We start from the raw sequence: 72,089 nt of genomic DNA, 5'->3' as shown, positions 1-72,089 counted from the left end.
ACTAATCACACAATACCAAAATTGTTAATAGAATCGATCGTAAAACTTAAATTCCATGTATATCGTTGTTGGAATTTATTTTACCAGGAACTTAGGTCTACTCACAAGTATGTTATTTAACATCCTAAATATGAACTTTCTAAAACGATAATAAACACATATAAAGTTAGGAAAACCTTACATTGGTTGCAGTGGAATAATATGTCTCCTTCCACTCAGATGTCTAACCCTTGTATCATTTCTGTCGCAGAGTATTATCAAGATCTGAGTCTGCGTGTCCTTCTCTTTAATTTGGATTCTTCACGATCTTCCAGACTATGATTGAGGTACCACTTACTGTGTGTGGGCACTACTCTTTCACTAGGGTATCTCGAAATTGGAAGAAGAAAAGAGAGAGAGAGAGGGTCGGCTATAGAGAAAAAGTGAGAGGCTCAATTTTCTGAAAAATGCAGTTTCCTGAATTACTGAATAACTCTTGTTTTTGGTGTGAGCCATCACTTTCTATTTATAGGCAACTACTAGGTTTAGGTTAGTAATTAATTGGCATTAAAATAATGAAAATAATAATTGGAAAAAGCTTATACAAGTGGCCGGCCATGGTGTTAATGGGTCTCACTTGGATTTTGCAGTTTTCACAATTTTTTATTTCTATTTTCTCAAAAATGCCAATTTTTCAATTCTAACCATTTAAATGTCAAAACTAATTATTTAATAACTAAAATAGATTATTAAATAATATTTTCATTTAACATAATTATTAATTAGACATATAGAGTCTCTTAATTAATAAATAAACCTAGAATCTCTTTTCCTTACAATTTTGCCCCTGGTTAGTGAAAATTCACAAACTAGACATAGTCTAAGTTTAGAATTATAATTGATTAAACATAAATCAATTATTGAGTCTTACAAGCAGTATGGTCTCAACTAGAATGGGGACCATAGACCTATATTACTGAGCTTCCAATAAGCCGAACCGAATTTACCAAGTAAATTCCCTAACTTATTAATTTCTTATTGAATCCACTCTTAGAACTTGGAATTGCACTCTCAGACTTATATATATGTTCCACAATATAGATACGCTATCCCATTTAACCATCGTTATAATCTTAATTTGATTAAAGATCCTCTATATAGATGATTTACACCGAGAAGGGATAAATTTACCGTTTCACCCCTCAATGTATTTGGCCCCTTAAAACACTTAGCTACCTATAAATGATGTTTTAGTGATCTAAGATATAGTCACTGAAACAAGAGCTCATCCATTTACTTCTATTTAGCTAATCTCGAAGGGAATCATCACTTGATACACCAGTAGAAGCTATAGATTCCATATTTATGTTCAGCGCTCCCACTCAGTCATACTATCATGTTCCCAAAATATACGTATCACCCTGACCCAAAAGTAGGCTTAACTAATAAATCAAAGAACATGAATATCACTCCTGAGATTGAGCCTAAGCATATCATGATTTAGATTCTTTTGATCTAAGATCAGCTAGTGATATTGACTTGGAAAGATACAACGGTAAGTTTATAATATCTTAACTAAGTTCAATATCGGTCCAGTCCAATGTCTACTCCATACATTCGAAACTAGTATACTTTACCAATATCCTGGAAAGAACATAACACTTACTCCAAGTGTAAGTATACTTCATCGCTGATTATCACATCAGTGTAAATTCAAAACACTGATGAAACAGAAACTTAGTCTTTTGAATCATATAATCATAATCACATTCCGCTGTGTTGACAATACTGTAATTGTGAATAAATATATGTTCTGGACTTAACTGATTTTGTGCATATATTAAACATATATATTAAACCATAAGCATGAAAAATACATGTTAACATAAACCACTTCAAATCTCTCAAATTGATAACTAATCAGATTGTAATGGGTTTTATTTAGGGCACAAAACTCAACAATCGTAACCTAAATATAAACTAATTACATATGCAAAAGATAACAATATTCATGATAAAACTTGTTACTCATGTATTATATCAAAAGTAGTAACCTTAAATACTTAATCTATAATCAAAGGCTTCACAAATTCAGCTCACTCATCCCGTACTACATTGATCTCTCCGTTACTATAGGGAGCGTCTAACTTGAACTATAAAACAAAAGATAAAAAAACATTAATCATTATATTAAATGTATAATTAAACTACAAACTAAATAAAGAAGTGTTATTCATGTTTACATGATTTTTCAAAAAAACTTGCAGGATTAACAGCTGTCATGAAACTAGATCTGAATAGTTTTCATAACATAATAACCACATTGTACTCCATCCGGCTGCTGTCGACACGTGTATTGGTTTATTTTTACTGGACCCTTATTTCGTATATTTTTTTAGATCCTGTACATGTCCACAGCAGTGAACAAAAAAGAAATTAATTAATGAATTGATTTGTAACATAATCTAAATTTAAAAAATTATATCTTACTTTTGGATACAATTCATAATATCAATTGGGATAAAGTCATTCGTCGAGTCAAGATATGCAACACTTTGAATATTGGCATGAATCATAATTGTCATCCAGTGATCACTACAGAACAAAACATGTTAATTCAGTCAACTCACTAATCGATCCAAATCAGGATTAGCCACATTCTTTACAGAATACTCCAAAAAGAAATCAACACATTCCCTATATTTTACCATTAACCTATTCACACTCATCCAATCTCTATCAATTCCGAAACTTCTAACAGAACAACAAAATAACAATTTAATTAACCTAATTAATACAATAAAATAATTCTATTTCAACTTAACCTAATTAATTCAATAAAATACTAATCCTACTGAAATTTGTACCGAAATTTCGGCAACATAACATTTATAATTCGGACGTTCCCAAAAATTTTAGACATGCAATTAATCTATTAAAACATCCACAATAATACAAACAAACAAAACTATAATTACCAGTACAAATATTACCACCCATCCGACCGCAGTCATGCAATCCTAGAACTTACTTCACTATGGATGAATATCTCGGATATTCAAACTCTTCTAGGATTTATAAAATATAAAGAAATAAAGTTTGAGTAGCTTACCAATTCCAAGCTAGCGTTCAAGCAATTTTTTCGAAATATACTACCACAATTAAAAAGTTGTATTGTGAATAAATGAAAAAATATATAAGGCACAAACAATGCTTAGAAGAAACTGAGGAAAGTGTGAAAGTAAAACACTTGACCTTCCCCAGGCGATGTGGGCACAGCTTACCCAGTATTTTCCCCTTACGGATCACGGGACTACTGATTGTCACATCTGACTGTCACATGCTCCTTCTGTTAAGGAGTTTAAGAATTCTATCTTCAGTGTTTCTCTTTCTAAGATATTTAGTTTTAACAATTTAATTTCAATGTTACTATTATGTTTATTTTATGTGTTTTTTATATTTTAATTTCTGTTTTATGTTTGTTGCAGCTTAAGGTCAAGAATTTGTTCCCAACTGAGGAGGAATTATTGACATTACATTTGGATAGATTATTTGTGGATAAGAATCTAAATGACATGAGAAAAGAAAAATCTGTGCAGATTGATGATGTTGGTAGTCAAGGATCTGTTGATGAAAATAGTTTATCTTTTAAATTTGTAGAGTTTCATAGGAGATTGGCAGATATTTCTGCTAAGCAGGAAACATTCTCTGCTGAATTTTTCATTTTAAAAGAAATTTTTAAGAATATGATGCATTCTTTAGAATTTGTGCATAAAAAAATTAGCATGTTGTTGTCAAGACCTCCTCGCAAGGTTTGTTTATAATTTGTTTTTAAACTGTTAATTATTGTTTAATTTTCAATAATTATTGATTTATGTTTATTTTTTTATGTCAAGGATTCTCATGATGTTGAGGATTATGATAATGAGGAAGATACTGAGATTGAGGAGGCTTCTCATGGGGATGAGGATGATGGTGAGAATGAAGAGGGTGAGACTGATGAGGGTGTGAATGAAGAGGGTGAGAATGAAGAGAATGAAGAGGGTGAGGATGTTTCTCGGGGCAAAAAATTGATAAAAAAAGGTGTCATTAATGATCAGGATGATGATATTGATGGTAATGGTGAAGGAGATTGTGGTAATGACGATGAGGTATCAAAAGATGTTGTCAACAATGAGAAAAAACAAAATGTTGATGATGATTTTTTCAAAGGTTATAGCCAGCTACCTGTTGAGGATGATGATACTGTTATGGCTGGTTTAAAAGTTGTTGTAAAATTTTAAGTATTTTATTTTTTATTTATTTAATTTATTTAATAGTTTTTATGTTGTTGGTTTTTTGTTATGATGTTGTTATTTTATTGTTTTGTAACAATCATATGCTTTGGTTCCATATGATCCACAATTAGCAACTTCTGCTAATATGGCAAATATTTTTCCCTAATTGTTTTGTTAATGTATATATATTATTTTTTTTAAAAGGTATATTTTTTTTTATCTTTTTCTTTTATGTAGGATTTGGCTTCTGTTGTTAATGTGGAAGAGTCTGAGCCTAATATTGCAGTCGAGAATTTTGTTAATATTGATGAGATCACTCCTCCTATTGAGAGGATAATACCAAAGCCTGGTTTACATTTGCAGTCTCCTTATGCTCAACAGTTGAGTTCACCATCTAAGCCTGTTGTAGTTACAAGTAAGGTTAAATGTATATATGCTTTGGAACAATCTGTTGTAGACGATGTCAATGATGAAGATGAGAAAGCCTTTGATGCTTAGTTCAAATCTGGTTTGCTTAAGAGACCCACGTATGTTATTTTTATATTTATGTTTGTGTTATTTGTCTATAGGATTTATTTTGTTATATATGTAATTTTCTGTCATGTTGCCATTATTTTTCTCTCTGTTAAGTGTTTATGATGAGCTTCCTTATACCTTACTAGCATCTGTGAATCCTACTGCACATTTCCCTATTGTCAATGCTGAAGTATTTCCTGAACAAGTGGATAAGTATGAATTTTAATTATTTCTGTTCTATTTTAATTTTGTAGTTTTGTTGTTATTTTAACATCTCTTATATTGCTGTTTTGTTTTTGTTGTTTCTAGTGATTGTGGATCGTTTGTTGTTGCTTTTGCTGAGTATTTCATTGAGGGGAAGAATATTCATGCTGACTTTGATGTTGAGGAGTATTGGCTAAGGCTTTCTGTGTTGCTATATAAGTTTGGACTTATGAAACAGATTGAGAATGTTGAAAGTGAGCCAGAAAGCCCACCAAAATCTCCAAAGAAGACGAAGGCAAAAGCTAGAGGGAAGAAAGCAAAAGCAGAGTGATTTGAATTCAAGAAAAATACTTTATATTTATCTTTTGTTGTTTAGTCAGGATATGATATAATATGTTAATAATTTTCTGTAGGCTTTTTTATGTTTATGTTGTTTAGTCAGAACTTAAACCAAATGTAGGTTTATTGCTTGTGACTATTTTTATATATATTTTTTTTTGTGTTGTTAGCCTGAACTACACAACAATGTTGGTTTATTCCTGAATCTTTATATTCTATATAATGTTGATATTATATATAGTTGTGATCTTAATTTTATTATTATATTTTTTTTTTTTGTATTTTAAATGATTATTAATATTTTTTATATAATGATTAGACAAAAAAATCAACATGTATGTTTTTTTTCTAATATATTTTTATACATCAAACAATTTCTAGTTGTTTTAAGAGTTTGTTCTTCCATTTTTTTTAAACAACATTAACATTAAATTTTAATGTTTTTGCAACTTTAATTTTGCGATTTAATGAAATTCAAAACTAAACAATTCATTATCATATCAATTCATTTAAAATGTAATTCAGAGTTCATCTATTCAGTAGCAACCGAATTCACAGTTAATCAATTCAATAGCAATCACTATTTAAAATTCCTCCTTCTTTCCTTTTTGTATCTTTAAAAATGTTCTATTTATGTTGTTGTATTGTTCTGTATCTGCTGTTTTTTTTTTAGTCTATACTTGGGTTCTTGCATGTCCTCCTGTTGTGTCCTTTTCTTCCACATTTGGTGCATTTGATTTGTGTCTTTGTCTCCCAACTAGGTCTTGTTCTTTTCTTCTTTGGTCTTCCCGCTTTCACCCTTTCAAGTGGTGGCAATATTTCTATATCCTTGATCTCTTGTGGAATGTCCCAATTGCTTTGATTTCCTATTGGGTATACAGTTGCTTCATAGGTTTCGAACCAATTTGTTGTGCTATAGTAATCTGAATAGTAATTTTGTGGGTCGAGATACATCTCTTTCATCACTGCTGCACATGGCATTTCATCTATTTAAAACCTGTTGCATGTGCATGTTTTTTGTTCTACATTCACAACCCATGATTTTTTTTACTTTGTACACTTTAAATATGTGTTCATTTGATGCTCTAACCTGAGAAAAAATATGTTGTGTATTTATTTTGTTATTATAACATAAATAAAACATTAATTCAACATTATGAAATTATGTTTTAGAAAAATTTTGTACCTTTAATTTCAAAGCAGCTTTGTAGTTGCCCTTCATCTTCATCTCTGCAACTTGAGTCAATTTTGTGAATGTTCCTTGTGCCACTTTCCTGTTTTTTCATGTCCATTCTTGGATTAAAGTCCTCAAAGCTTCCATTAGTGTTGTTATTGGTATACCTGGTAATTACTTACTCTAATGCAAGCAACTTACTTTAGTAAGATGCTGAAGCATTTTCTTTCTAATGGAAATCTATAGAAGTTTCACAACTTCTTAGGCATAGATTTTATTTATCTAAGGAAAAGTCTTAACTATTCCAAAAAAGATAAAGCCGTGAAAGAATTTCTTATATCAACAGTGAGAGGTCTTGGATATGCTTTTGTATGCCTTAGACCAGACACCTGCTGTTGAGTGGGAGTAATGAGTAGGTATCAGATTAATCCAGGAGAAGAACATTGGAAGACAATCAAGTAAATCCTAAGATTAAGAAGAGGAACTATATGTTAGTCTATAAGAGTGTGTTTAAATCTCTTAGACTACACCACATCAGATTTCAAAATTTGCCTATGTGCTAGTAAATATTTCTGATAAGATGGTGGTTACTCTGGGGGTGGAATAGTGATTTTGGAGAAGTGTAAAAACCTATCTGAAGTCTCTAGGGGGTGGTTACTCTGGGGGTGGAATAGTGATTTTGGAATAGTGATAAGAGAGGGACTGAATGTTAAAGTTGGAGGAAAGGTACTTATTCAGTCTAAGGAAAGTTCTATACATCTTTGGCAACATTCCAAATTGCCTTAAACTACTAGTGTTAATTTCTTGATTAACCAAAAGTAGTTGCCAAAGATATAGAATCCAGTATCCCAAGAGAGTAGACATATAGAGAGGAATTTCACATTATCAATGATTTTGTGATTAAAGGAAGAGTAATAGTGGAGAAAAGGTTGTGGTTAATTCAACCTTTCAGATCCTATTACGAGGAGGTTACTACTACTACACTTGATTTGAATATCAAGGTGTTGAGATTATTTGAAACGCACTTTTTGTTTTATATTAGTGCAAGTGGGAGTTTGTTGGGTTTTATGCCCTAAATAAAACTCATTTCAATATAATCAGATTTACTTATTAATATAGATCAGAAATAACATTTAATGTTGCATGGTTCACATGATTTATTTCATGATTATATGTACATAATGTATAAATTCATCTGAAACCCTTTTCACATACTTGATCCTGTTTATTGTGCCGTCAACACATTGGAAAGTAAACATGACTATGTGAATAAAGTTTCCTAGATTTATCAGACATAGGGTTTTACTGATATGATAATCTACAACAAGAGTTTACTTGTATTTGGAGAAATACTATGTTCTTTCCAGAACATTGGTTAAAGTAAAGCTCAGGTTGGATGCATGGAGTATGCATCGGAAGGGACCGATATTGAACTTTGACTTAGATTTTATTAAACTTACCGTAGAATCTATTCAAGTCAATATCGCCAAGTTGATCCTAGATCAAATAATCTTAATCCTGCTATGATTAGGCTCAATCTTGAAAGGCTATTCGTGTTCTTTGATTTGTTAGTTAAGCCTACTTTTAGGTCAGAAAGATACGTACATTTTGGGAACACGGTAGTGCAATTGAGTGGGAGCGCTAGCATAAACATGGAATCTATAGCTTCTATCTGGCGAATAGTAAGCAAAGGATGATCTCCTTCGAGCTTGACCAAACGAAAATAAATGGTGGAGATCTCATTTTACATAAGCTGAAATATCATCTATACGGGGTCAAGTGTTTTAAGGATAAAATACATAGTAGGGTGTTACGGTAATTTAATCCCTTTACTGTGTAGATCATTCATATAGAGGATCATTGATCAAATTAGGATTATAACAATGGATAACTAATGATGTGTCTATATGGTGGAACATATAGAGCATTCTATATACTGAGAGTGCAATTCTAAGTTCTATGCGTGGATTCAACGAAGAATTAATAAGTCAGTGAATTTTAGTCCTAAATTCTTGATCTACTTATTGGAAGCTCGGTTATATAGACCCATGGTCCCCCCACTAGTTGAGATAATATTGCTTGTAAGACTCATGTAATTGGTTTTGATTAATCAATTATAATTCTCAAATTAGACTATGTCTATTTGTGAATTTTTCACTAAGTAAGGGCGAAATTGTAAAGAAAGAGTTTATAGGGGCATATTTGTTAATTATGATACTTTGTATGGTTCAATTAATAAATATGATAAATGACAATATTATTTAATAATTATTTATAGTTATTAAATAGTTAGAATTGGCATTTAAATGGTTGAATTTGAAAATTGGCGTTTTTGAGAAAATCAGATGCAGAAAAGGTAAAACTGTAAAATTGCAAAAAGTGAGGCCCAAATTCACTAGTATAGGGCCTGCCACTTTTGTAGGAAATTTAAACTGATATTTTCATTATTTTAATGCCAAATAATTCAAACCTAACCCTAGTGGAATGCTATAAATAGATAGTGAAGGCTTCAGGAAAATTACACTTAAATTTTCTATTTTTTCTTTAGAGAAAAAACCCGAGCCTTTCTCTCTCCCTATCTTTAGCTGCCACTTTTTCTTTCTCTTCCCTCTTGAATTTCGAAATCCTTAGTGTATGAGTAGTGCCCACACATAGCAAGTGATACCTCAATCATAGTGAGGAAGATCGTGAAGAAAGATCATCAGCAAAGGAGTTTCAGCATCAAAGATTCAGAGAAAGAGATCCAGGTTCAGATATTGATAATGCTCTGCTACAGAAAGGAATCAAGGGCTAGATATCTGAACGGAAGGAGTCATTATGTTCCGCTGCACCCAATGTAAGGTTTTCTAAACTTTATATGTGTTTATTTCATCGTTTTAGAAAGTTCTTATTTAGGATGTTAATAAACATACTTGTGAGTAGATCTAACATCCTGGTAAAATAATTTTCAACACTTATTAACAATAAATCAACATTTTTCTTTTAATTTCAAAGTAAATGTAACTAATTTTTTTTATTTTTTTTTGTTTTATTCTTGAACAATTTGATCATTTTAATGATTTACAGAAATTAAACAATTAAACAACAATAATTATTCACTGTTATTTGTTTTTTAAATTTTTTTTGAATCAAATGTTTCAATCATCAACATGCAATCATGAGAAGTAATGCAATACCTAGTTATTTTTGTTTGGATTTGATTGGGAGCTCCGATCAACAATTTTCAACTCATTCTTGTATGATCTGCAACAATTTAAAAATAATTATATGATTTTTAGTATAAATCTATGTCCGTTAATGTTGTGTTTCATTACTCTATTTTTTCATACCTCTTTTTAGAATAATTTTGGATTTAGAAGGAGCTGCGATCATCATATTTTTAACTCATTTGTAGTACGAACTGCAACAATTATATGTTTTGTTCTGCGATATTAATGTATTTATTTCAAATTTTGGGGCTTTTATGTTTAATATCTGTTTCAATTTGAATTTGAATTTGAATTTAGTATGGAGCTCCAATCAACAATGTCTCATCTATTTATTGAATGATCTTCAACATTCAAATGACAATTTTTGAATAAGGAGTATAAATCTTACTGAGTTCTGTATGAGATTAGAATTTCGAATTGTTGATACCTCTGTGTAGGCAGATTTGATCAATGAGAATTTGATGTTAATGGATTCACCTTTGTTGATGTTTGTTTTTTGTTTCTGTCAATCTCATTATTGGAGTAGGTAAGTTTTTTTGTTGATTTTTCATTGAAATTTGTTAAATTTTTGTTTCAGAAAACTTTATCGAGCATCAATGGTTGCTCTGTTTTTTTTTCCTGGGACGCTAATGGTCAAGGTGTCGAAGAAGGTGACACCATATCATGTGTAAATTAAATTATAGTTTCCGTATATAAGTTGTTTTTACCGTGTAACTGTATTTTTGTTAAGTATTTCTTAATTTCGTGCATTTTTGAAAATTTCCCTAATCTTTTTATGTAAATCATACCATGTTCATCTCCTCCAACTAAACACAACCACTATCTCATGAAAGCCCAAAAAGGATTTGGTAAGTGCTCTTTGGAATTGAGCTTTAATTTCACCAAAGTTACAACCTCTACATAAAGTGTACATCTCAAAACAGAGTAGTCTTGTCCATAATTCTTTATATGAATTTTCTCTTTTATACAGTTCAAGACCTACACTCCATACATGAGCTAACATAGTTTCCATTAACTAGTTTCCACTGTCTGCTGCCTCAGTTTAATGCTCTCTTTATATTCTTTCAACTCCCTCCTGTATCTCTCTTTGTCTTTCAAACCAATATTCTGATAAACCTACACACATCATCAAACAAACAACACTAAATAATGATAACAAATAAGGTTTTTCGAAACATGTAATTTATAGTACCGTACCGTCCTCTCTTCTGGGGAGAGATTGGTCCAAGACTCGCCGATCATCTTAGTAAACTCGCGCTCTCTGTTCGGGAAGAGGGATTTGAGCTTGTAATGCTTTTCAGCAAAGAAGAAGTTGTATCCACTCCTATTGGGTTTTGGATAATTGGGGTCTCCTCTTCTTTTACTCTTCCTTTTACGACGACGAGAATGGCGAGGTTTGCCGGTGTAAGGTACTATGGCATTATTGTTAGGCTCAGCAACAACAGGGCTACCACTAGTACCACACCCTTCTTCTTCTGGATGATACAATACTCCAGTTAAAACCTCAGACCCCAACTTCACACTCACCAAGTAGCCACAGTCGAATTTTCCATCAATAGTTCCTATACCTGAAAAAACAAAAAACCCAAAAGCTTACTTTTAATGACAATCTTTTAATCACAACATAAATTTTTTTTTGATTAAATGTGATTTTTAGTCACAACAAAAAATTACTAACAAGATGTCACTAATTTAATTTTAATCACAATAAATATTATTATTAAAAACACGTTTAATAATAACAAATTATAATTTTTGTGACTAATACATCTAGCTACAGACCTTTGAGTCACAAGATAGAAATAATGATTTATAATTAGTCATTTTTTCATTTTTAGTCACAGATTTTGTTACAGATTTTGTTACGACTAAAAGTAAAAAAAAAAATTGTAATGTAGAAACACAAGATAAGTATAAATTTTGATTTAGTTTTATTGTTTCAATAAATATTATATAAAAGAAATTATTGAAAAATATTTTTCAAAATTTTTGAATATCATTAAAGTAAATTAAGAATAATGTAAATTATTTAATTTTAAAAATAATTTTTTAAAAGTTATTTTGAAAGAAATTACAAATTTTACCAACTTCCAAAAGAAAATTTAAACTAAAAAAGGACTTTTCTTTATTCTAACACCTCCAGAAGGATTTTTTCTAATTCTAAAAGTTAAAAAAGAGTATACACAAACACAAGCTAAGACTATAAAATCTGCTTGAAAAAATTGAAAAATAATGTATCATATAAGAATGAAGTGCTTTGTTACCTTCTATATCCTGGTTCATAGGAAAATCGTTAATGGATTTGGGAGAATATTCAACTATAGCCAATTCTGGTTTGAACGAGCGACTGCAAACTGGAAATGTAACTGCAAACCAAAGAACAATAACAAGTAGAAAATGAAAGTTGGTTTTTTTAAAAAATAAAAATGAAAATAAGAGAAGTTAAGAACAAAAACAATACAGTGAAAATTTTACCAGAAGGGCTGCACAGAGGACCTTGCATGCGAAAGAAGTGAACTTGTTCATAGTGATAAAGAAGACTTATGTAGTGTTTTCTTAACACAAAAGAAGCACTTGTTGTTGTTGGAGAAAACATAAAAATAGTACCAACTTCCCTCCATTTCTTCTCTGCAACAACCTACAGTACATATACATATACATATACACACATGTTTAGGACAGAGACTTAATTATTATTATTATTATTAATAGTAATAGTGAAAAGTTGGGGGCACAAGACAACCTTCTCAAAACCACCTCTTCTTGTAACCTCAACATATAATATATGCAAATCCAGCTCTTTCCCTCCAATCACAGGAACCCTTCAAATAATTGAAAAAAAAAAACCCAACATTAAAAAAATATAAAGAATCTTTGTACAACACTATCTAAGCTACATACTATTATTACTATAATAGTGGGAAAATCCCAAAAGTAAAGGTAAACTAAAAAAGAAGAAGAAAAGATGAAAGGTTTTGCTCACATAAACTTGGTATTCATCAGAAAATGAAAACGCCTTAGAGTATCCCAAAACACAATAGGGTCTTTAGCAACATCATCATGGGAAGCAAGTGGCGTAGGATAGTTCATATCCTGCACACCATTCCAGCCCTTGTTTGTATCCACCGGCGACATGTTGTTTTTACCGGAGAAAGAGAGATTATTATATTATTAAGAGAAAAATCAAACAAACCCAAAAGACTAAAATGCAATGATATTAATTATAAAAAGAATTAAAGAAGGAAAAAGAAGTACATGTAATATGAATATACGATATGGGCTAGTTCCAAAGATAGGACAGTAATTAAAGAAGGGGAGTAAATTTTAGTCTGACCAAAGCTGAGAACAAAAGAAATAGGGATTGGACGCGTGGGATGTAACGGTCAATACATAATTACCTTTTTCTGCCAAAACTTTTAAATCTATATACTGATAAATAATCAGAAGTCGTCTTCATAGTAATTAATTATACACCCAAACACACTCTATCTCTACACTCTTTTTTTACTTTGGCGTGTTACACTGACAACTTTTCTTTTCTTTTTTGTAATCTCTTGAGTTTTGAGTTTGGTTCTCTTAATAATCACTCACTCTTGTCTCTTTCATCTTCATTTTCTTCTTCCTCTAAAGAAAGTCTTTCTGAAACAAATCTTTAGCGTACATCTGCAAGTAGATATCTGATTCTTCTGAGACGTGGAATCCTGTGCATGCGAGTGTATGGTTTAGCGTATGGTAAACCTATCAGCATTGCCTATCTGAACCGTTGACTTAGCTAAACTTATTTTGTCGTTTAGTTAGTGTGGATGTGTGGGAATGGGGTCCTCTTTTTATCCGATGAAAACTCTCATGACGTGTTTCGTCCTTCCATATGTAACCCTTACTTGGTGGTTTAAGATTGCTGACTTGGAATATCCTTTTTCTTTCTCCAATGAACCAAACAAACAAAAATTAGAAAATAAATTAAAAAAAAAAAAACTAATTAAGATTTTTCACTCTCCAACTTCAACAAGTGTCTCATCATGTTTTTTTTTTTGAACTTTTAAGGTTATTAAAAATTTAGAAAACATGATTTGATATATGGCAAAGTTCAAGTGACATAATTTGATAGATCTCAAAATTTAGAAGCATGATTTAGTACATAAACAATCACTGAATTAGTAAAATTAAATAAAATTAAATAAAAGTCCTTAAATCCAATAATCTTAATAGTTCAGCAGTAATTTTTAACGACTAGAAAACTTTAAGAGCATAATTTAGTATATATTAAAATTTAAGTGACAAAAATCATAATTAGTCAAAAGAAGAAGAAGAAAAAGAAGAAGAGGAGTGCTCAAGAGACTCTATTCACACTCTTTTATACTCTATTTTTAAATTTTTAAAAAATTATACAATGCATTCCCTAAAAGGGGTCTACCGATACAACTCTATCCATTTCAGTATTTAGAAAAGAAAAAATTTGTTTAATTTTTTTATAGTTGTTTGTATTGTAGTTATTTAAATATTCTGCAAAATTTTGAAAAACTCATAAAAATTTAACACGTCAAAAATAAGGTTTAAACAATTTATTTTACATATATATAAAAATAAAATAAAAGAACCTTGTGTGCAACAGACTATTTGAACTATATTTTTAGCGTGTTAAATTTTTTACAATATGTCTTAAATAACTATAACGTAGACGACTATAAAAAAAAAAATTAAATGCATTGTAAAAATACCCTAAATTTCATATTCAATGTTTCTATTTTTGCCTTGTTTCTTACTATTGTTATTTTAATTTATTATTAGTTTTCCCCTAAAAAAATTAGTTATAGCATTATAACTTTGTCATTCAAATTAAATTATTCAACTATTTTACAAATTCATTAAAATTGTTTATAGAAGAATGAATTTTTTTTAGTAGATTTTATTTACATCAGTGGCGGACTTAGGATTTAAAGTGATGGAGTGTAATTTTTATTTTTTTTTTTGGTAAATGAGGGGGGCAAAAAAGTAAATTTAAAAAGATAAAAAATGTATTTAATAGGATTAGAACCCTTGTGTCCTCTAACCTATATGCTAAGTAGCTTAACACTCCACCAAAATTAACATTATGCATTTAAATATCATCTTTTATTACAAATATATGTTGTAACTAACTAAATTGCATATATATTTTTTTCCCGATTTTTTTTCCAGTGGACGACTGCCCCACCTCGATTATATGTGGGTCCGCCCCTGGTTTACATCCTAAAAATATTTAAATACACTTCATTTTATTATTTATATTTTACATAAAATACATACATAATTTATTATACTCACTTTTTTCTTCTCACATTGTAAAAAATAAGGCATATATATAAAAAATAAAATATATTTTAAATATTAACAAAAAAATCAAACAAGAAAATATATGAAATAAGTAAAAATAAAATTAAATGTATATTATTTATTAATATATATATACATACATATGAATGTAAGATTAAAAAATAATGTGGGAGTGTGTTTAAAATTTTCGAGTGCAAAAATAATCCTCTTTATTTTTATTTTAGTTCTTTAATTTTCATTGAACAAAACTAATTACACTATATATTCTTTCTTATTTTTGTTTGTAAATAATTTTTATAAGTTTTTTCAATAAATATTAATTTATTATTACAACACTACAATTACAATAAGTTCATTATTTACTTTCCTTAAATAAGTTAATTATTTACTTTAGTTAACTCAGTAAATACAACCGAATATAATTATGAATAAAAAAAATTTAATTATTAAATTATTTCTCCATTCATAAAAAAATTATTAAAATATTTCTTATTTTTAAAAAAAAGTTTTCGTAAATTAAAAATAATAAATTGACTCACATAACAAAATAAAAAAAAAATAAGAGTCATCAATCAATTGAAATTGTAAGTGGAAAAAATAACTTTGAGGATAAAAAAGTAATTATGAAACTATTAAAAAAAAAAAACAAATATATTGGTCTGGCAAGTCAATAAAAAAAGGCACCGTTTTATTTAAAGAAAAGCATAACTCAAAGAAGAGAGGATCCAAAGAAGAGTTTGGGAAAAGACAAAACATGCATATAAGGAGCTCTGAAAGCGGGACGAGGAAAGCACGCAGAGGAGCAGATGATAATTAATCCACATGCACTAATTAGAACATGCATAAAGAAGGATACAAATGATTCTTTGCGCCTATAAATAGAAGACCCACACATTCGAAAAATGAGATAAATTCTTGATCACACTAGACTAGTCGAAGCTCTATCAAAATACATCCTCAAGAGCACATTTGAGCTCGGGAAGCAGTCGACCCAGATCACATTGAGTGAATATAAAGGGAAATTGTGTAAACAGATAAAGATTGTATTTTGATTAGATCAAACCTGGTGTAAGGAATTCAAAGTGATAATATAATTTTGTTGTTGAGCCAATTTTTGACATCAACAGTTGGTGTCGTCCGTGGGAATCTCTAGAACAAAAAGTTGAAGTTGAGGATACGAACTAAGATGGGTTCTAAGAAAGTGTCGGAGAAGGAAACAACGCCGAGTGAAGGAGATACGTCAAATCCAATCATGGATTTAACTACTGCATTAGTGTTAGAGATGAAAGAAATGAATCAAAGAATGACTACAAAAGATAAACATAATGAGGAAATGCAGTGTCTCATAGAAGAGAAATTCCAGTAAGAGTGGCGTGCGACTCAAGAGAAATGTCAGCAGGATCAGGACGAGAACGGGAAACATCAAGAGGATGTTAACTACAATATGAAGAAGTTTATGGGGAAATGGTTGATATGCAGGCTAAAATGAACAAAACTCAAATTTGTTGCGAACTTGGATAAACAAGTGGGTCTGAACCAAAGCATGTCATTAGTAAGTTGCAGCCAGTAACGATATCTCAAAACTCTGAGAGAGAAATGAGAAATCAATTGACACTAGTGCTCAAAGAGAAAGAAGTGATGGAAGGAGTAAGAAAGGCAGACAAAATAAGTGAAAATCATGATTGTTAGACTTTTTATTTGGGCTTACATTAACTTTTATTGGTTTTATTAAAACTTGGGTTGATTAGATAGTTCTTTGCTGTGTTAGCCCATATTGTTGGTGATCAATTGTTAATGGGCTTAGCATCTGTGTGTAAAGTCTTGGTGAAGCAGAAGTGTGGGCTTTACTAGTTAACTGGAGCCTTTGATGACCAGGCCCAGTCCAACTAGGGTTTTGTAGCTAAGTCCCCTCCCTAACTCTATAAATACATATTGTCTCATCACAATTGTATACCTTTTGATAATCAAATAAATAAACTGCTTCTGATTTAGAGATCTAAGGAGGAAGACTTAGTTGATAGTATTGCACTATCGAATTGAAGTAATTGCTATGAATCGAATTGAGGTAATTGCTATGGATCAATCAGGTACGCATACCTAATTATTATATATAATTATTGTGTTCTATGTTATATACAAATTTATCTTGGGTTTATTATTAATTTATCTAACATGTGGTATCAGATTGTCTATTGTATATGATTTAGAACCTATAATTTGCATAACAATTAATATTTATATGTTAATTTTCTTCAATTACATATTAATTTCGTTTTTATTTTAAGTTGAATTTTTTGTTTTTCAATCTTAAAAGTTTAGGGATTTTATTTCTCATTAAATTCTCTTTCTTTTAATATATTACTTGCATAAAATTATTGAATAAATTAGGAGAATTTTAAGATTAAACTTTTAGGGTTTATATATTTCTTTATGAAATTAATTTTGTGTTTTTCAATTCTATTGATTATAATCTGAAATTGATTATGCATATATCATCAATAATTGATTTAAAATGTTTCTATACGTTTAATTTTTCGAATTGGATGATACACATGGTAGAATTGGGTTCTTGTTTGTTTTTTATATTTTCGGATTATACACAGAAATATGTGCTTGGATTTAGTCCTTTTCAAACCAAATTGAATCAATTTTAAGAGTGCAAATTGATTCCCGATCAAAACCCATCAAAAATCGCCTTTTCATCGTGATTTTGGCCAGAATTTCTCTCTGACCCGACCTGTCTGCAACTGGGTCGCGTGACCCGCCTCCAACCCGGCTGGAGGAAGAAGATGCCTAGATCCCTGCGAAGCCCACTCTCAGCAGCGGTGCGTGGGGGCGAGTGCGGCCACTTCTGACGTCGTTTTTCGACGTTTCTTTTTTTCCAGCGTGATTAGAATTTAATTTCTAGTTTTTCTATAATTTTTAAATAATTTTTTGACTCCGTTTAATAATTATTATTATTTTAATGATAATTATGTAGTTAAAAAATTATTAAAAATAATTTTTAATTATTTTTCGAAATCCGTAAATCGTAGAAATTTTTTTTGAGTTTCTTCTCGTTCTGTTTGACATAGTCACTCTCTTATTTAATTTATATTGACTATGTAATCTCCACCAATATTATTTCTTTCACATCTTTCTATTATTTGTTTTTTTTAAATTGTAAAACTTGATTGTTTGATGTTAAAATAATGTGTTATGGTGGACACTTTATTTTTTTTTATTATCAATATATTACAAGCAATTTATATATAACCTTTTGAAATTTGGTTGAAAATTATTTAATCACCAAATTTTATATGTTATAGAAAATATTTATTTCGGTTGGCTATATGTGTAATTACTTGCCCAAAGGTAGTAGTTATATATATTAGTTCACATTCCATGAAGTGGGTTAATATTAAATGTGTATATTTTAATTATTTGCCCAAAGGTAATAATTTAAATATATATTTATTATTATTTTTGGCTTGAATTAATATATATTATTTAAGAAATTTATTTGCCCAAAGGTAATAAATTCTTAATTGATATGTATTTTTTCTTTATTGTTAACTTCATGAAGGTAGATCATGTGTGTGTTATATTCTCACCCCAAAGGGGAGTTTATAATGACCAGTTGACTCTACAATATTTTCTAATTGCTTGGCTCATATAGCTTGATCAAGTTTTCATTTTTGGATTTTTTTCGGTCTCCTTTCTGCGAATAACAATAACGTTTCCATCTAAATTCTGAATGCTTCCAACTTTAAGACATGGAAACGAGATATGAAAATTACTTTAGTCATAATAGATTTGGACTTATGCCTTCGAGAAGAAAAATCTACTGATCTTACTAATATCAGCGTTGTTGCCTAAAAAAATCTTCATGCACAATGGAAAATTTCAAATCATCTTAGTCTTATTGCTATGAAAAGATCCATTCCTGAACTTCTTTTGAGTGGTTTGTCAGACACAACAAATGTCAAAGAGTTTTTTAATGTTGTAGAAAAATTATTTGACACTAGTGAAAACGCCGCAGCTGGACATCTCATGGATGAAATGACAACCATTCAGTATGATAAATCAAAGGAGTGTGAGGTTTTATTTTGAAAATTATTAATGTTCAGTCCGAGTTGAAAGATCATAATATTCATCTTCCCGACTCTTACACCATTCTTCAAGTTCTTCATGAACTTCCTACCTCTTTTAGCTTTATCAAGACAGCCTAAACACTTATAATAAAGCATGGAGTTTTAGTGACCTAATTTCTCAGTGTGTAGCTGAAACAAGCAAGCTAACAAAATGAGAAGAATGAATCTTCTCACTTTGTTTCTCAGCTCAAACCCAACAAAGGATAAAGAAAATATGAAGAGAAGCAATCACAACTAGGGGCTAAGGGATCTCAAGAAGACAAGTGAGAGGGAGTCAAAGCTTAAAGAGGATACTTATATTGGAGTTGACGTTATCTTATTGGCACATTTATTCTCGAATTACAGTGTAGTGTTCAGATTGTTTTGAACAATCCTTTCTTGATTCCTACATTTAAGTAATTTAGTTTTGCTTCCGCTTTTAGTTTAGTAATAATTTTCTTTTCCATTTGCCAATCATAATGTTGACATTATGTTTGACTTCGAATAATTGGAAACTGTTTTTACTCTGGTGATCCTTTCAAATTATCATTGACTTCCTTAACTTCCTCTTTCAATGTTGTGAATATTGTGGGTAAGACATCTTATATTAAGATAACATCCTTATCATTATGGCACGATAGATTGAGTCATATATCTAAAGAAAGAGTTGATCGATTACTTCTAGCTAAAATTCTTCCTCATCTTGATACTTCTGGTTGGGATACTTGTGTTAATTGTACTTGTGGAAAATTGACTAAAACAAGAAAGAAGACTACAAACCGCAGTCAATCTTTATTAGAAATTATTCACACTGACATCAGTGGACCTTATTCCACCACGTTGTCCAGAAACAAGTATTTTATAACTTGTATCGATGTTTTTTCTTCTTATGGCCTCACCTACCTGATCAAAGACAATCCAACGCTTTTGATAAAGTCAAAATCTTTTGAAATGTTCTTAAGAAATAATTAGAAAGAGTCTTCAAAGTTATTCTTTTAGATTGTGGAGGAGAATATTATGGTCATTATTCAGAATATGGACTACACATGGGGCGTTTTGCTGAATATTTTCAAGAAAATAGTGTAGTTTCTCAATACACTATGTCAGGTTCACTGAGCAAAATGGTGTTGCTGAAAGGAGAAATCGCACTCTCATGGATATGTTAGATGCTTGATGAGTAGATCAAATCTTCTAGAGATTTTATGGGGTGAAGCACTTATGACTGCAACTTATATTTTAAATCGTGTTCCAAATGAATTTGTTCCCAAAATCCTTTTGAGTTGTGGACTAAGAGAAAGCCTAGTCTGAATCATCTTTGTGTATGGGGTCGTCCAACTTAAGTACGGATTTATGATCCTAATTTGAAATAATTAGATCCGAGAACAAATCGTCGTTATTTCATTGGTTATTCAATGCACTCAAAAGGCTATCGCTTTTACTGTCCTACTCATGGTACGCAAATTATTGGATCTCAGATTGCTAAATTTCTAGAATTTGATGTTGCTGCAAATATTCTTTCAACATCTCTTGAAACGGGGGAGTCATCTAAAGGAATTTTATTCCTATATCTTTTTCAAGAGATGATAATAATAGCAGTCTTATTCTTACTCTAGTTGCTAACGCTCTCATTGCTGATGAATATATTGCTCCTAATATCTAAGATGATGAGGGTCCTATTATTGATGAAAACCCTATTATTAAGGAAGGTTTTGTTGTTGATGAGGGTTCTGTTATTGGAGAAATCCAATTGTGGAATATTTCATTCAAAATGATGATCAACAAATAGAGATTATTCCAGAAGTACCTCCTCGAAGAAGATCTCAAAGACAAAAGAAGTCAACAAAGTGTCATGATAATTTTATTTATGTTGGAGAAGGAGAATATGATATTGATCATTTTGTGGATCATGTCACTTATAGTGAAGCACCTACTTGTCCACATTCTTCAAAATGGATAGAAGCCATGGATGATGAGATTAAGTTCATGGACAAAAAATAATGTATTCATGGAAGTTAGCTCTATTACCTATGGTTTCAAACTAATAGGTTGTAAATGGATTTTTAAGAACTAAAAGGATAAAATGGGACAGATTGAAAGGTATCAATCACGTTTAGTGACAAAAGGCTTTACTCAAATAGTATTGATTACACAGAAACTTTCTCACTTGTTTTCACTAAAGATTCATTCAGAATTATTATGAATTTAGTTGCGCACTTTGATTCAGAGTTGCATCAAATGGTTGTTAAAACTGTTGTTCTGAATGGAGAATTGAGTGAGCAAGTCTATATGTCTCAACCTGAAGGTTTTGAGGAAAATGAAAATGACAATTTAGTTTGCAAATTGAAATGATCCATTTATGGTCTCAAACAGGCATCTTGCCAATGGTACTTGGAGTTTGACAAGGTTGTGACATCGTTTGGTTTCGTAGAGAACAAGTTTGACTAGTGTACTTATATGAAGATCAGTGGGAGTCGTTATATTTTTTTCTTGTTCTTTATGTAGACGACATTTTTACTTGCCAGCAGTGATTTGTCATTACTAAATGAGACCAAAAACAAATTTTGTCTTCCAATTTTGATATGAAAGATCTTGGAGAGGCCTCTTATGTTTTGAGGATGGAGATTCATCGTGACATGAATCGAAAAGTTCTTGGCTTATCTCAAGAAGCTTACATTAATCGTGTGCTCAAAAGGTTCAACATGGATTTATGTAAAGCTGATTATGTTCCTATTCTGAAAGGGGACAAGTTCACTAAGCAACAATGTCCTAAGAACGACTTGGAAATAGAAGCAATGAAGAACATCCCATATGCAAATGTAGTAGGGAGTTTGATGTATGCTTAGGTTTGTACTAGACCTGATATTTCTTTCATGGTCGATGTTCTTGGGAGATATTTATCTGATCCTAGCCATGATCATTGGGTTGCAGCCAAGAAATTTTTGAGATATTTGCAAAGAATGAAGAGTTTTATGCTTGTGTATAAGCATATCGACAATTTTCAAGCTGTTAGTTATTCACATTTAGATTTGGTGGTTGTGTAGATGATTTAAAGTCAACTTCTAGCTATATTTTCACTTTTGTTGGTGTTGCTATTTCTTGGAAAAAGTGTTAAATAGACTTTAATCACATCATCTACTATATATGTTGAGTTTGTCGTATGTTATGGGGCATCTTTGCAAGCTTTATGGTTAAAGAATTTGATTTTAAAGATACGACTAGTTGATTCTATTTCCTATTCTATGCTAATCTATTGTGATAATAATATTGTCGTTTTCTTTTCAAAGAATAATGAGATTAGTAGTGCTTCCAAACATATGGAAATAAAGTATCTCACTATTAGAGACTTGGTCAAGAGAGGAGACATTGTGATAGAATATTAAAAGGCCAAGTCGATGTTTGCAGATCCTCTAACCAAAGGATTAAGTGCCATATTGTTTGATAAACATGTTGTTGATATGAGCATTTTATAATCTTTTGTTCCTTTGGGTTAGTGGGAGTTTCTTGTTTTATCTTTTGAGATTACATTTATATGTAATTTACTTGTTGATGTTATGAACTACTTTGTGGGCCAATACTTTTTTTTATTATTGGATGTTTATGCTTTCAGTTAGGCTTTGTTATATTCTCGAGAATAATTGAATTGAAAGCATGTAGTTCATATCTTGTTGTGATCATTGTATTTTAAGTATATTTGCTTAATGACAATAATATTTTGTTGGCTTAACTTTTTAAGAAAGTTTAGTGACACTGACTTATTTATTAAGTAGTGTATGGTTAATTTCACTGGCTTATTTATTAAGCATCACGGTATCAGTAAAATTGAGGACTGATAAGGATATTATGTTATTTTAAATTGATCACATGTTGAACATAATTCCTTACCACACTACTAGACTTATTGACCATGTCGATTTAATACTTTGGTATTTGTGATTATGAATGTCTTTTGTTTATTTAAAAATAATATGGCTGTCATAGTTCATTATCAAAGGTTAAATTGGACCGGTATGTTGAGATACTATCACAGAACTATCATTTTTAAAGTGGCCACAAATGTATTAAAATTAATGTAACCCAAGTGGGAGAATGTTAGACTTTTTATTTGAGCTTACATTAACTTTTATTGGTTTTATTAAAACTTGGGTTGATTGGATAGTTCTTTGCTGTGTTAGCCCATATTATTGGTGATCAATTGTTAATGGGATTAGCATCTGTGTGTAAAGTCTAGGTGAAGCAGAAGTGTGGGCTTTACTAGTTAACTGAAGCCTTTGATGAGCAGGTCCAGTCCAACTAGGGTTTTGTAGCTAAGTCCCCTCCCTAACTCTATAAATACATATTGTCTCATCACAATTGTATACCTTTTGATAATCAAATAAATAAATTGCTTCTGATTTAGAGATCTAGGGAGGAAGACTTAGTTGATAGTATTGCACTATCGAATCGAAGTAATTGCTATGGATCGAATTGAGGTAATTGCTATGGATCAATCAGGTACGCATACCTAATTATTATATATTATTATTGTGTTCTATGTTATATACAAATTGATCTTGAGTTTATTATTAATTTATCTAACAATGATTTTGTGCCAAATTTAGTAACGCCGCAAACACAGAGCAGGCACTCCATAAGTACTTCAATTAGGAAAGAAGGATTGAGCAGGTAAGGATGGAGTGCGATCTAATTCCAATTGGAGTGCCACAGAAGGCGCCAATATTCACTGCACAAACAAAACCTTTGGCTATGATTAATTTGGAGGCAATTTGGCGCAGATAAAAGAACAGACGGTGAAAGAGATTATGAAAAATAGAAAGGGAAGGATCACATAGTTGGATGATCAAAATAGAAATGCGATGAGAAATACAACTAAGTCTCTATTTTTAAAAGAGATCATTGATGAACCCAAACCAAAAGACTTCACCATGCCAACTTTTGCATTGTTCAATGGTGAAGGAGATTCGTTGGAACATGTGCTCCAATTTGAACAAAAGATGGAGTTGTAGACCAATAATACAACAATCAGGTGTGCCATTCTCTACGACCTTAACAGGATCAACACTATTATGGTTCAAGACTTTGGGAGAAGGATCTATTGATTTGTTGACCAAAAAATCTAGACTAGACTTTTAAGCCATACTTGCTCGCTATATTACGAGAATGAATATGTAGTTAAGTATTTATAAGAGAAACACAACAAATTTATAGTAGTTCACCTCCTATATCGCGATAGTAATAGGGTTACGTCTACTTCGAGTTTTTTATTTCTCATGAGATGGTAATTACAGCTATAGACTAAGTGTTAGATGCTCCAAATTCTAGAGAGAGAAAGTGTAGAAAGAGAAGCTCTAACCTTGTGGGTAGTTTTCTGAATGTGAAAAATGAGCTAAGGAAGCTCTTCTTTTATAGGTGAAGGAGGCCCACAAAAATAGGGGAAAATACAAATAAGATTTTTTGACTGTTGATGATGATCTAACAGTGAAAATTAGCTCTTGGTGGTGATGGCCATTTTTTGGAGCCCAGCGGGTCCCCTTACAGGTAACCCAAAGCTTATTTTTGTAACTTCATTGGGGTGAATTTTGACGACAATAGCTTTAGAATTATGTCTTGATTGTGAGACATGACTTGATAGATCATTGAATTATCTTCAAAACTCAAATTGAATCGCGTCAATCAGATTAAAATTGAGTGAGTTATGTCTATTTTACTGAAGGCAGTTCATGACCCAATGCCACATTGACATCTGAGTGCCACGTTGACATATGATGTCAACTTGGACGTTGGGTAAGTGTAAAAACGTCCAATGGATGTACTTTAAGATGCCTAAGTGATATTTTGACATCATTTAGTCTATTTATGCATTATGGCAAAGCTGGTCACCGGTTCTCAGAGATGTTGTTGTTTTACAAAAATGAGACACTCAAAACTCTTCATTTCTGGGTGAGCTGGAAATGAAAAATACAAAATTGTGAATTTAATTTCTCTGACTTTGTGGATCATTGTCATTGTGAAAAACTAGACGAATGGTCAAAACGACATCAGATTTAGGTAAGTAGAACCCAGGGCACCAGGAATTTTGTCAACCTGGGTGCTGAGTACTTAATCTCGAGCTCCCAAGATTTTATTTTTGATACTTACAAGGCTTCTGAACTTGAGGACGAGATCTCCTACCCTATTTTTGACCATTCCAGATTCAATGGTCTCATCAAATATGGATTTGAGCAATTAAAGGCAAAATGGGCCCCAGGTTGATTGTCAACTTGGGCGTTGGGCCCAGCCCTATGTCATCTTGGGCGTTGGGCCCTACATCTAGGGACTCGAGATTATGGTTTCCTCCTCGAGTTTTCTTGAATCTTCGTTATTTCTGATGACGAAAAAAATACCCAGAATACTTTTTGCTGAACTTGATCGAAAACAACTCAGGTTGATAGGTTGACAATATGTCAACTTGGGCGCAGGGTCCAGCCCCAGTTATCAACTTGGGCGCTAGGTCCCTATTTTCCCTTTCAAAAATTCTGTTTGGTCCCCAAAATAAGTTGAATCTTAATATTTTCTGAAAACAGAGAAGATGGTCGAAAAAAATCTTAAAAAACTCCATTTTAAATGGCCTAAGTTTACAAAATGTCAACTTGGGTATTAGTCCCTGTTATTTGTACCCAGGAATTATTATTTTTTTCTCTAAAAGGACCTATTTCCTTGTTTTTGATGAAGTCAAAGAAGATGCAAAAGTCATATCTACGATCAGACACTTGGAAGGCTCCTAGATTGACAGATTGTCAACCTAGGCGTTAGGTGCTTAAGGCCCCAGGTGCTCAAAAAATTCTTATTTTTTGTTATGGCTTTAGGATTAATTGGATTGAAATCATAATCCTATTTGGTGGCGCCATTCGAAATTAGAGAGAGAAAAGAAGAAAAGAAAAGACTTTTGGCATTTTGCTTATCATTATCTTTTTCTTTTAATTCTATAATTTTTCCTTAATCTTAATAGCATTAGGAATTATTGTTACCTTTTAAATTTATATTCCTATACCTAGTTGTATAAGAATTTCGAAATTCTCTTTAAAAACGACAAGGAAAAAGATATAATTATATATTTCACTTATCATTTACCTCTTCTTTAGAAAATATTAAATTTAAAAGACTCACATTAGCATTAGGATTATGAAATTAAACTCAACTATAAATAAGTGAGTTGAGAACCAATTTTTCACACTCTACTTCTCATTTTACACGTCTATAGTGTTGGATTTTATGCCGTAAATAAAACTCAATTTCAATGTAATCTTTATCTTTTCAATATCAATAAAGAAATAGAAGTATTTTCATCACTTTATGTGTCATTTGGTTCATGTTATCATTTATATGTTTATTTGATTTATAAATTCATCCAAATCCTTATCACATTTATGTTCTTGTTTATTGTGTCGTCAGCACAGTGGAAAGTAATCAAGATTATGTGATTAAATATATATTCTTAGATTTATCAGTCACAGAGGGTTTAACTGATATGACAATCTACAACATAGTTTACTTGCACCTTGGATAAGTGTTATGTTCGTTCCAGGGCATTGGTTAAAGTAAAGCTTGGGTTGGATGCATGGAGTATGCATTGGAAGGGACCGATATTGAACTTTGATTCAGATATATTAAACTTACCGTAATATCTATTCAATTCAATATCACCTAGTTGATCCTAGATCAAATTATCTTAATCCTGATATGGTTAGGTTCGATCTCAAGAGTATTATACATGTTCTTTGATTTGTTAGTTCAGCCTTCTTTTTGGTCAGGATGATACGTACATTTTGGGAACATGATAGTGCAATTGAGTGGGAGCGCTAAACACATATATGGAATCTATAGCTTCTATCTAGCACATAGAAGTGAAATGATGATTTCCTTTGAGCTTGGCTAAACAGAGATAAATGGTTGAGTACTCATTTTAGTGATTATATTTAGTTCACTGAAATATCATTTATAGGCGGCTAAGTGTTTTAAGGATAAAATACATTGAAGGGTGTAACGGTAATTTAATCCCTATACAATGTAAATCATCTATAAAGGATCATTGACTATTGGGATTATAACAATGGATAATTGATAGCGTATCTATATCGTGGAACATATAGAGCGTTCTATATAACTGAGAGTGCAATTACAAGTTCTATGAGTGGATGCAACAAGGAATTAATAAGTCAATGAATTTACTTGGTAAGTTCTTGGTCAGCTTATTAGAAGCTCAGATATATAGGCCCATGGTCCCCATACTAGTTGAGACAATACTACTTGTAAGACTCAGTTAATTGATTTTGATTAATCAATTATAATTCTAAAATTAGACTATGTCTAGTTTATGAATATTCACTAAGCAAGGGCAAAATTGTGAAGAAAGAGTTTATAGGGTTCATTTGTTAATTAATAGACTTTGATTAGTCTAATTAATAAATATATTAAATGACAATATTATTAATAATTAATTTTTAGTTATTAAATAATTAGAATTGGCATTTAAATGGTTAAATTAGAAAATTAGCGTTTTTGAGAAAATGAGATGAAAAAATAACAAAATGGCAAAATTGCAAAGTGAGGCCCATTATCCTATCTATGGCCGGCCACTTTGTAGTCTATTTATCATTTATTTTTTCATTATTTTAATGCCAAATAAATCTAACCTAACCGGTTTACTATAAATAGGTAGTGATGACTTCAGGAAAAAGATGATGCATCTCATTCCTTCAGAGAAAAACTCAAAGCCTTCTTCCTATACCTAGCCGCCACCTTCTCTCTCTTCCTCTCTTCTGAAAACCAAACCCTATAGTGAGAGTGAGTGCCCACACACATCAAGTGGATCTCAATCATAGTGTGTAAGGCTGTGAAGAATCCAAATTCAAGAAAAGGACATTCGGGGTCAGATCTTGGTGATACTCTGCTATAGAAAGGATACAAGGGTTAGAGATCTAAGTGGAAGGAGACATTATATTCCACTACAACCACTGTAAGGTTCTTATACTTTATATGTGTTTATTTCATATCATTTTAGAAGTTCATATTTAGGATGTTAAATAACATACTTGTTAGTAAATCTAAGATCCTGGTAAAATAAATCCATCATATAGCACTTAGAGAACATTTTTGGAATTTCATCTTCATCAAGCCTTCAAGTCTTCCTCACTCCAAGGTAGAGAAATATATTTTTTTCTTCTACATGCTGATTTTTTTTTTTTATTTTTTCTTCTTCTCCTCCTTTGCTAGTCTTACTCTAAAGATTCTAAAACCCAAAAACTCTTGAAATAATTTTTCTAAACCCTCCAAAAATTTAAAACACTCTCCTTGTGCCTTGAAAAATTTCTCCAAGTTACTTTGACTTTTTTCAACCCAATTTTAACTTTTCTTGAGTTGTAAGCAACTTGAGTTGTTGAGCTTGAGATGGCCATGATGAAGATAAGCAGAAGATTACCTGATGAGTATGATCCCCATGTGGCTTAGTTCATTAGAGCTAAGCTCTAAGTCTAAGAACTTAGACAAGGCGCGTGGTAGAAAAGTGATGGCAATTGAGCTTCTCAAAGCTGTCATTGAGAGTGACGATTTGAGAGATCAAGCCTTTAAACTTAGGCCTCTTGTGTCTAGCACCCTCACTGAGCTTCAAGCTCATACAATTTGAGATGATTACTGTCCCCCTGAAACTGTTGTCCGAAAGCCTTGACTTGGTGCTCCCAAGGGCTCTCAAAATACTTGTTGTAATGCCTAGTCGAGATTCCACATGAATGTGGGTGCTTACTTGCCCTTGCATCCATGGTTCATATCCATAGTTGATTTCTTCGGTGCCTGCCCTTACCAGATAAATCCAAATAGATATAGGATTCTGGCCACATTCTTCATATTCTACCACCTTAGGAACTTGCCTATTCCAAATTCTCATGAGAATAACTTTTTTTGTGACTTAAAAAGAAGTCCAACCCGCAAAGAACAAGGCTTTTACAGCTTCCATCAATTTGGACCATTCATAGAAAATATAACCAAGAGTAACTATGACCTTTAGTACCAAGAGTACTTCTATACTCCTGTTCTTCCGTCAAGACAAATTACCTTCCAAAAAGTTGGCTCTTTCAAAAGACTCACTCCTCTTATTGACATGAAGAGGAGAGTCGATGCCATGTTGCTTGATATTGATGCATGGGAGAGAGACAGGCGAACTCTCTTTAGTACTGAAAACCTTCAGAAGGTGGGGCTGATCATGTCATGCTAGAGAATGTATCTTGATACTAGCTTCCCTGACGAATCTTGGACCATGCCATTCGAGAAAACTGACGAAGATGCTCAGAATGCCACTGTTATTTTGTCTAAGACAGTGACGAAATGTACCTTGTTCGGGTATTTCTAGCTTTTTTTTCTAGTCAGTTGTTTACGAATGATAAATCACATTATACGGTATATCATGAAGCATACTGCCCGTCCATGTGATGAAATGTTCTTCACGTGTCACTCAGATGGACGCCACATCACCCTGTGCGAATTTTGAGATAGCAGAATTATTTTTATATATTTTTTCGATAATAATTACCCACAATAAAATTAATAAAAAATGTTATTATAATTTAAATATTTACTAATAAATACTCGTATTTTTAGCTCAAAGCTCTTGAAATAAATTAATTCACAGTTTAATTTAACATTTTTTAATAATAAAATTATTATACATTATTATATTTGAGTTGTATTATTATTTTAATTTATATGTAATTAATAAATAAATATTTATTATTATTATTGTTTGGGCAATTTTCAAAAATACTCTTATTTTATGTTTTATTTATAATTTTATGACCTATAATTTTTAATTATAAAAATACGTTTATAAAGTTTTAAATTACAAAAATACACTTTGATCGGCAAAAGTAAAAAAATAACTAAAATAATAATGAGAAATCAACCTCACTACGACTATAAATCAACTATAAATAAGCTATAAAATAGCGAAAAACAACTAGAAAAATAACCTCATGACAACCATAATAAATTATAAATAAATTATAAAATAACTAAAAAACGGTTTATTATTTTTAATGAAGATGTATTATTGCAAATAAAAAAATTCAAAGAGTAAAAATAATAAAAAAAAAAAAATCGTGTTGACATTTTTTTATAATTTTTTTGTAATTTTTAGTCTATTATGTAAATTTTTCTAATTGTTACCCCTACCAGAAAAAGTATATTATTATTATTACTATTTGTTGAATTATATAATTTTTTATCATGTTGTGTTTTAAGGTTAGTCTATTTGTAGTTACGTCTTCAAATTGTTGTGTTTAAACCCATTTACAGTATGATGTCGTGTGGTGGTCGTCCCTCCCAAAATCGTAGTAATTTAGTCCCATGTCAAAAAATTAAGGGTGGCAATTTGCGTTGTTCTGTGATATTCGTGTTCGTATTATGTAAGTTGACATATTTAATTGGTCAACCTTGACCCGACCCATATATATTTTCTGTCAAAAAATCTCAATTCTAACTCGACTTGTCATGTTCTCATGACGACCTATCATATTCGTGTGTTGACTAATGTTACAATACTTATTGATCAACACGATTGATATCACAAATTTAATTTTTATATATATTTTTAATTATATTAATTTTTTTATTTGTTTACATAATATACTAAATAAAAATATATCTATGTAAAAAGATATAGGGAAATTATAGTAAATGGCTCCAAATGATAGGAGTATGTTAGTTTATGTCCTCATTTCAAAAAAAATATAGCAAATGGCCTTAAATCATAAGACTATGTTAGTAAATGTCCTATTATTTTTTATTTTTTTTAGAATTAGAAGCAAATTATTTAAACATTATGGTATATCTGTATTAGTTTTATTAAAATCTTTTTTATTTTAAAGTTATGTCAATTTTTTTAATTTTTTATGAGTTGTTTTGGGTTGTTGGTATATAGATTTTGTTGTACGGTATATTTCTATTTTGTTGTATGTATATTATTATTCTTAGATGATATTTATTTTTTATTATGATATGTATAATAGTGGTATATAATTTTATTAGCATAATAAAAATATTTTAATGTATGTATATAATTTTATTGCCATGCTACATATATTTAATTATTATTTTTATATTTTTTGATTGTATGATTATTTATTTTGAATAATATTTAATTAGTTTTTATTTTATTATATACAATGGTCATGGTATATATATTTTAATTGTGGTATATAATTTGGTTAGTATAGTATACATACATATACATATATGTATTAGTAATCTATATTTTTATTATTATTATTATTTATATATATGTTTTGGTGTATGGTATATGTATTTTTTGTTATACGGTATATAATTTTTTTAAATAATATTTAAGTTTTATTTTCTATTGTACTTTTGTTGACATGATATATAATTTTATTAGCATACTATATATTTTTATTTTTATTTGTTGTTATTATTGTATATATTTTTATTGTAAGGTATATATTTTATGTTATATGGTATATAAGTTTTATTGTATAGTATATCATTTTATTTTAGATAATGCATGTTTAGTTTTTATTTTAGTATACATAAAGGTGATATATAATTTTGTTAATATGATATATATAATTTTTTTTAATAATATTATATTATTTTGTTTTATTTTTTATTGTAGGTATATACGTTTTATTTTTATTGTATGGTATATGATTTTTGTTGTCAATAATATATTATTTATTTAATATGATATTTAGTTTCTATTTTATTATATATAAATTTTTTGGTATGTATTCATATTTTAATGGTAGTATATATAATTTTGTTAGCATGATATATATATTTTTTGAGTATTAATTTAGTATTGTTATAATTTTTTGTGGTATATATAGAGAAATTTAATGAACCAATTACAAGTTGAATAAAAAAAATGTACAAAAGTTTTGTCGTAGCTGATTGCAAGGCAATGGAAAGGGTGGGACTATGTACGGACAAACGTTTGGGTGGGAGGTGAGATGCACACTATGCTAAATATGGGTCGTGTCATTCACTTGCGGGTGGGGATCTGTATTAGGTGAGGAGCTTGTAGATTGCCACGTTTTAGTTGGATGAGATATTTGTGGACTGTTATTTTTATGCCTTTGTTGATTATAAAAGTATCAACTTTTATTTATTTTTAACTTTTTTTTAAATGTGTCATAAAATGCTATATTTTTTTACAAAATTAACTAAATATTAGAATATTTTTATAAACAAATTTTATAAAGTACTAATATTAACACATTTTTTACTGCTTAAAGTATACTATTGTTTAGTGATTAGTTAAAAGTTTAGTGATTATTTTAGTAATGTTTACTACTTTTTCAAAGTTTTTTAAAATACAAAATATATACTATAATTATTTTTTAAAAAAAATACATTGAATCAAACAAAATATTATAAACTTAAAAATATATCAGATTAATTCTATAAAAATATTTTATGAAGGAAAATAATATAATACTATTTCACTTAATTAGTATTTTCTATTTTAGAGTGATAATCACAAATTTTAACTAAGTTATAACTAGTTCCTAACAATTAAATTGGCAAAGCTTTCAGTTTGGTGGTAAATGCATACGATCTTATATTATTATATGCTAAAATAAATCGAAAAAAGCAAATAAATAAAAAAAGTCATTTTATATACATCCTATGATACACAATTTGTACTATCATGTCAAGACGTTTATGGTAAATATAAGAACGGTATAATTATTAGTCGTGTCAAGATTAAGTGAGTTATGACTCTTTAATTAAAGACTGTTTAATAATAGCGCTTACATTAACAACCAGCCTTTAGAATGACATCCCGCACCTGTGTTAATGTCATTACGTCAATCGGGACGTTATATGAGTATAGACTTATATTGTTGATACCTAATTGACTTTTTGACGTCACTAAATCAATTTCTTAGTTATGGTAAAGTAATTTCATCAATTTTCAAAGATGTTGTTTTGCAAAATTGAGAGATTTGAAACTACCTAATTTGTGACTAGTTTGTTGATATCTCAGTGTGTAAATTTAACTTGTCACAATTTTTATCTCCATTTACTACAAAAAAATAATCACATGCTACTGACAGAATTGGAATCAAAATTCTTTACCCACATATGCTTTCAAATATATAAATATATATATATATATATATATATATAAAAAAAAAATTATTTTGAAAAACAAAACTTCAAGAAAATGAGCCAAGTACTGCATAATTCTTAAAAAAAAAAATAGTAAAGACTCATTTTCTCAACTATTTTATCTATTATATGGTAAGAGATGAATAATTTTATATATAGAGTTTAGAGCATAATTAAAACACTAATTTTATGTTGACTTAGAATATTAATTGGTAGATTTTTAGTAATAAAAAAGATTTCTCAACTTATTCAAAAGAAATATATGTGGTGTGTACTGTGTATGTATACATGAACAAACTTTTTTTTTCTTACTTTAAGTTAATGGTCTTCGTATTTTAAATTTTTTTGGTTACTGAAAAAAAAAAATATGTTTAAAAAAAACACATATAATTTTAAAAATGAAAAAAAAAATAGAATATGTCATAAAAATTATATTATATTCATAAAAATGTGTTAAAAGGTGCAATTTATGATATTTGGCTAAACCCAAATTTGTGTATAAATAATAAAAAAAAAGTGTATGAATTTGAGTTATATAGATAGTAGTATTAAAGAGAACTTCAAAAGTAGACTTATAAAATTGTACAAGAAAAGAAGTTGTCCAGCATAAATAAAATTGAGTTGTAAGCTTCTCTTTTAAAGGAGAATCCCCTTGTGGATGTAATTGGCTCGATTTGATTAATAGAAATTATCATTCTTGATAAAAGAAAATTAATAACGCAAATTAATTTAAAAAATAATTATAGTAGAATTATGTATCTAAATAAATTGGTAATAAAAGTACTTAAGTAGTCAATTTTATTATAGTTAACTATTAGTATAAAAAAATTGATAGTAAAATTCCTAAGTAAAATTATTTTTTGAAAATAAATACTTATATAAAAATAATTCAAATTAACTTTTAAAAAAATAATAATAATTCAAATTAAAAATTAATAAATTTTTAATTATTAATATTATTTTATATTTTTTTACAAATAAATATATAATTAAATATTATTATAATATATATAAAGTTTTAATTGTATACATGCAGTCTTATTTTAAGAGTATACACCTTACATCTCAATGACCACATGATCTAAAATCAATAGTCAGAAAAACTTCCCTACCGGTAGGGAACTTATGCTAAGTCCTACCATAGTCTTGCCCTATAATTTTATTACTACGGTATATTAATTTTCTGTACTACGATATATCTAATACTGCTGTATATATTTAAATGATCTAATATATTTATTTATTTTTGTTACAATATAATAATATGCAATACTAAAAAAATTATGTAACTTAATTTTGTTATTATATATATTTTTTTAAAAAAATATGTGATAAATATATTTTTATAATTTTTATTAGCTAATTTATTAGATTTGGCCATTTTCTTAATTTTTTTAAAAAGTGGACATTTACTAACTTAGTTACCAAATTTAGGGTCATTTTGCATCTCAACCCAAAAATATATATAGGGTTTATGACCATTGATTTCTACCTCATACTATGGGAAGGTTTTGTGGCCCAATTACAATAAAATTAGAGGAAATTACATTGTATACCCACTTTGCTTTACTTGTTTTAATTTTTACCTCCATTTTCATATTTTTTTAGATATACCCACTTTTATGGATGATGTCTCAATTAGACCCTTTAGGTTATGTAAATTATATGCTAGACTTAAGTAGAGAGTGAGGATATATTAGGCAATCCACTCAAAAAAAGTAGATATATTATAATAAAAAAATAATATGAGGGTATTTTTGATTAATGGATACAAAAAAACGGTATTTTTCAACTTATTCCATAAAATTACTTGATGTCGCATGTTATGATTGTGCATATTTATGAATGTGTATTTTCTATTTATTTTTGGGATAATTACACAAGACACTATTTTTTGTAAAAAAATTACATTTTTACGTTTTATTAATTTTTTTTTTTTACATTTTCACAGTTTCTGGTAAAAAAATATGAAAACAACAAAAAAACTACATAAAAGTAACATGAAAATAACATCTAAATAATAACAAAAAATAACATATATATAACAAAAAATCAACAACAAATTAACATGAATACAACATAAAAAGACCGTTTTTTCTGTAAATAAAATCAAAAAATTCGTAAAAATATTTAAAATTGTGTGAAACCGTATTTTTGTAATTTTTTTGTTGTTTTTGTGTATCTGTGAAATTATCCCTTTATTTTTTAAATAAAAATTTATAACTGTTGGCATAAGTGGGCTGTTTTCTTTTCTTTATTTTTTTTAAAAAAAAAAAAGAGAGAGAAATGGGCTGATTTGGTCTTTGTTTTCCTTTTTATTTTATCATTTGTTTTGCTTTAGACTATTTTTTTAAAATTTTTTACAAAAATACTAAATTTTGGATAAAAGTTTACAATTTTACTGTCACATGGAATTTTTTTACAAAAATACTGTCTTTTTGTAAAACAACCTAAAACAACTGTAAAACAACAAAGTAGAATAATAAAAAATAACATTAGAACAACTAAAAAATAACTGTAGAACAACAGTGAAAACTTTACACAGTACACAATATGAAACTTACACAGTATTTTTGAAAAAAAAATCTGTCCCACAGTAAAAATAAAATAAAGTTAGAAATTTCAGTATGTAGTGTAAAAACTCTTTTTTTAAAAAAAAAAATAGAAATATATATATATCCAAATATGTCATTAAAATTATATTTTTTTCTAATAAAATTAATTTAATAATAAAATATTTTTAAATAAAATCTTTTATTATGAGAGTAAATTAATCTAAAATATAATAATGGCAAGAACACACTAGTTTAATATTGAGTGAGAAAAAAAATTATAGCAAAGGTAATATTAGTGCGAAAACTGTGAAGATTTACATATGAGAGAATTTAAAAAAATAATAATTCAAATTAAAAATTAATAATTTTTTTAATTATTAATATTATTTTATTTTTTAAAATAAATATATAATTAAATATTATTATAATATGTATAAAGTTTTAATTATATATTAGCAGTTCTATCGTAAGAGTATACACCTTATATCTTAATAACCACATGATCTAAAATCAATAATCAAAAAAGTTTCCCTACCGATAGGGAACTTATGCTATGTCCTATCATAGTCTTCCTCTATATGTATATATATCAAGTTTCAAATAAATAATAGAATGACAAAAATATTATTATCAAGTATAATTTTTTTTTTCTGTTTTTTTTTTATGAAAATAAAAAAGAATTTAACTATAAATTAATAATTTTAATAATATATTGGATATAAATGGGTTAATTGTGTCGATTTCATGTCACGTGACACGTGCGTAAACCCTAATCCAACCCAAATAATAATAATCATGTCATTCATGTTAGACCTATTTTCGACCCGCGTCTATTTTCTAGGTCCCTAACTCGCAATGATTCATCTCGAGTTGGTATTGTGTTGTCGGGTCATGACTTGAATTGTCACCCCAATAAAAAAAGGGCCAAGATACAAAATGACCATAAATCTAACAATTAAGTTAATAAATGTCCCTTTTTATAAAAAAATTAACAAAATGTCCATTCTGTTAAAAGTTTGATGAAGAAATTACAATTGTAACCTTGAATAATTAAGTATTTGGTATAACTATTTTGCACAATAGTATATCGTTTTTCTGTGCAATAGTATATTAAAAAAAACTGAAAGGTGGTATATTAGTTTAAGATTGTGGTACATTATTTTAATGTACTATGGTATATAATAAACGAAAGACGGAAATTAAAAAATGTGGAATATTAGTTTAAGTTTGAGGTGTAGTTATATTTCACTAGGAAATATTGTCTTTATGTTCATTAGTATATCATGAAGGAAAGAAAAAGAAAAAAAAACATGTGGAATATTAAATAAAGTTTTTGGTATGTATATATTTTTTCCACTATACTGGTGGTATATTCATTTTTCACTATATAGTATTTATGCTTATGATTGCAGAATATAATTTTTATATACTATTGTATATCGTAGAATAAAAAATCATTTAATAGTTTAAGTTTATGGTATATTCATATTGGTCTAAGGTATATCGTTTGTATGTGATATGGTATATCGTGAAGGATAAAAAGAAAAAAAATTATTAAATATTAATTTAAGTTTTAGTATTTTTTTTTTATTTTGTACGGTATATCTTTATTATGTGTTATGATATATTAATAAATAAATAGAGTGGTATATTATTTTTATTTGCTATGGTATATCATGAAAGAAAGAGAAAAAAAAACTTGTGGAAGTTTATTTAAGTTTTTTTATATATATTTATTTGACTATAGAATTGTTGTGGTATATTCATATTACTCTAAGGTATAATATTTGTATGTTATATTATATATCATGAAGGAAAGAAATAAAAATAAAATTAAAAGAACACATATCAGTAAAAAAAATAATAAAGGACATAATACTCATATTACTCTAAGGTATAGTATTTGTATGTTATATTCATATTACTCTAAGACATTTTTATAATACCTTTTATATAATGAATGATATTTTAGGTATTAAAAATAAAAAAAAGGATATTTGTTTTATTATTTTAAAAGATAGACATTAAAGAAATAGGACTATTTACTTACATTAAGCTCATATATATTGCACTAAAAAAAGAAAGGACATAATAGTCCCCAAAAACTTAGGGTTAATGAAGTTTACTCCCCAACCTCAAAAATTAGTAGTAATAATCTCTTAGATTACGTTTTCTTTAAGTCCATTAATTTTTTAAAACAGATTCGTTAAGCCCAAATAAAATAGTATGTGTCAATTTTTTGTTAGTCTAAATAATAATTTTAATTATATAAAATTTAAAATAAAATAAAAACTAAAAAATATATTTTAAAATCATAAATTAAAATTCAAACGGATAATGCTTTGTGTTGTCAATATTTTGTTTTGTCTTCACACAATCAAGCTTGGTATTTGCACTACTGATATTTCATTTTCTACGTTTTGAAAGGAAACCTCTTTTCAATTAAATATAGAATTAAATAAATAAACCATTACTTGTTATTATAAAGATAAATATGAGAGAGTGGGTAGGAAAAGCATCACATTCTCCCACTTTACAAACCATGAATATGAATTCCCCTTTTTCTTCTTCACTTTCTCTTGAACATCAACTCAACCTCATCGACAAACTTCAACTGTTCAAGATCCAAGGCCGTGATAAACACGGCCACAACATTCTGCGAGTCATCGGAAAGTTTTTCCCTGGTAATGAACATATATTTTTGATTGATTATATGTTTTAGGTTTTTGATGATTAATTATATTTTATTATCAGCTCGACTTGTGAGTAGTGAAGCTGTTAACAAGTATCTAGAAGACAGAGTATTCCCAAACTTAGATGATGAGAAACCATTCTCAATGGTGTACATCCACACAGATGTTAATCGGTCTGAAAATTTTCCCGGAATCTCAACTCTCCGATCTATCTATGAGGCTATTCCGGCTCAAGTTAAGGATAATCTAGAAGCTGTTTATTTCGTTCATCCAGGGATACAGTCCAGGCTCTTCTTAGCCACCTTTGGTCGGTTCCTTTTCAGCGGAGGGTAAGATCGAATCATTGATTGTGATGATGAGAATTATTTTGTTCCAAAAAAATGTTACTCATGATTCTTTCATTGGTCAATTGAAATGGATTCATTTCAATTCATTACAGCTTGTACCAGAAACTAAACTACGTGATCCGGATGGAGTTTCTCTGGGATTATGTGAAGAGGAGTGAGATTGAAATACCCGAATTCGTGTGCGAACATGACGATGAGCTTGAGTACCGTCCGATTATGGATTATGGGATCGAGAGTGATCACCCCACTGCCATCACCATGGTTGACTCTCCTCTCTCCATCTACTCCATGCGTTGCATCGCTTAGAAAATGGCTTAAACAACCTACCTATATATATATATATTACTGTATTCTGATGTTTTATGGTGTTGATATAGATATGGTAGTATCAGTTTGTGTCTGTATTATATTCTACTAGAAAGATAAAACAGAGCCTGTCTTCAAGGCCGTTTTATCTAATAAATATAGTAATGAAATTTTCCTTTTTAACCCATGAAATGAGTATCTGAGTCACTCAATCACCTTAAAGCAAAAAGAAGATATTCATTGAGAGAATTAAGATTATTACATGCAAATACAAAATTTGTTATACAACACCACAAGTCTTTTATTGTACACAACACAACACAATTATAATAAAATTTTGGAGCTTAAAAAGGGTTTGGTGAGACCCAAATAGGAGTAGGCCAATAATCAGTACAATGGGAGTTCCATTTCCTTTCAATGGTTCCATCAGATAAACAAAAAATGCCAGAATCAAATTCCCCAAATACACTCTCGTAGTTGAGCTCAGAGTAATCGTCAGTAAAATATATGCAATTTCCAACACATCCTGGGAAATCAGAAGCCGATAAAGACAAAGACGAATTTTTCCCAATAAACAACATTTGATCTCCCAAGTCGTTAACTTTATCCCACTTGGGTTCATCTTCATCACTCCAATCCAATCTGAAAACGTTGAATCCAACCGTTCGATAAAGCTCCTCAGAATTATCGTAATCAATCTCCAAGTACCGAGAAACCAAAACCAAATCATCCTTTGAACTCACCAAATACTGCATATCGGCACCCACTTGTGTCGGCGTTTCGATGATGATCGAAACGCTGGGTGATGTTGACCCACCGACATCGCATACCGCAACGACGCCGTATTTGTTCACAGCGTAAAAGGAGGAGTTATAGTGTATGACATCCTCACTGTAAGAAGATGCACCTTCGATGAAAGTCCATGTTTGGTCACCGGATTTACAGAATGCCAAATCCCCTGTTTCGTGAAGTATGGCTAAAGCGACGAAACCGTTGGATTCTTTTGGGCTGGATGAGAGGACCACTTTCTTGACGAAAGAGTCACGGATTTGTCTCAGATTTTGGGTGTATGACTCGCCGGAGGGGGATCGGAGGGCGTATTCTCGGCCAATTTCCGAGTAAGAGAAACGGAGGACGTTGGGGAAGGTGGAGATTGGAGGGAGGTGGAATTTGGATCTGGTCAGAGGGTTGAGGAGGAGAAGTGAGGGGGTTTCGTCGAGGATTACGAGCCAGCCATGAGAAGAGCCGCAACAACGCTTGCCGTGAGATAAAGCTTCAGGAAGGTTGATGAGATATACTTTGTTGCTTGAGAGGTTGAAGAAGGCGGCGGAGTGGGGTCGGCGGTGGCGGGATTTGGGTAGCATCAGCCATGGAAGTTGTGGAGGTAGGTTGTTTGGGGTACTGGGGACGGAGGATCGCCAGCTCCGGCAGACAACTCGGAATCGGAGGTAATCGGCATAGGTTGTGAGGTTATTGGAGATCGATTCTACAAGTTCTGGAGGAAGTTGAGTCCAGTCCACGGCCATTTTTGTGGGTATGAACAATATTCTCCTCTGTTTTCTATATTTTCCGGCATAGTTATTACAAAATAAATTAGAAGAAGAGAAAAGGAAAAGAGAGAAGAAATATGAATTGAATGCTGACCAATAAGGTAGAGCTAATTCTGAATTTTGTGGATATGAGATAGTTTGATAACAATTTTTTTTAGGATTTTTTTTTTCAGTTTTAACCCAAAAAAAAAAAATAATAATATTATAAAAATATTTTCAGTTGGTTAAATAAATATATATACAATCTAAATAAAAAAAAATTATGCAAATAACATTTACACACCTTTAACTCAGGATCCATACTTTTTGGACAACCATCACGTAATAACCCAACTCAATCGAAACGAAAAATTCAACCAAAAAGAGAACCACTATTAATTCTGGCGATTTCACCTGAGAAGACGATCAGAATCAATCAAAACATGGGCTGTTTCGAATTCATGAAAAAAAAAAGTGTAGAAAAACAACTACGAAACTAAAATTCAATCGAAAATCTAGTTTAATTTGTATAAAACTAATGTCTTAGATTTTAATTTTCATATCCATAAAATGCAGATCTAAAAAAGTTGAACTGGAGTTCCCAAATAATCCAACTCAAGTATAATCAAAAAAAAAAAAATTACAACAATACTATGTTATATTATTTTATATAATATAATATTTAGATTAAATAATTAAGTTATAAATAATTAAGTGTGACAAAGTATTAATTTTGTCAAATTATAACATACATTATGAAGTTACAAAATGTGTAGAATGACCACAAAATTGGAGTTGCAAATCCTTTAAATTTGATGATCACTTGAATATGTAACTCTCATCTCTTTTTCACTCTTAAATTAGTAAAAGATGTTACTAATGGTTTATGAATGTGAATGAATGATAGCTATTAAAAATATAGCTGTTGGAGACTTGATTTATTCATTTATAAGGTGTATAAATGGTTCAAAATCAAGTGTAAGTGATTTGGAACACTTTTGAGAAGAATTGGCTAAAGCTGAAAAAAATGATAACTAGTAACTAGTTACTGTTTTTTCAGCATACAAACACAAACGTTTTTGAGTCTTTCTAACATTCCAAAACTCCTCAAAATCACCCATTTAATACTATAAATGCCCAATTTATAATTGGTAACATCCAAGGGCTTTATGGTGGTCATTCATGTTCGTATGGGAGTGAAAAACTCTATAAAGAGATGCCATATTGTTCACTTGTTAGAGAAGTAGTTAAAACTATTTGTTGTGGTTAGAACCTTGTGAGGATATGCTCATCCTTAGACACTAGGTTGAGCATATGAGGCTTGATAAATCCTTAAGAGCATTTCTAGAGTTTCCCTAAGTGTCCATATGAGGGAGGAAATGAATTTTAGAACAAAGGTCCTTGAGCCTTGGTCAAACTTTTTGTGTGTTATTCTTCTTCTTCTTCTTCTCTAGCTTTCTTGTAATCTTCATGAAATACTTTTATTTGTATTTTGAGTATTTTTATTGTAATCCTCCTATTCTCTCTTGTAATGAGAACTTTTCCAACATACTATAGTAAAATATTTATCCTGATGTATTTTCGTTGTTTTCCAAATTTCTAATCGTGAATTTGTTCATATTAAATCATGAAGAGACATGTAGATAGAGTTACGTACGTGAAAATATTGTTCTGATTTTTAATATTTTATAACAGTTGCATGAATATTTTGCTAACAGTTATTTCATCTGATGCAACTTTCGGCCAACCACCCAGCAACCATCGTCTGATTGTGTAAGTGATAATGTAAGATATTTTGGTAATTTAAAACACATAAAAGGTATAAATATTGTCCACACCTTATGAATGTATTTTTGTAAATAAAGTATGGGGTAAGTTAAAAAATACTGTTTTTATTAATCAATTAATCAAATTTACCTCTAATTTTATATTTAATTGAAACATGCTTCTTTTTATATGTATTGTACCCAAAATACCCTGACATAAGAGAGTCACATGGAGAGTATCTTGAAGTGACAGGGGCAAAATTAGTACAATGTTTTAAAAAAAAAAGAGGTAAAAATGATAGACTTTAAAAAAGAGAGTAAAAATAAAAGAGAAAAATATGAAAAGGGTATAGAGTATAATTTCCTCATAAACTATTAATTTGTATTTTTCATGTAATAATTCCTTTTTTTTTAAAAAAAAAGGTTTTTGTTTTTAAAATTAAAAAAGTAAAAATATTTTCTAAAGTTATGCTATATACCGTATTTTTTAATTAAGAATCAAAATTTTGAAAATTTTAAAACAAAAAAATAATCACTTTCAAATTTATTTTAAATAGCTTTATTTTTTTTTAATTAATATTTTAGACTATAAACTCAACTAAGATATTAGAATCCAGATCCTAGCCCCGATCCCAAATTCGGCCTTGATTTCAGCTTCGGATCTAGACCCGACTTAAATAAAATCAACAAACAAAAATTAAAATAAAATTTACAGAACATACTTTTATTTTTTGTTTTTAAAAATGAAAAATAAAAAGTAGTTATAGAACACTTTTTTATTTTTCAAAAACAAACTTTTCAAAACAAATATTTTTCTTTAATTTTTGTGATTAAAATTTTTTAAAATAAAAGTATTACCAAATGCCACTTAAATTAACGATGGATATCGCCTTTCGTACATAAAAGTACTTTTTTTTTTCTTTTCTCTTTTCAATTTTCACAATTAATTCTTCAATTTTTTAAAAAATTTATAATGCACCTTTTTTTTTGATGCAGTTTTGGCATTTACAACAATTTTTCAATCTAACTTTTTTTTATAATCTTTTAAGTTGTAGAAATTTAAAATAACCTATAAAAAATTTTGAAATTTAGGAAAATTTAACACATCAGAAATAGATTTCAAACAATTTATTGCATATATCTCTTTTATTTTATACACGTATGAAATAGACTATTTGAACTTATATTGTAAATTATTTTGAATTTCTCAAAATTTTATAGGATGTCTTAAATAGCTTTAACTTTCTTAAATAACTTTAATGTACACGACTATAAAAAGAATAGACTAAAAAATTCTTCTAAATAGGCGTGCATTGTAAAAATACTAATTTATATATTTTAACAATTAAATATTTTGAAAAAACAAATAAATGATAAATCAATTTTAAAAAAATTTACAATGTGAGTCCATAGATGTATCCCTATTTGTTTCGGTATTTGCGAAAAAAATTAGTCCCATTTTTTTATTGTTGTCTGTTTTATAATTACTTAGGACATCCTGTAAAATTTAGAAAAATTTTAAAAAAATTTAACATGTCGAAAATATAGTTCAAATTAGGGGTGTTCATCAAACCGCCTGCACCACACAAAAAATGTAGTTTGAAAATTTTTACGGTGCGGTCGCGTTTTGAATTTTTTCTAAACCTAAACTACGTGGTGTGGTGGGATTTGCGGTTTTGAATTGTTAATATGTGACGCATTGCAACGTACATTATAAAAATACAAATTTTTATATTTATTTAGGTCCAATATGTGAATGTCCAATCTAAAGCCCACTAATTATTGTTTTGTTGAAACTTAATTTTTTTTTTCATATTTATTTTCAAGCTTTATGGTATTTTTGACAATTGTTGCTCAAGTTTTGTTGTATTTGTGATAGTTTAATTATTGGTGATAGTCCAAACTGTAAAAATCGCACCGTACCATTTTTTGCGGCGCGGTTTCTGTAATTTTTTAGTTTTGTGTTGTAGGTGCAGTTTGGAAAATTAAAAAAACTGCATGTGCGTATTGGTTTGAAAAAATGTTCAAAAACTGTACCACCCGCACCGCAAACACCGTTAGTTCAAACAATTTATTTCACACGCATATATAATAAAAGAATTCTGCATACAATAGACTATTTAAACTCTATTTTTGACGTGTTAAATTTTTTTAAATCTCTCAAAAAATTTCAAAATATCTTCAATCGTTGCAACATAAACAAAAATAAAAATTGAACTAAAAAATTCTTTAAAATATCAAAACATATAAAAATATGTATCTGTTATAAATATTATTAATTATGTGGATGTTCAAATCTTTTATTTATTACCATTAATTGTAATCAACATTCATCTTTTCCTTAGTTTCCCTTTTTCTTAGTTTCTTAATATCTCACTCTTGTATTTGTATAAATAGGGGTTCACCCCATTGGAATAAACAACTCAGAAATTCTCATTCACTTTCTCTTTCTCTCTTCATCTTCTTCTTCTTTCTTCTCATCTATTTTATATTATTTTATAACACGTTATCAGCACGAGTCTCTGCCCAAGCTTCAAGCATGAATCTCTGCCTAAGACCCAATGTAAGTATTTTGTTAAAGTTCTTGAATTGTTTCAAAGTCACGATACACTAAATATATATTTATATATATACTCATCTGACTGAAACAATTTCAAGAATCATTTGGTTTCCTTTTTCTTTTTATCTATATATTTATATATTATATATGTATGTATATGTTTTTATATATTTATTATTAATTTCATATATATATTATGTTCTTATCATTCATAATATTTACAATATATGTGTGCCTATGATATGATAGAGAAAATCTATATAAATTATACATATATCCAAAAGATTATGTATTATCGATAAAATATTGCATATATCCTAAAGATTATGCATCATCGATAAAATATTGCATATATCCTGAAGATTATGCATCATCGATAAAATATTGCATATATCCTGAAGATAATGCATCATCGATAAAATATTGCATATATCCTGAAGATTATGCATCCTCGATAAAATATCGCATATATCCTGATGATTATGCGTCCTCAATAAAATCTTGCATATATCCTGAAGATTATGCAAACGTAATATTCATTATATAGTTGATGGATATATAATGAAAGAGATGAATACATATTTATATATATGTTCTTGTATTCTTTGAGGGCAATGAAAAGTAATCTAATATCGATATAGATTTTGACAAACATTTCCTGAAGTAAATATTTTATATTTATCGAAGAAAAAAAAATGATTGTATTTATGTGAATACAACTAAAGAATCATTAAAAATGATTATTATTGATGCAATTTTATAGTGGGTTTTGAATATCCAAAAAGAATGTTAAGAAAATTGCATTGAAACATCAAAGTATAAGAATAACAATGAGCATGACTAATGTTATTTAAATACATGAGACATGTATTTATTGTTCATCATTTCCTGCAGAGAATGATACGAATTGAAGTCAATTACTTTTAAAAATTCCTCGTATTAGTCATGTTATTATACATTGTTATTACTTGCAATGTTGGAAATTATTGAATCTGACATATATTAAAGATTAAATTTTGCATACATCTTGGAGACTATGCAAAAATTGCATTCATATATTCTTTGAAATATCGTAAAAGAAATTGTTGAATAATTTCTTATATTTTTATGGATGAACAAGTAATAAATTTTTAAGAAATTTATAATAATGTTCTACTTGTTCAACATCATTCCTCGAAGTGAATGTAGTGATTTTAAATAATCAATGACATTATTTACTACTCAAATATTTTCAGAAAAAAGTGGAAACAACCAAAAGATGAGATACCACACACAATCAAAGTGCATGAAATTTATATATCATGTGTGGAATTGAATAATAGTGGTCGCGTACCTGTAGTACGGACATACTTATAATCAAGATAAAAGTATACTTGATTATTGAATAGAATGTGAATTGTACAAATTTATTGTACATTTAGAATATTTAAATATCATTCCCTAAAGAGAATGAATAGACATGAAATTCTATTTCAAAGAATATAGATTTCACATATATTGGCAATGCCAAAAGCAAATTAATATATACATATTTTATTATTTCTTGAAATCAATAGTTTCAAACTATTGTTAGTACAGGATATGTATATATATATCAGTTTGCATATTCCCAGAAGTAAATATATAACTTACTAACATTTGTTAGTGATCCAATATAATCAAAGTGATAAAGAATCACAAAATGATTATTTGAAAAGCTTCCTGAAGAAGTCTTACATACAATTGCTACTTGGAGTAGTAAAATATATTTGTATGTACCTAGATATATAACTTTTATCTAGTTATAAAAGTGATAAGAAATAACTTATTATATGTACTGGTTGTACATTTAAATATATAATATATCAAGTCATGATAATTAGACTGATGAATAGTCTATTAATAAATTAGACGACTTGTTAAAAAGATACCAGGAAAAATGAATGATATATTATGGTTATATCTATTTGACCATTACAATAACATGATGAAGTTGTCATGTATCTTTTAAATTATACACATCATTGAATTGATGATAGTGATTCCTGAAGAAATATAAAGTTTGATAAACATAATAGTGACTCCTGAAGAGTGTATATGTTTTGGAGAATAATATAATTATATTATTCGTGTATATAAAAATGAAACTTTTTATGATTACTTATATGTTGTAGTGATTTTACATTACCTTGTGAAAGTTTCATTGAAATACAAATTATAGTGAACCTGAAGTTCATTAATTGAATTATTTTGACATGATCAACCATATGCAATAAATTGTCAAAGAATTTGACTAAATTTGATTGAAGAACCAGAAGATTCTTCTCATTGTTAATTTATAAGGCTCAAAAGAAGAATGTGCATATATTTGCACATAGAAAATATTTAAATTATATTTCTTTAACAATCTTGAGTCATTGTTAGATTTTTATTGCATAGTTTCTTATCGATGTGATAAGATTATATTATCATGCATTTACAAAATGTGTAAATTTATGTATTTCTAATTATACACGTATGACTCATTCTTAGAAATGAATTAAGTTCATAAGTATTGAACTTGAAACTGAAGTTATTGAACCTGAAGTTCAATGTCATATAATATATATGAGTTTAAATAGATATTGATTCATTGTGATATATTGAAATCCCTACAGGTGTATTAATATTATTAGATATCACAATTTCTTAAAATTCTCTCGATCAGGGGGAGAGAAGCAGTTGGGATCGATGATAAATTTTGAAAAATGATCCTTGCACAAAGTATAAGAACGATATAGTTCAAAATGATATATACCAACTGCAAATCAATATTATTCAAAGTTGAGATAGAATGAGTTGAAAACGCCTGAAGCGTAAATGAACAATGTAGAAATTATTAATAAATGTTCATTTGATTTGCCCTGAAGTTGTTAAATCTAGAGGTACTCATGGAGATACCTTAATGTTATAAAGTATTAAAATGATAACCGTGATGAAAACGGTACTCGAAAAGACTCCCAAGAGAAGTTAGACATAACACATTTGATCATAATTGAATCCCTGAAGTGATTCTATATAGGTACCTATAAATGATAAACATATTTGAAAAATATGTAATTTAAAGAGATCTCTATAAGTTATGTCAATATGGGAGGAAATTATCATTTATTGAAATTTTTGTCGACAATAAATATTGAATGTTTGCATATGCAATAAATTAACATGAGATAGCAAGGATCATGGTATTAGATTTGTCGAGAATCATCGACATACATTTTGATTTTTGGCCAAAATATTATGACGCAATCCAGGCAACTTTACTCACATAAAGTGAAGTAAGACCTGTAGGGTGTGCAAATAAATATTTCTAATGAGAAATTTGCATATATGTATTTGTACATAATGAATTGTTGTACAAAGTTTGCATAGACATGAGATTGATTGAAGTAAGGCTTAAATATTGAGAAAATATAATCATGATTTGATTATAGCCTGGAATATATTTTATGAGGATTTATAAGCGTCACATAAATGTTGCAACAAAAGGTTATTTATTTGGAGCTCCTAATATAGTGAGAATTTGAAATAAGCCTTATCTAAAAATTCTAGAAGAATTTAATACATGTCTTAAGTGATATAAATTCAAAGTCGCGCGCACTATATGACAAAGATCTTTGTATGAAATAAAGACATGTAAGTAAATTATTATTTGAAAAATACCTATGGTTGTCTATGTAATATAAATACGTAAATTATACGTTGTGATAGACTCTTGAAGAGTTTTTGATTAATTGCAAAACAAACTTTTATTTCTTTTGTATATCGAGAAATATTAAATGTATAAAGTTTGTTCATTAGTATTGAAGTCCTGAAGTACTTCATATGTATCAAGAATTATAGATATATGATCATTTGATATGGAAATTAAGATCATACAACAAGATGGAACAAATATATGGTATTGGAGTACCATCATTGTCACAAACGAAAATTTATATTATCATTAATGTGTTATGTTCATATCTACTTGAAATGTTAAATTTTAGTATGAACAAGATTGTATATACACATGAATGATACAATTAGTTGGATAAATATTAATGTTCCACGAACCCCTCATCTATAATTTAGAAGTCCATACATACTCTGGAAGAGTTATAGAAAATATATGATCAAAGATTGTATATGATGATATTTTAAAAGTGATAACAATAATCTTATGAGATCTATTATCACCAAAAGAATTATGGATCATATGTGCATGAGGGGGAGACATATTCATGTTGCACTCTTTTTTCCTTAGTTCAGGTTTTGTCCCTATGGGTTTTCCTGACAAGGTTTTTAACGAGGCAACTTGCAAATAATTATGAATATGAAATATATATTGTACTCTTTTTCCTAGCTCAGATTTTGTCCCACTGGGTTTTTCTGGCAATGTTTTTAACGAGGCAACTATAAATCATGTTAACATACTTGCATTTTATGAAGCAAGTAGAGAATGTGTGTGAGTGAGATCATTAGCATAGCATATTCGGGAAACATATGGATTGCACTCAATAAAGAAGTATCAACCCAAGCAATTCTCTATGGACAATACTGCTTGCATCGTTCAACTAAAAGGAGGTACATTGAAGGAGATAGAGTTAGAACACATTTCACGAAATTCTTCTTTATACGCTTCAAGAAAATGCATATTGGTGTTCAACATATTCAATCAAGTGTCAATCTTACAAACTTATTCACAAAGTTATTACCAACATCAACATTTGAGAAGACGGCAGACAAGATCGAAATTCGTCGATTAGAAGATCTCCACAAATGCCTAAATGAGGGGGAGTTAGTTTACACTATACTCTTTTTCTTTTGATCAAGTTTTCAGCAAGATTTTTAATAAGGCAGTTATTATGGACATCCAAGGGGGAGTGTTATAAATATTATTAATTATGTGGATGTTCAAATCTTTTATTTATTACCATTAATTGTAATCAACATTCATCTTTTCCTTAGTTTCCCTTTTTCTTAGTTTCTTAATATCTCACTCTTGTATTTGTATAAATAGGGGTTCACCCCATTGGAATAAACAACTCAGAAATTCTCATTCACTTTCTCTTTCTCTCTTCATCTTCTTCTTCTTTCTTCTCATCTATTTTATATTATTTTATAACAGTATCGATATCTTTTTTAGATGGTTTATTATAAAAGTACCTAATCAATTTTACTCGGAGAGAAGTAAAACTTACATAATTAATTAGAAAAGAATAACACATTGAGAGATGAATAACACGTTTTCACTTTCTGCAAGTATTTTAACTTGTATCACTCTACAAGTTGCTCAATAGATATTTGGGAACCAAACTATAATTAGTATAACTTAGAAGATAAAAAGTATTTTCAAATGTTTCTTTACTCCATTTTTTAAAATATATCACTAAAATATAATTTGTTTTATTTATTTTACATCAAGTTTTTACACCACCCTGTCTATTAGCTTCTTTAAATTTTCTCTACATTATTTTAGGAGTGTTATCCAATTCAATCCGTACTATTTTTGTTAATAATACATTTAATCTGTATTAAGTGCGGATTTCATATTTTGAATCTAATTCAATCAAATTCGTAAAAATACAGATTAGATTGATTATTTTGAATTGGTTACTTTTTAATATTTTATTATTTAATTTTTATTAAAACATATATCTTTTCACATAATTAACAACAACAAAAAAAATTATTATTATTTTATGTCTCTAACAATAAATTAAAATAAATAAAATAATAAATAATAAATTCAAAAGAAAAAAGAAAAAATTGTAAGTCGAAACAAAATATTTAATTTTATTTTAAATTGTATGTAAAAAAAACATAAATTATATGTAAGAATGAATTACACATTTGATCTATTAAGTTTTGAAATATATTTATATTGTATGTATTAGATTTTTAAATTTATTATTTTTTACATTAAAATATTTAATTGTATATATAATTTTTTTTAAAATTTAAATAAATATGTGTGGATTGAATTGGATCGGTTACTTTTATATATTAATCAACATCCAATCTACACAAGTGTGAATTTTGAATTTTTTAATCCAATCAAATTCACATAAGTGCGAATATACGCACTTTGCGGACCGAATCGGTAAAATTATGCGGATTGAATTAAATTAGCTATATATTATATTATATTTTAATTTGAGTTGAGCAATTTGATATACTTTTTTTATATATATGTATTATATATAATTTTTTCAATATTAAAAATAGAAATAAAAAAAAAAATATTTAATGCTACATAGTGATTTAAAATTAATTAATATATATTAAGTTAAATTATTATAATAATATTTTTTTTGATAAACCACTATTAAATTACAACGTACATAATTAATACAATTAAAATGTTATATATACCAAATAATTATTATTGCAATTAAAATGTCACTTAAAAATTAATTAAAAAACTTATTACGTAATAAAAAATAATTAATTAGCATAACATAAAATATTTTGGTTATAACACACTTTTTGGTTGTTACATGATCAATGTAATTTGTGTGTATTTTTTTGAATCGAATAAACCACTAAAAAAATAAATTGCTCTTCGTACGCACGCTCTCCGTACATCTCGTTAATGAGGGTTTCTGAAATATATTTCGCTGCCCTTTTTGATCCTCTGTGATCCTGGGTGCTTTGCTTGCCCTGTGTTAGATTTTCAAGACACTTTTCTCTGGTTGTTTAGCTCTTGTGCTTGGCTATTTTTCAATGGCGAGTTCAAAAGGAAAATAAGTGGTGGAAATGGTGGAGTGCAGTGACAGAGAAACTCTACAGCTTTCACTGGAACAAGACGAAGAAGCTGGTCACGATTACATTGAAATAAAGGCCTCTTACGATCTGTCTTCGCCCAGAAATGGCGACTCTTTACGGGGTGGAACAAGAAGGAGGAGGACACGAATGTTTACACTCTCTGGTTCTAGAAACAAAATGAAGCAGCTTTTGTGGTGGACCGAAGCCCTTGGGCCGTCTATGGTGGTCATCCCATACTCAAGCCTTTGCTAGTGGGTGGGAGATGGCGTTCCACTAGTTTCGACTCATTCCCTATCTGGGTTCAAGTATATGATGTACCCCTTCATTTTTTCATAACAAATAATGCTAAAGCTATTGCAAACAGGATAGACGGTGTTATCAGTGTTGATCGTATGTGGAAAAAGGGGTTCCCTACTACTAAGTTTATACAGTTCAGGGTGGAGATCAATGCTTCTAAACCGATCCTTGTGGGACTCCATTTTCCAATGGAGGAAGGGGTATGTCTATGAGGATATTTTAAGTATGAGAAGCTTCCGTGTATTTACTTTATGCAGGATTATTGGTCATGAGGAGGTGCAATGTAGAAGAAAAAGGCGGCTGATACATGATGACTTCAACCATACTATTCCTATGTATGGACCATCGGTTAGGTATGGGTCTAGATTGAAGCACGATTTTTGAATAGATTCAGGCGAAAGAAGCAGCAAGGGAGTTTGAGAACCTCAATCTGGGCAAGGAAGAAGTTGTGAAGGGGATGATGTCGTTCAGATGGAGGCTACGCTTATTGAGCGTTGGTTGAAACGGATATCCACCAAGTATGTTTGAGTAACCAGGAGGAGGATGGCATGATCGACAACGGTGTGGTGCTAGAAACGGTGATTTCAAATTTAGGGGTGGTTAAGGAAGGTACAATAGTACAGGAAAAGGGTGAGGACGTGGGTGACGGAGTCATTTTGCCCATGGAAAGAAGGAAACAATGTTGTCATTCCCCCTAATAGTATTGTCAGTGATAGTGGAGGTAGTGTGGCTAACACAGTGGGTCCCTCCGAGGCTTAAATTGAACAGCTGGTAATGGTATTCAAGGGTTCGCTTGATCCTTCGAGGACCAAGAAGAAATTGGGCCTTAGACAAAAACTAAAAGGCTTGGCAAGGAAAGACTTTATGGGCTTGGATATCCCATGTAAGAACTCCCTCATTGGACCAAGCCCATGGAAGAAACGTAGATTGGATGATCTGGTTTCGGATCACGGTAGCTGGGGCCCAGTGGAACTGGGTTCTAAGTCTCCAGGTTTGGGGAAAAGGAAGTGTGGAGATTCGTCCAAGATAGACGCTAATGTTCTAACCTATGGTGATTCTGTGAAGGCCTGGTGGAGGAGGAAAGCACTGAAGTGTTGACCACCCATGTCTCTCCTTTACGAGAAAGGCCTCTGATCAATAGACACTACTCTAACGGAAAGAATTTTGTCGAAAATGTGCTTTGTGAGTCGGATTTTTCTCAGGCTAAGGAGGCGGGTCAGAACATGCCTCCCAATCCACCATGTTATTTCTATCCTGGAACTGCCAAGGTCTTGGCAAACCTCAAGCAGTGAAATCGCTGAGAATTTTGATTCGTAGCGTTAATCAGGATGTGGTTTTTCTCATGGAAACTAAACAACAAAGCTGGGACATGGAAGGGATTTGGCAAAGAATGGGATTCAACAATGGTGTGGTTGTTTCTGCTATTGGAACAACCAGAGGTTTGGCTCTTTTTTGGAAAGCGAGGTGGGATATTCAAATTCTTTCTATGGATACTGGCAAAATAATTGCCCGTGTTGGTGAAGATCGTAATTTCAAATCTTGGGTGGGGTGTTTTGTTTATGCTCCACCCAGAAGAGACGAAAGGGAAGAGTATTGGGAGGCGAAGATGGATACTATCAGCAACTTTAGAGATGCTTCGATGCTCATGGGGGATGTTAATGCGGTTCTCAATGAAAGTGAAAAAGTGGGAGGCAGGCCGGTTAATGAACGGGAAGGGCGTGGCCTCCGTAATTTCATTTTTGATTGTGGTGCTGTGGACCTCGAAGGGATGGGTGCTCTTTTTACTTGGTCAAACGGCTAGGATTGGAACAATATAATTTGTGAAAAACTAGATAGAGTTTTCTACTCTACTAGTTGGATTTCACAGTTTGTAAAATCAGGGACTAAAAACTTGCCTATTCGACACTCTGGCCATTTGGCAATAGTTCTCAACACGTTTATGGATGCTGCTTCTTTCAAGGCTCCTTTTCGATACCTTGATGCGTGGAATATGGATGATGAATGTAAGGGGGTTATTCAAATGGCATGGAAGCAATTTATTGAAGGATATCATAGCTTTATCCTCTGCTCTAAACTCTGGTTGATTGCATCCGCTTTGTCGAAATGGAACTAAGAAAATTTCAGATTTTGCAAGAAAAAACTTGATCTACTGAAAACTTTTCTCACCGAGGTCGAAAATAGGGAGCCTACCCAAGAGAACTTACACCTTGAGAGTGTTGTGATGATGGAAATAGATGAAGTGGAAGCTCGACATGAGGCCATTTGGAAACAAATTAAAATCAAGGGAGCTCTGGTTAAAAGATAAGGACCATAACTCGCGCTTTTCCCATGCTTCTTTAATTGTTAAAAGGAAGAGAAATTTTATTTGGGCTATTTCGGAGGATGGAAATGACTGGATTGAGGATAGAGATTCGATTGCCGAGTATTTTAGATCGAATTTCTTATACTCCTTCACTTCTACCCATCCGCTGATTGATGAGGAGCTTTATTCTCTAATCACTCCTTGCATTAGCCAGGAGGAGACTGAAGGTCTTATAGATATCCCTTCTCTTGAAGAGATCAAAGCGGTTGTCTGGGATATGCCGCCTCTAAAATCCCCGAGCCCTGACGGATTCCCTACCAAATTCTATAAGACCCACTGGGAGACGGTCGGCCACCAAACAACAACTTTTTTCCAGGAATTTTTTGCCACAGAAAAATTCACAAAAGAGGTAAATCGTACTTTTATTGTTCTTATTTCGAAGAGAAGTAATGCTAGTAAGTTTGACCATTAGTCTTTGCAATGTATGCTATAAAATTATTGTGAAAATTTTGGCTAATAGACTTCGTATTGTTTTGGACAAGATTATATCGTCTTTCCAGTCTGCTTTTGTCAAAGGTAGATGGATTCGGAGAATTTGATTATTGCCCATGAGATTGTCCATGATATGGGAAGGAAGCAGAGGAAGAAAGCTTTCATGGGTATCAAATGTGATATGTCAAAAGCGTATGATAAAATTAAATGGTCTTTTGTTGATAAAGTCCTCAAGGCTTTTGGATATCATGATTGATTTAGAGGACTTACTATGCCATGCATCACTACTGTCAATTTTCAACTCCTTTTGAATGGTGGACTTACCAAATCTTTCAATCCTCAAAGGGGCTTAAGGCAAGGCGACCCATTATCGCCTTATTTGTTCATCCTTTGCTCGAAAGTCTTGTCTAAGCTGGTATTGGCAAAAGAAGAATTGGGCTTGATCAAAGGCTACCAGATTACAAGACACAGCCCCCCGGTCTTGCATCTCATGTATACGGATGACACCATTTTTTTTATCGAGGCAAACTTGCAGGGAGTGGTTCACTTGCAGGATGCTTTTCAACAATATTGCTCTTGGTCAGGTTAGTGTATCAATATCAGTAAATCTAAGATCCTACTTTCAAGAAATTGCAGCTCCTCCATGGGTTTGACAATCTTAGATTGGTTAAACTTTGATATTATGAACGGAGAAGAGTTCTTTCTGTTGGATATATTTTACCAGGATCTAGATTTACTAACAAGTATGTTTCATTAACATCCTAACATGAATTCTAAAACAATGAAATAAACACATAAGAGTTTAAGAAACCTTACATTGGGTGCAGCGGAATATAATGACTCCTTCCGTTCAGATCTCTAGCCCTTGATTCCTTTCTGTTGCAGAGCATCACCAAGATCTGAAGCTGGATCTCTTTCTCTCATTCCTTTGATGCTGAATCTCCTTCTTGTTGTTTGGAATTCTCCTACAGTCTTACACACTATGATTGAGATACCACTTGATGTGTGTGGGCACTCACTCATTCACTCAAGGTTCGAAATTGAAGAGGAAAAGATAAGAGAGAAGGTGGCGGCTAGAAGAATTTTTGTGAAGGAATGAGATGTATCATCTTTTTCCTGAAGCCATCACTACCTATTTATAGGTAACCACCTAGGTTTAAGTTAGAATTATTTGGCATTAAAATAATGAAAAAATAAATGATAAAAGCCTACAACAGTGGCCGGTCTGGGCTTTGGATAATGGGCCTCACTTATGCAATTTTGCTATTTTATCATTTCTGCATCTAATTATTTAATAACTAAAAATTAATTATTAAATAATATTGTCATTTAATATATTTATTAGTTAGACATATAAAGTCTCTTAATTAATAACTAAACCTAGAATCTCTTTTCTTTACAATTTCGCCCTTGCTTAGTGAAAATTCATAAACTAGACATAGTCTAACTTTAGAATTATAATTGATTAATCAAAACCAATTAACTGAGTCTTACAAGCAGTATGGTCTCAACTAGTATGGGGACCATGGGTCTATATATCCGAGCTTCCAATAAGCAGATCAAGAATTTATATCTTAAACTCACTGACTTATTAATCTTCGTTGAATTCACGCATAGAACTTAGAATTGCACTCTCAGTATATAGAACGCTCTATATGTTTCACGATATAGATACGTCATTAGTTATCCATTGTTATAATCCTAATTTGATCAATGACCCTCTAATAGATGATCTACATTGAATATGCACTAAGTTACCGTTACACCTTCAATGTATTTTATCCTTAAAACACTTAGCTCCGTATAAATGATATTTCAGGGAAGTGAAATGAGATCTCCACTATTTATCTCTGTTTAGCCAAGCTCGAAGGATATCATTGTTTCACTTCTAAATTCCTATAGAAGTTATAGACTCCATATTTATGTTAGCGCTCCCACTCAATTATACTATCATGTTCCCAAAATGTACGTATCACCCTGACCCAAAAGTAGGCTTAACTAAAAATTAAAGAACATGTATAATACTCTTGAGATCGAACCTAAACATATCAGGATTAAGATCATTTGATTTAGGATCAATAGGTGATATTGAATTGAATAGATATTACGGTAAATTTTAATATATCTAATCAAAGTTCAATATCGGTCCCTTCCGATGTATACTCCATACATTCGATACTGGTAAACTTTGCCAATGCCATGGAAAGGACATAACACTTATCCAAGGTGTAAGAATACCTATAGCTGATTATCATGTCAGTCTAAATCCAGTGAACTGACAAATCAGGGAATAAACTTTCGAACATATAATTAAGATTATATTCCACTGTGCTAACAACACTATAATCATTAACAAATTCATATGTTCTGGACTAAAATAGAATTCATATATTATGTATATATAATCATGAAATAAATCATGTGAACCATGCAACATTAAATGTTATTTCTGATCTTTATTAGTAAGTAAATCTGATTATATTGAAATGAGTTTTATTTAGGGCATAAAACCCAACACTTTCTTGGTAACCCTCTCTTTATAAAAGGCAACAGAACCAGTGACTTTAATTTCATCATTAAGAAGGTTAGATGTAAAATGGAGGGCTAGAGGGCAAAGCTTCTGTCTCAGGCAGCAAGAACTGTCCTTATAAAGAATGTAATATCCTCTATCACGATTTACACTATGTCGGTGTTCCAGCTTGCAGTGAAAAATACCAAGGTTTTGGATGCCATGGTTCATCGTTTTTGGTGGACATGGAGCATGGAGGGGGGCAAATGTTGGAATATATTTTACTAGGATCTAGATTTACTACCATGTATGTTTTTAACATCCTAATATGAATTTCTAAAACAATGTAATTTAAACACATAAAAGTTATGAGAAATCTTACAGTGGGTGCAGCGGAATTAAATGACTCATTCCACTCAGATCTCTAACTATTGTATCCTTTCTGTAGCAGAGTATCACCAAGATCTGAACCCGAAACTCCTTCCTTGTGTTTGGATTCTTCACAGTCTTACATACTATGATTGAGGACCAACTTGATGTGTGTGGGCACTCACTCTATCACTCAAGGTATGAAAATATGAAGAGAGAAAGAGAAGGGCTGGTTCGAAATTAATAGAAGTGAAGGCTCAGGAAAATTTGACTGAAGGTGAATTTTCATCATCTTTAAGTGTGAACCATCACTATCTATTTATAGGCAACCACCTAGGTTTAGGTTAGGATTTATTAGGCATTAAAATAATGGAAAAATTAAATGAAAAATACCCTACAAGTGGCCGGCCATGGATATGTGGGCCCCCACTTGGAATTTTGCCACTTTTAACAATTTTTCCTTATTTTCTCAAAAATATCATTTTTCCAATTCTAACCACTTAAATGCTAAAACTATTTATTTAATAATTAAAATTAATTATCAAATAAAATTGTCATTTAACATATTTATTAATTAGACTTAATAAAATCTCTTAATTAATAAATAAATCCTAGAATCTATTTTCTTCACATTTAAGTCCTTGCTTAGTGAAAGTTCATAAACTAAACATAGTCTAAATTTAGAATTATAATTGATTAACTAAAATCAATTAATTGAGTCTTACAACCAGTTTGTCTCAACTAGTATGGGGACCATGGGCCTATATAACCGAGCTTCCAATAAGCAGATCTAGAATTTACCAAGTAAATTCACTAACTTATTAATTCCTCATTGCATCCACCATAGAACTTAGAATTGCACTCTCAGTTACATAGAACGCTCTATATGTTCCACGATATAGATACGCTATTAATTATCCATTGTTATAATCCCAATAATCAATGATCATCTATAGATGATCTACATTGCATAGGGATGAAATTATCGTTACACCCTTTCTATGTATTTTATCCTTAAAACACTTGGCCACCTATAAATGATATTTTAGTGAACTAATATAATCACTAAAATGAGATCTCAATCATTTATCTTTATTCAGCCAAGCTCGAAGGAAATCATTGTTTCACTTCTAAATACCTATAGAAGCTATAGATTCCATATCTATGTTTAGCGCTCCCACTCAATTGTACTATTATTGTAACGCCCTAAATAATTAGGCACGCTACCCAAAATACTTATGAAACCCTAATCCCCTAATTGGGATTACTAATTAAAATAGCGCAGAATTTAAACTTTTATATTAAACAGACTGAAAATAAACTTGTAATATATTTAAACTTTTCAAAATAGTTGGGATCCCAAAAATATTACAAACTTATTACAAGTTCTTTCTTACTAGCCGACCTAAGCGGCAAAACAGAATACAAAAGTCAACACTGTTAGACCCATAACCCGCTTGGTCTGAAGTGGCATGAACATGTACATTCTTCGCCCTGCTCCTGAAACTCATGGCTGATCAGCTAATGCCTTACCCTTTCCTGCACAGTAGAGCACCCGTGAGCCAAGCCCAGCAAGACAGTATAAATCATAACAAATATATTATGCTCATTCACATATGTCTGTATAGCACAGACCTGATCATTATTTAATCATGCCCATTTATGTCTACGTGGCGTAGACCTATGTGTTGCGCTCACACATCTAATTAAATCTACATGACGTAGACCCACGTGTTACTCTCACACGTCTAAATACATTAAGGCCTTAGAAGTGGTTCATCTCGGTTATGAGTACCGAGTCCAACCTGATTATGCCTTGAGCACATAATCCTTAAATCTCATTTCAATTAACATGGCATGGCATTTATACACATATATCACTAGGGTAATAACCCTAGGCTATTAGACCGTTCCTATTAGGGTAATAACCCTAATCCCGATTACTTAAACATTCATGCATATCATTCTCAACATAAGCGCCACTGCGCATACTCTACGTGCTAATCACTGTCTTACCTGTTGTCCCGCAATAGTAGAGATTCCAAATCCCCGGGTGCTCCTGACCAGGTGCCGGTAATCCTAGTCACACACAATCCGGGATTTTCACAAATAGGGTTAACCCCTGATTTCACATTCATAAAGTAAATTCATGGCATTTCAAATACAAATAATCACATAGAGCTCGAAAAGAGCTTTCCAACGGTATAAAGAACATCCCAAACGGAATCCCGAGTCAAAAGTTATGGCCAAAACAAATTTCAGCATTTCCCGATGAACTCCAACCGGAATTCCGGATGAACCAACCAGAATTCCGGTTGTCTGGGCAGAGAACACGAAATTTCTCAATCTTTAAACCCCCAAAATTCACTCAAATCATTCCCAAACATTCCCAAACTTTCCAGAGCATCAATATATGTCATAATAAACATATTCCACAACTTAAACCCAACAATTGCACTAAAAATCAAAAAGTGCCATTAAAGCACCAAGCTTGAGTTCCATGAACTCAAGCTTGCTTTTCACAACCAATTTCTCAATTAACCCACTTACAGCAGCTAGCAAATATTATAGGGTCTAAAACACATAATTATGCATCAAAATCCAACAATAAACCCCATAATTTCATATTGCACAATAATCACAAATCATGCTTCAACTAGCAAAACTCTAAGTTCAAGAACTTGAACTTTAACCCAACACATACTTATTCAATTTCCAGCAGTAAAACAATAGATAAAAAAATTAGGTTAAGCATGTAAAATATCCTTGAATTGTACTCTAAGCCCAATCAAACACAAATCAAGAGATTAACACACAAATTATCAAGATTAAACATCCATTTCCCTAAACATGCAAACCAAGATCAAACAACTTAAAGCATGCTTTTTTTCCACAATAATTTCAGCAAGAATTCAACCATAAATTTCACATAAACTTAGCAAGAATCTACCTCAACTCCAAGCTCAAGAATTCACAACTTCAAAGCTCCAAAACAAGCTAAGAACCAAGCTTTTCTTCAAATTCAACTTGAAATAATAAGAGGGTTTGGGAGAGAGAGGGGGTCGGCCAAGAGTGAAAGTAAAACCAGAAATTTGCATTTCATTTCATCAAAAATCAATTTTAATCAAACATAGTAAATATGGGTCAAATGACCAAAATGCCCTCATGGCTTATTATTCACACCTACACCCTCACAAGGGTAAATAAGTCATTTCAATACTCAATTAATTTCAAATAAATTTCAGATTATCATTCATCAAATAAAATGCCAAATTATCAATCCAATTTACATTTCGGGCCCGAACCCGGTTCGGCCCGAAATTCCCGGTTGTGACTATACCGCGCTAACCTGTCAGAACACACCTGAAAAGACAACACAGGTATACTATATAATAATATAGTTCCATTAAGCACGTAATCAAATTAATTTCATAATTTTACCCTTCTCGGGTCATAATTACTAAAATGCCCCTGGCTCACCAACGGGGTCTTAACATAATAAAATTCATATAATTTCACATATATTAAATTATATAATAATATAATTTCCTCAATTATACATAATTATCTAGTTAGGGTTTTGCTAATCCATTTCTTAATTCCGGGTATTACAATTATGTTCCCAAAATGTACGCATCACCCTGACCAATAAGTAGGCTTAACTAACAAATCAAAGAACACGAATAACACTCTTGAGATCGAACTTAACCATGTCAGGATTAAGATCATTTGATCTAGGATCAACTAGGTGATATTGAATTGAATAGATATTACGATAAATTTATCATATTTAATCCAAGTTCAATATCGGTCCCTTCCAATGTATATTCCATACATCTGATACTGGTAAACTTTGCCAATGCCCTGGAAAGGACATAACACTTATCCAAGGTGTAAGTATACCTATCGCTGATTATCATGCCAGTCTAAATCCAGTGAACTGACAAATCAGGGAATTAAACTTTTTGAACGTATAATCATGATTATATTTCACTATGCTGACAACACTATAATCATAAACAAAAACATATGTTCTGGACTTAATAGAATTTATACATTAAAGATAATCATGAAATAAATCATGTGAACCATGCAACATAAAATGATTTCTGATCTTTATTAATTAGTAAATATGATTATATTGAAATGGGTTTTATTTAGGGCACAAAACCCAACAAACTCCTACTTGCACTAATATAAAACAAAAAGTGCATTTCAAATAATCTCAACACCTTGATATCCAAATCAAGTGTAGTATGTAGTATGCTCTCTGTAATAGGATCTGACAAAATCCACCATTACATTCCCTTAATCACAAAATCCTTAAAATTGTGAAATTCCTCTCTATATGTCTAATCCTCTAGGGATACTAGATTCTTTACTTTTTGGCAACTACTTTTACGTTAGTCAGGAAGTAACACTAGTAGTTAATAAATATTGGAACAATGCCAAAAATGTATAAAACTTTCCTTAGACTGAGTAAGTATCTTTCCTGCAATTTTAACATTCAGTCTCTCTAGTAGACTTAGAGACTTCAGATAGGTTTTTACACTTCTCCAAAATCACTACTCCACCCCCAGAGTAATTACCATCTCATCAGCAGACTTTCTAGCACTAAGGCAAGTCTAGAAATCTAATTTGGTGTAGTCTAAGAGTATTAAATACACCATTATCAACTAACATATAGTACCTCTTCTTGATCTTAATATTCACTTGATTGTCTTCCAATGTCCTTTCTTGGATTAATCTGATACCTACTCATTACTCCCACTCAACAGCAGGTGTCTGGTCTAATGCATAGGAAAGCATATCTGAGACCTCTCACTGTTGATTCTAAGGAATTCTTTCATTGGCCTCTATCTTTTCTGGAATAGTTGAAACTTTTCCTTAGATAAATCAAATCTATATCTAGAAGTCGAGAAGCTTCTATAGATTGTCATTAGAAAAATGCTCCAGCATCTTACTAAAGTAAGTTGCTTGCATTAGAGTAAGCAAATTACCAGGCATACCACAAGCCATAGGTTTAGATAAACTCAAACCTTTACTACTAGGAACAGGAAGTTTTGTTAAGTCCATTGAATAGACTTACTAACAAAATTTCCTTTCTTGTTCTTGTAATAGAAAACTTTTGGTTGGTCCATATGAATGGTTTTAATCATAGTTCTCTTGGCTTTGCTTCTTAGTTTCTTATTCTAACAATCCATTACTTGTTTAAACTAACAATAAATTTTCATCACAAGTGTCTTCCAAGTCATAACAGGGTGAGTTCCTTGAAACTCTCCCACTACGACAAGGTACTGTGACTTTTTGTCTAAGAACATAAGTGGAATTATCCTCTTCAGTTGTGTCAAGACAACAGAGGCAGTGGGACCATCTTATGCAGAATAAGATGATAGAACACTTTTGGAATCAAGATGAAAAAAAAATATCTCCTCTATTTTGCTACTTTATTTTCAGACTTAGTCATTATCTTAGAAAAGTAGTATTTGTTGAAACAAACACTTTCTTATCTAATGACTATGGGATGGTCCACCCCTAATCACTTAGAATAGCTATCAAACATGCAAACCTTAGTTAATAGTTCTAGCTTTTCTTAAGATTAGGATTAGGACATCCATGAATCTAGTAATGGTTTACACTAAGTACACAACCATTCTATCATTCTGAAATTTTTCTATCACTAGGGTATATCCCTAAAAGGACTTAGGCAATTGGTAGTAACTAATCATAGACCATGTATTTTCATCAATATGCAAATTGAATTTCTAGGGAGGTAAGTTTGGATACAATTCAAAGTTCAACTTAATGATCTTTGAACTGCATATCCACCAAATATTTCTCCACCCCTATCAGTTCCCAAGATCATTAACCACTTAGCTCAATGTTTTTCAACATTGCTAGATAAACATTTCAAATTTCTTTGCATAAGGTAAAATTTAGAGTAATCGTCTTAAGAATATAACGAAAACTCATATCCACCCCTGAATGTACATCCATCTACTAATATAGATGATCTTACTTTCAGTGGATATAGGCATATTGACTCTTTGCAAAGAATGATCTTGTCAAAACCACTATGAACGAGATACAAATATCATAGATATATAAAAAAAAATGTGGTAGTAATCTTTTGATGACTTAGGTCTAGTTACATCAAAGAGTTCTTAGATTAGTAGTGGTGGTCCAAGTTAGAATAAAACTCAATGTATATTTGGTATCAATTTAATGTCTTACATAAATTTAATTTTATAAATAGTGTTATTTTAAAGATAAAAAATATTTGATATACATAATATATATAAACAAAAATAATTTGAAAATCAAATTTAAAAAAAAAAAAAAAACATGGCCTAAATAACAACCTTTAGGCCTGCTAGACACTGGTAAACATGGTAACCAAATCTAACTTGATCTAATATAGGAGCATAATTTAGCTTGTGAGTGAGATTGGCATTTGTAGATCGTGATTAATTAAGATTACATTAGATTTTTTACAAAGGTTAAAAATAAAACAAAAATGTTAAGGACAAATATTCGAGAGATGGAAAGGATATACATAACAACTTCTTTATTTTTCTTTTCCTGTTTTCCATTTCAATATGCATAAATTATATAAAAGAAAAAAAATTAAAATATAGAAGAATATTGCTCAAGGCCTATTGAACAAGATATCACAATTTGAATTGAAAGTAATGGCCAAAAATATTCCTTCTCGCTTGGGATAGCAGCCTGTAAACATTCTACAAGTCACCTACGTGATATGAATTTTGAAACGAATGGTTTTCATAATTTGAAACAAAGCAATAATGTTCGCTCCTCTAATAATTGAGAGCTTGCCATTTGAACCAACTGATAAGAGAATTAAGAACTGAGCATTAGTTTAATTCTCTTGAGATGAATACAAGACCATGATTTAAGACGAACACATATATTTACAATGGAAATTTGAATAGTTTACCTCGAAACCCATCTTGCGGTAGTTCTGTGCATATAAACTCGTTCAACACCTGTCACACAAAATGTTAATCAGATGAACTCTTCTAGTAAAGAAAAAGATGAACAAAATTCTTGTTTAAACTTTCATCTTACCATCTGAAATAGCTGATTCAACAGCAAAATACAACATATCACTTGCAATACATTTGGCGACACACAATTATATAACCATATCTATTTTGGGATAGACGGTTTATGCTGCAGAAGAAAGGAGCTTTCAGCCCATTCCTGAGTGTCCTGATTTTTCATTATTTTTTTTTATAAAGAAATAGCAATTATATCATTGCTATAAACAAACTTACGATTTTAGGGGAATTAAATTTTTAAGAGACTTACGATTTTTTTTTGAGAGAAGTTAGGCAAATTGGTTTTACTTTTATATGTATTTATATATATTTTCTTTTTTTGGGGGGAATTTTTTTGGGAAAATTAGGCTTACGATATGGTTTTGTTTATATATATATTATTTATTTTTTTAAGGGAGTCAATGACAGAGTTAAAATGAGTCATCCCAAGATAGGTTTGCTAGAGATATGTGGGTAAGATGATTTTTTTTTTTAATTTAAAAAGAGATTATTAATATTTAAAAGATTGTTTAATTTTTTGGGTTTAATTATTGAGTTTATTTGTTAACGGGAGATCAAACCTATTAACATCGTTAAATTTAACAGAATATTATTTTATTTTTAAGTATATTCTGTTAAACTAAGAAATGTCGTTAAATAGGCACTTTTAATATATAAAGATATTTGTAATTTTTTTTAAAAAGTATTTATACAATTTTAAATATATACTAGTTAGTTAGTATATAAAATTTTCAATATATATTTCATATATATGGGTGTACTTTTAATGGGTATTACCTATGAACGGGTAATTTTAAAGAAATTTGAATTTTTAAGCTTTATTTTTCTATCTAATTAGAAAAATCTCTTATTTTGACATTATATGGGTTGGGATTGTTCCATTGACTGAAAAAAAAAATCAATAAAAAAAAATTTCGGTGAAAAAAAAGAGATTATTTCACAAATACACAAAAACAACAAAAAAATATAAAAATACGGTTTCACAGAATTTTAAATATTTTTACGATTTTTTTCTAATTTATTTACAGAAAATACAGTCTTTTTATGTTGTACTCTTGTTAATTTATTATCGATTTTTTGTTATTTGTATGTTATTTTTTGTTGTTGTTTTGATATTATTTAGATATTATTTTCATGTAGTTTTCTTGTTATTTTCGTGTTGTTTTTATGGAAAACTGTAAAAATGTTAAAAAAAAATATTTAAACGTAAAAATGTAATTTTTTTACAAAAAATAGTATCTTATGTAATTATTCTAAAAAAAAATAAAAAAGTTAAGTTGACTTAAATATTTTGTATCCAAACATATGTTTGACATAGTATAAAAATAGATATTTTTTTAATATTTTTTTTTAATTAAATAGCTAAATTAAGTATAAAAATTTAAAATTTTCTTTTATTTTCCATTATTATTTTTCATTATTGGATCAAAATCTAATAATTTAATATTTTTAAAATTAATATTTATAAAAATTTATTTAATAATATCAATGGATTAATAACCATTAAAAAATATTCTATATATATTTTTATTAAATATACACCAAATTACCAATTAATGTATACTAGTATCTATTACAATTTCAAATATATGCAAATTAGTATGTATAAAGAATGTCCTTTTCCAATTTTATGAAATGGCCACACGTATGTACAAATACTAAATTATAAAATTTGGATTGTTATTATTTTAATTGAAGAATCTCTGTTTATTATGTTTAAATTTTGATAGTGAAATTTTTTTATTGTTAAAAATGAATATTTTTTAAAAGACAGTAGTGAAATGATGATTGCATAGACAAGTAATAATAAAATGTAAGAAATTAATTGTTAAGTTATTAATGTAATTAAAGTAATATTAATGTGTTACATGAAGTTGTTCCTTTAAATGCTTAACCAATAAAAAAGAGCGTCTGCCTATGTGATTGTGCTCTGTGGCAGTTGAATGTCCCATATGGGTTTTAACCGTTTTTTCTTCAATCAATTCCCAGTATTGTTCAGTTTTTTCCCAGTTCTTTAGCAGTTACCATCACTCCCTCCATCTTTTTACTGAATTGTCCTGATTTTCATACCATAAATTCTAATCTCCATTCGTTTTTTCTTCACCTCTGTTCTTCTCTTCTTACATTCTACTCCTTCTTCTGCTTTCAATGGATCCATTAACGAACAAAATGAAGGCCAAGATTAATCTAACGGAAGATGAGGAATCAGTTTTTGAGTTTCATGACACTGAATCCACCTCGCCTCTGCTCTCGGTTGATACAGTTTTATATGCGAAAATCCTCACAAAAAAGAAAGTCTGGCTTTCAACTTTGCAAAATCAAATGGCTGAGCACTGGGATGGGCGTTTCCCAGTCAAAATCTCTGAAGCTATGGACATGTTTATGCTGACATTCGGTTGTGAAGGGGACAAAATCCGTGTCTTAGACCGTGAACCATACCACTTTCAAAACCACCATATCGTTTTATACACACCAGAGGTTGGCAAAAATTTCACCTCTGATGATCTTACATTTACTCCATTTTGGGTGCAAATCTACAGACTTCCCTTTCTAAGCAAGACCAGAACTTTGGCTATTGCTCTTGGCAACATTATTGGAGAATACAAAGATGTTTTTGAAGATTCACTAAATGAAGGTTGGGGACCATTCCTGCGTGTCCGAGTTTTATTGGACGTTTCAAAACCTCTGAAACGTGGTAGGATGATTTCCTTGAGTCATGTGAAGGATAAGTTCTGGGTTGATTTTCGCTATGAGAGACTTCCCGAATATTGCATGGAGTGTGGTGTTATTGGACATCCTTACAATAAGTGTTCTGTGTTTCTTGAAAAATTAGACAATGGAGAAGAACCAGCTTTGGAGTATCAGCCTTTTATCAAAGGATCTGCATTGCCAACCTCGGGATATGATCGTTATCGCACTGACTTTGCTAAGGGAGATGCTTGGCCATTGATTACTAGACTTGCAAAGAAGAGTTTAACATCGGCAATTCCCCAACTTGCCAAACGTGGTCAGCCACATCCGCGCATCCTGTTTTCTGGCGAGTCATCCAACACAAACAACTCTGAAGATTCTAACAATAATATAGATGACATTGTTGCTGCAAGATCTATGGTTCCAACCAACACGACAAAGCCTCCAACTGTTGTTTTCCATCCATCTACATTACTCTCTTCAGCACAAAATCTTCACAAAGGGATGAATGCACCAGCCACTAAAGTTTCCCCAACAAACTTCTCGGATTTGTCCTCAATCTATATGCCTGCTTTTGTACCCAATACCACCAATACTTTTGCTACGTATCCCCCACAGACTCCACTCACTGATATCCGAGGAAAACAACCAATGCCTGCTCATGCCACCAATGCTTTGCCTCCTAAAGATGCACCTGCCACTATTTCTCCTGCTGTAATGCATTGGGAGACAGAAAATACAAACCCAAATGTGCAATCTAAAAGACAAAATGAAGGACTTTCTTTACGCCAAACTCTTAAGAGATGTCGAGGAACAATTCTCAATGATGCAGCTTCAACTTTGTCAGTTGGAGAGGTTGATCACCACCTAGTTTCTATTGATCTTATGGATTCTATGGGTGACAAAGACAATTCAGCGGAGACTGCCTCGCAGTCCCGCCAGCAGCCATGAAAATTGTAAGCTGGAATGCTCGCGGTTTGGGGAACCCGAGAGCCATTCGCAAACTCCGATTGCTTGTCAAAGAGCAAATCCCCGATGTACTTTTTATTATGGAGACTAAGTTAGTTTGTAATTCTATTTCTCGTATTAGAAATCTTTTATGTTTTAATCATGGACTTGAAGTCCCTAGAATAGGTTTAAGTGGTGGTCTTATGTTACTTTGGAAGGATGATATTGATGTAACTTTGCAATATTATAATACAAATGTATTTGATGGTTATATGGCTGTCTCAAATGGTCCTAAATGGCACTTCACAGCTTTCTATGGAGAACCTGCTGTTCATAACAGACACACATCTTGGACACTTTTAAAAAGATTAAAAGATGTTGCCCCTTTACTCCCTTGGATGGTCATTGGTGACTTTAATGAAATACTATCTAATCATGACAAGATTGGGGGAGGGTTGAGGAATGAACAACAAATGGATGCTTTTCGGGACACATTATCTTTTTGTTCTTTACACCAGCAGCCGTTTCATGGGGACAAGTTTACTTGGATCAAAGGGAGACATAATCCTAATGCTCTTAAGGAGCGGTTGGATTGGTGCTTCCTCAATGATCTCTGGGAAACCATTTTCAAACCGATCACTACAGCTCATTTGGATTATTATTCTTCGGATCATAGAGCCATTGCAGTTACAATTGAATACATCACTTCAAACCAGCAACAGCCAGCTCGAAAAACCAGATTTCGGTTCGAAAAAATCTGGTTAAAAGAGCCTGATGCAGCTTCAATAATTCGTGCTCACTGGTCAGATACGGATGCTGGTGGAATGGAGATTTTTCTATCAAATTTGCAATCCTGCACAGATGCTTTACAGCAATGGCATATCAGAAAATTTGGCAACATGAAGAAAAATATTACCAATATGCAGCAGCAAGTTTCTCGGCTTAACAATGCAGCAGATCGTTCAGTTTCCACCATGGATGATTTAAAAGATTCTGAAGCCATATTAGACGAACTGCTACAACAAGAAGAAACATATTGGCATCAGCGTTCAAGAGTGGATTGGTTGCAATGTGGGGATCAGAACACAAGTTTTTTTCATGCTCATGCCACGTCTAGGAAGTCCAAAAATGTCATCAAATCTTTAATTAACACTCAAGGTTTCTCAGTCTCTTCAAAGGCAGAAATGACTAATGTAATCAGTGATTATTACACCAGTTTGTTTGCATCAGATGGTGTTGATCCTGATTCTTTGAATGACATTCTCACTACTGTTCCAGCCAGCATTACTCATGAAATGAATCAGTCATTAACAACTCCTTTCACCAGCAATGAAGTGTATGCAGCCCTTCAATCTATGAGCCCCGATAAAAGTCCTGGTTGTGATGGAATGTCCGCTATGTTCTACCAACACTATTGGAATATTGTTGGTTCCTCGGTTACCAGTTTGGTTCTTGGTGTCCTCAATGATGGTAATAATCTAACAGATCTCAATAAGTCCATTATCACATTGATTCCCAAGGTAGCCAATCCGACTTCCATGACTGAATATCGTCCGATAAGTTTGTGCAATGTTATTTACAAGCTTATTTCCAAGACCATTGTCAATAGATTCAAGCAGGTTCTACCTTTTGTAATATCAGAGACACAATCTGCGTTTTTGTCAAATAGGCTTATTACAGATAACATTTTAATTGCTTTTGAGCTTATCCATCATCTAAGGCATAGACAACAAGGACGGATGGGATACTCGGCCTTAAAGTTAGATATGAGCAAAGCATTTGATAGGGTTGAGTGGAGATATTTGGAAGCCATAATGGAAAAAATGGGGTTTGATCATCATTGGATTTCACTGATTATGAGGTGCATCTCAACAAGTTCTTTCTCTTTTTCTCTTAATGGTGATATAGTTGGTCATGTTACACCTCATAGAGGCTTGCGTCAAGGTGACCCCCTTTCTCCATATTTGTTCTTAATTTGTTCTGAAGGTCTCTCTAGATTTTTGCAAGCACAAGAACAATCGGGTATGTTGAAAGGGCTATGCTTAACCCGCAATGCACCTTCGGTTTCTCATTTACTCTTTGCGGATGATAGCCTTTTGTTTTGTCAATCTACTGAACAATCAGCTATATCCATCAAACGGTCACTTGATACATATCATCGAGCTTCTGGGCAGGTACTCAATAATGATAAATCTGTCATGTCTTTTTCGCCCAATACCTCTCAAGAAGCTCAGGATTTCTTTGCTCGTACACTACATATGCCAATTACTGAATGTCATGAGCGATATCTGGGACTTCCATCTTATTCAGGACGTGATAAGCAAGAACTTTTTAGTAGTATCAAGGATAAAGTTTGGAAGCTTTTGCATGCATGGAATGAGAAAATTTTCTCAGTAGGAGGGAAAGAAGTGCTTTTGAAAGCTGTAGTTCAATCCATTCCTACTTATGCTATGAGTTGCTTCAAACTTACAAAGAAGTTTTGTGATCAGTTGGAAAGTATGATGGCTAATTTTTGGTGGGGTAGCAATCAAAATGGTACAAAAATTCATTGGAAGAGATGGAAAGCACTTTGTAAGTCAAAATATGAAGGGGGTATGGGATTTCGATCTTTTATTCACTTTAATCAAGCACTTTTGGCTAAACAAGCATGGAGAATCTTCGACATGCCTGAAACTTTGCTGAGTAGGCTGCTAAAGCATAGGTACTTTTCAAATTGTTCTTTCCTTGATGCAAACATTGGTCACTCCCCATCTTTAACATGGCAAAGTATTTGTTGGGGTAAGGAATTGCTCCTTAAAGGTCTTCGGTTTAAAATAGGAGATGGAATTCATGTTGATAGTAGAAAAGACCCTTGGATACCAAGCCATAATGACTTCAAACCAGTTAGTTACTTGGGTTCGGATTCACTGCCAGTTTCTCACTTCATCACAGACAACCGGGTTTGGAATGTTCCTTTACTGACCAGTTATTTTCAGCAAATAGATATTGATCGCATCTTGTCTATTCCATTGGCCTATTTTGCTGGTTCTGATCGTTTAGTATGGCACCATTCTCCTAATGGTATCTATAGTGTCAAAACAGGTTTTCATCTTGCTACTACTTTGGAAGATCAAAACTCCTCCTCTACATCTAACAAACAGAGTGAATGGTGGAAATTTTTTTGGAACTTGAAATTGCCTCCTAAGATAAGAATATTTGCATGGAAAGTGTTTCAAAATATTCTTCCTACTGCTGTTGCATTGTTCAAACGAAAAGTGTTAGATTCAGGGGAATGTTCACTTTGCACTTCCAATTGGGAATCAATAGGCCATGCTCTTTTTAGTTGCAAGCATGCTAAAGATATTTGGAAAATTTCAAGGTTTCGGATTGATTTCTCACAAGCTCACAACATGTTCAATGGAGACTATTTGTACCACTTGTCCACCATATATCAGCAACATGATTTTGAGACACTTCTTTGTGTTCTGTGGGGCATATGGACTGATCGAAATAAAGTTGTCCATGGTGGACAGCCTAGACATCCGACTGCCATAGTTCAATATGCATCTAAGTTCTATGAAGATTTCAACAAAGCTAAGTTGCAGATTCCGTCTGT

General features: G+C 30.8%; 3 protein-coding genes across 3 annotated transcripts; 1 reads left to right on the top strand and 2 right to left on the bottom strand.

Moving 5' to 3' along the window:
- Positions 1-10,542: 10,542 nt before the first annotated feature.
- On the bottom strand, positions 10,543-13,318 carry LOC115714167 (high mobility group B protein 9). The gene is made up of 6 exons (XM_030642739.2): positions 12,682-13,318; positions 12,442-12,520; positions 12,174-12,336; positions 11,963-12,064; positions 10,896-11,266; positions 10,543-10,814 (listed from the first exon to the last, which is right to left on the bottom strand). The coding sequence occupies exons 1-6, from the start codon at positions 12,831-12,833 to the stop codon at positions 10,710-10,712; spliced, it is 972 nt and encodes a 323-aa protein (XP_030498599.1). The 5' UTR covers positions 12,834-13,318; the 3' UTR covers positions 10,543-10,709.
- A 24,887-nt stretch (positions 13,319-38,205) lies between these two features.
- LOC115714156 (uncharacterized) lies at positions 38,206-39,373 on the top strand. The gene is made up of 3 exons (XM_030642728.2): positions 38,206-38,519; positions 38,590-38,857; positions 38,968-39,373. Exons 1-3 carry the CDS (start codon positions 38,330-38,332, stop codon positions 39,179-39,181), a joined length of 672 nt encoding a protein of 223 aa, XP_030498588.1. The 5' UTR covers positions 38,206-38,329; the 3' UTR covers positions 39,182-39,373.
- Positions 39,374-39,398: 25 nt separating this feature from the next.
- LOC115714147 (F-box protein SKIP23) lies at positions 39,399-40,707 on the bottom strand. The gene has a single exon (XM_030642717.2). It carries the CDS (start codon positions 40,705-40,707, stop codon positions 39,526-39,528), a length of 1,182 nt encoding a protein of 393 aa, XP_030498577.1. The 3' UTR covers positions 39,399-39,525.
- Between the last annotated feature and the right edge of the window lie 31,382 nt (positions 40,708-72,089).

This window comes from Cannabis sativa, chromosome X (genome assembly GCF_029168945.1).
Source record: "Cannabis sativa cultivar Pink pepper isolate KNU-18-1 chromosome X, ASM2916894v1, whole genome shotgun sequence".
NCBI lineage: Eukaryota > Viridiplantae > Streptophyta > Magnoliopsida > Rosales > Cannabaceae > Cannabis > Cannabis sativa.
This window is presented reverse-complemented; position numbering and strand designations above follow the sequence as displayed.

Excerpts from the sequence above, each read along its gene's own strand:
- LOC115714156 (XM_030642728.2), top strand. The coding sequence starts at position 38,330 with ATGAGAGAGTGGGTAGGAAAAGCATCACATTCTCCCACTTTACAAACC. Across the intron at positions 38,520-38,589 it reads CATCGGAAAGTTTTTCCCTG|CTCGACTTGTGAGTAGTGAA; the intron begins GTAATGAACATA and ends TTTTATTATCAG. Across the intron at positions 38,858-38,967 it reads CGGTTCCTTTTCAGCGGAGG|CTTGTACCAGAAACTAAACT; the intron begins GTAAGATCGAAT and ends AATTCATTACAG.
- LOC115714167 (XM_030642739.2), bottom strand. The coding sequence starts at position 12,833 with ATGTCGCCGGTGGATACAAACAAGGGCTGGAATGGTGTGCAGGATATG. Across the intron at positions 12,337-12,441 it reads GAAGAGGTGGTTTTGAGAAG|GTTGTTGCAGAGAAGAAATG; the intron begins GTTGTCTTGTGC and ends TATGTACTGTAG. Across the intron at positions 11,267-11,962 it reads TATGAACCAGGATATAGAAG|GTATAGGAACTATTGATGGA; the intron begins GTAACAAAGCAC and ends TTGTTTTTTCAG.
- LOC115714147 (XM_030642717.2), bottom strand. The coding sequence starts at position 40,707 with ATGGCCGTGGACTGGACTCAACTTCCTCCAGAACTTGTAGAATCGATC.